This window comes from Lytechinus variegatus, chromosome 8 (genome assembly GCF_018143015.1).
Source record: "Lytechinus variegatus isolate NC3 chromosome 8, Lvar_3.0, whole genome shotgun sequence".
NCBI classification, from domain to species: domain Eukaryota; kingdom Metazoa; phylum Echinodermata; class Echinoidea; order Temnopleuroida; family Toxopneustidae; genus Lytechinus; species Lytechinus variegatus.
The window spans coordinates 33822969-33895057 of record NC_054747.1 but is presented as its reverse complement, the minus strand read 5'-3'; the positions used below and the strand labels follow the sequence as shown (position 1 = coordinate 33895057).

The 72089-nt window shown below is 36.4% G+C and overlaps 3 protein-coding genes across 7 annotated transcripts in view; 1 reads left to right on the top strand and 2 right to left on the bottom strand.

Annotated features, from left to right (window-relative positions):
• LOC121420405 (ATP-dependent RNA helicase cgh-1-like) overlaps positions 1-6181 on the bottom strand; it is a 20988-nt gene extending 14807 nt beyond the window's left edge. The window contains exons 1-4 of the mRNA XM_041615022.1: positions 6078-6181; positions 1968-2910; positions 1545-1605; positions 814-1048 (exon numbers count right to left, since the gene is read on the bottom strand). Coding sequence (XP_041470956.1) covers positions 814-1048; positions 1545-1605; positions 1968-2275 — 604 coding nt within the window. The 5' untranslated portion in view covers positions 2276-2910; positions 6078-6181. The remainder of the gene's footprint in view (positions 1-813; positions 1049-1544; positions 1606-1967; positions 2911-6077) is intronic.
• A 12639-nt stretch (positions 6182-18820) lies between these two features.
• Positions 18821-32440, top strand: LOC121420404 (ubiquitin-fold modifier-conjugating enzyme 1). The gene is made up of 4 exons (XM_041615021.1): positions 18821-18990; positions 26304-26435; positions 27889-28056; positions 28735-32440. Exons 1-4 carry the CDS (start codon positions 18868-18870, stop codon positions 28822-28824), a joined length of 513 nt encoding a protein of 170 aa, XP_041470955.1. The 5' UTR covers positions 18821-18867; the 3' UTR covers positions 28825-32440.
• A 9011-nt stretch (positions 32441-41451) lies between these two features.
• LOC121420402 lies at positions 41452-71888 on the bottom strand. Of its 5 annotated transcripts, XM_041615016.1 has the most exons (14): positions 71748-71888; positions 68666-68791; positions 67898-67939; positions 60494-60550; positions 58042-58137; positions 57138-57221; positions 54222-55358; positions 53548-53670; positions 50014-50064; positions 47618-47815; positions 45847-46119; positions 44104-44646; positions 43423-43479; positions 41452-42556 (listed from the first exon to the last, which is right to left on the bottom strand). In XM_041615016.1, exons 2-14 carry the CDS (start codon positions 68760-68762, stop codon positions 42057-42059), a joined length of 3258 nt encoding a protein of 1085 aa, XP_041470950.1. In that variant the 5' UTR covers positions 68763-68791; positions 71748-71888; the 3' UTR covers positions 41452-42056. The 5 variants fall into 5 exon arrangements, with proteins under 5 accessions (XP_041470950.1, XP_041470953.1, XP_041470952.1 ...); XM_041615019.1 differs by lacking the exon at positions 58042-58137; XM_041615018.1 differs by lacking the exon at positions 50014-50064 and having other exon boundaries at positions 71748-71887.
• Between the last annotated feature and the right edge of the window lie 201 nt (positions 71889-72089).

Here is a 72089-nt window from a genome sequence, read left to right as displayed (position 1 = left end):
GGCCGTTTTTGACTCGCCGTACAGCCGCTGCAGAGCAAATGTGACCAAGGTATTAACTGAATTGATATATATGCATAAGGATTCTTTGAATGATTGACCACCTGATAAGGGAAGCTGTTCTTATGCAGTGCTTACAAACAATGTACGAAGTGCTACAAAATTATTGTACATTATCATTTTTTTCAATCACAGACTGCTCAACATCTAAGCTAATGAAATTTCAATTGACCTTTCTCTTTTCAGATCAAACTTAATGCTGTGAAATATTTCTATGATCAAGATTTATAAATTCATTAATATATAAACCATAATTTGTATAATACAGCTTTTATATATTTAACTGTGCTTGCCAAGAGCTCTTTTAATTCCATGACTCAAAACAACTTTGTAATTAAATAGAAACGTTTTTAATTGAGATATATGAGGACATTTAGCAATGCAGATGGGCATTTCATAAAGAAGTTCATAAGTTCTCAGCGTCTTTACGAACGACAGGGACATGATCTTAGGAGCTATTGGCCACTACATAGGAATATAATGCTTAGCACGAGAAAGGGTCACCAGCCGAGTGAAAAGTGATTTCAACTTATGAACAGCTTCATGAAACCCACCAGGGACCCATTTCATAATACTTGTTACAATAACAACCCATTTCATAATACTTGTTACAATAACAACTTTGCAATAACAGTTAAAAGCTACTGAAATCCTTCTGATTGGCTGATGGTAAATTTGTTACAGATATTGTGCATTTGTTACTGTAACAAGTCTTTATGAAATGGGACACAGATCTCCTTGTGTTCATTGACAGACCTTGAATGAAATTGTTATCTGGGTTTGTCTTTTCCAGGAGGGGTATAGTATAAGCACCAGTCTTTCCCGTCCCGTTCTTGGCCCTAGCCATGATGTCTCGTCCGGTCAAGGCGATCGGTATGCTCTCTTCTTGAATCGGCGATGGTTTCTCCCAACCTTTCTCAAAGATGCCCATCAATAGAGGGCGGGAGAGGCAATAATCCTCAAACTCATTTCCTTTGGTATTTGTGACGTCCTGTTAGAGGATAAAACACACAGATCAATGGCAATATCAAGAACCTGAAATAGAAACAGTCTGATCGCATGAGACTGTACCTCCGTCGTGAATGGGACTGATGTAGCATGGTCATGACACTTCCTTACAGTGCCCTTGTAAGCACCTTATTAAAAGTCAGCGCTCCATCTCTCCTGCCAGACAGCATCTTTCCATCACTATCTTCACATTTAATCAAAGATAAATCAATGGATTTGAAAAAAAAATTCCTGTGAAAAATGCTAGGTGCTTTCATCAAGCTCAAGACTAACGTTTGACTTTTGGTAAGGTGCCCTACTACAGTTACATGCAGAAATTATCTACTGAAATTAAATGGACAGACCTCTAATCTAAATTATCTGAACAAAAACATAGATTGTTTACTCAAAGATATAAATAAACGTCTTTAAAATTATCCTCCCAAAATATAATAAAATTGAAAATACAAGATCATTTCTCATTTTAATCCCATACTTACTGTTGTTCTAATTCTTCTGTCCTTTTCCGGGATTGCTAATTTTTCTTTCCAGTCTGGATCACTGTGAAATGAAGTAAAAATTAGAAAACATGAAACAAACACTTCTTCACATAAATGTTTTCATTGAAGATTGAGCATCCTTTGCATAGAAAATACATGAGGGTGACGGTTGTATGATTATTTACTGCATGATTGCTCATTGCAGATAAAAATTAGCCCTTAACCCTAATTCTCCCGGGGGGGGGGGGGGGGGGGGGGGCCATAATGGCCATATTGTTGACAAATAACAATTATTCCCACATATTCGCTTCCTTCCCCAAAAGTGCAAGTGAGCAAATAAAGCAACAATTAAGAAACGTTTTGTTCGAAACACAGTGACTGTAATTATCCCTGAATGACAAGAGTAGGTTAAACAGTACTTACTCCATGTCTATGGGTGTCGGCTTGGGTGCTGGTGCAGCTGCTTTTGGTGCTGGCCTCTCGAAATCCTTCTGTCTTGAATACTGTCTCCCGCCATAGCCCCCGCTTCCCCGGTACCCTCCGTAATGCCCATCTCTGTGGTAACCTCCTGGGCCGTCTCTGTGATGTGGGCCATTCCTGTCTCCCCGCCCTTGGTGATTTCCTTGGTGACCATCGCCCCTCCTCGAGTCGTTGTTCTGCCCTCTGTTCGGGCTCCTTGCCCCGTGATTGTTGTTCATCATGCGGTTGAGTTGTGGTGGTGCCGTTGCCATAGTAAACAGTGTCTTTTCTCACAGTATTTGTTCTCCTTTTTGCAAATTCTTCCAACTTCCACCCTTATCGATGGGTGATTTTAGTCTTCCTTGTATTACGTCTTTTTAATAATCATCAATGAAAATTGCATCAGGTGTCCATACGAACATTTCAGTTAAAGATAAGATAATTCCTGAGATAACTTGTCAGAAATGTAGTAGTACAGGTTCACAAAAAAGGCAAGTTAGTGCCATTCAACTTTGCCCATACAAAATGGGAAAAAATTATCTTTGGCAAATATACAAATATACATTAATATATAAAACGACCTTTACAAATAATATATTCTGCTATAAACAATGAAGCCTCTCAGAGAGGCGTCACAAGGAATTTGAATTATAAATTCAGATTGTCCGCTTGGTAGGAAGGAATCAAGCAGCAATACAATGGCTAAGGATCCGCAGAAGTTTTGAACTTCTCGTGCGGAGAGTCTATAAAGGTGATAGATCACAGTTCAAGCTTACAGTGTTCACTCACATGTGTGTATAGCTCAATGTTTGCATAAATCTGGTAGAATCGTAAGTTCAAAGGAAAGAATGTAAAGTTGTCCAAACGCTATCCTGACTATCGCAGGAATGCCATCAAACCAGCTTCTCTGTAAATGAAATAGAGAAAACAGAAACTTTCAATACCGGTATACCAATTTGTAAAGGGGGTTTAGAGAATAAACATCCCATGATTAGCATTTAATTTCTACTCACCAAACAATTATTCCCTGTTCACGAAATTGGACCACCATCTGACATGCTACCAATAAAAATTTTTAATTGTATTGTTCATTTTCAACTTCAGTCTTGTATTCTGGGGACGGTTTCATAAAAGTTGGCAGCACTGACAAGATGTCTTTCTCCGACAGTTACAATAGTAACAGTAAAGCCATAGCTTCTCAGCCAATCAAAAGTAAGGATTTCACTGAAATAGTCAGCACTGACAATTTAGTCAGTGCTGACAACTTTCATGATACAACCTCCGGAACTCAGATTTACATTAAACCCTGGTTTAAAGTTGTGGTTTAACTATGGAGAGCCAATTGGACCACAAATCCTAACAGTACAAATCAACTCTTTTAACTAATTTGGCACTCAAATCGTTGATAATTGTCTGGAAATGATAACTGAAGTATTTTTCTTCATTATGAAAGCAAAAGGAAACAAAAGAGTAAACATAACAAAAACAAATAATATAAACAGAACTTTTGAAATTTGGATCCCCATAATTTTAGCAGAATTAGACCATGGTCTAATCTAAACCTGACTTCAGAATACAGGCCAATGTGTGCAAGAGCAGCTGAATTGCAGTGCATAGCATGCACAACCCCTGAGCTGCAGCAGCCATTCACTCCAGAAGCCCCTTTCAATTACAGGCAACACTGAAAGATTGATTACGATATATTTGGAATGTGCGAATTCAAATCAAACCAATCAGAATCAAACCACAATTTTTTGTTTTGTTTCTGGCACATTTTTGCAACCCCATTTCTTAAATCTAAGCATGCTGAGCTTCAGACTGTAAGCCATAGGGTTAGCTTTATAAAAATGACGTAAACTCAGCAATTTTCATGGCGTAGATTAGAATTTGGCTTTCCAGAGCCCCAGAGCAGATTTTGGAGTTGAAACCAAGACTTTCTAGTGGTGTGGCGAATGATAGAGTACACATATGAAGTGTGTACACGTATCTAATTTACCATTTTGCCATAGGTTTGTGTTGTGGTGATTGAATGAGCTGGCTCGTGAGACCGAGTTTGGCGGTCGAGTCTCGGTGCACGTTGAATTTTGGGTCACTTTACCTCAAGTCAGCAAATGATCATCCAGGCTAACTGCCAATAAAATTGATCAATTTGAATGAGAGTAGCGTGCCCTATTCAACATGTGCCACGATGTGTGTCATTTCACAAGCCAGAAGTCATTAACCCACACCAAACACACAGGAAAGTCATAATATCCCCTTTGAAAACTAATTTCCAGAGGCTTAGCTCAGAATTAAGGACCAGGATTGCAGAGAGATATGCTAAAAATGAAGAAATCACAGTTTAGATCCAAGTTTGCAAGTTTTCTTGTAAATAAAGGATCACATCTTCCATATAGGGAGTTCAGTGACTTTTTGAAATGGAAAAGGAATCCTAACAAATTTGGTATTGGAAAGTTTGTTAAATAAGGAAAATAATTGTGCTAAAATCAACTCATGATATATTTAAAGGGGAGAATGTGCAGATTTTTTTTACAGCAAAAGTAGATTTTTAGAACTTACACAAAATGAATGGGACTTGATAACTTTTTTTAGTGCAATATGTTGATATGTGAGGCAAGGCATACCCTTGAATTAACTCATTGTCTGATGTATTGACAGAGATATTCCAATTTACAGGGGGAAATGTGCAGATCTTGTTCTGTCAAAAAAATATGAAAGGCTTGTTTGAGAGAGGGAGACAGTGGCTTTTTGAAATCTTGAAAGAATCCCAACAAATTTGGTACCATTGGAAAGCTTGTGAAATAACAAAAATAGTGATAAAATGAACTCATGATATGTTTAAAGGGAAGAATGTGCATATTTCTTTATTACAGCAAAAGTAGATTTTTATAACTCACACAAAATGAATGAGACTATCTTTTTTTTAGTGAAATATGCTATGTGAGGCAAGGCATAGCCTTCAATACACATCATTTTATTCATAAAACTTCAGTTTCTCATTTATATGTTTCTTTAGGGTTTTTCCTCCTACATTGTACTCTAAATGGCTTCATACTTGTTTTATACATGGGTGCACAGACATGGGTCCAGGACAGCGTGTACGCTTTTTGGGAGAGTACTTCAAGGCTCAAAGGTAATTCTGAATGTGGCATATTCATCCATTCATTGACCTCCCTATTCCATATTATGAAAACTCACAAAAGAAACAAAAACGCACGAAACTGCATTGAATTTGTACATAAATAAGTCAACATCCATTCCATCAAAACTGCCTAGTCGCGGTTGTTGTCTTCATTTGAACAGGCCAGGCATGCAAAGTCTGCAACTTCCAGATTGAACATCGCATGCTGCACAGCACTTTTTCAGCAGCCCTCACTCACGCACTGACATGTTTGACTTTTGCATGCGATGCATTACTAGTAACGTTAATGTTAGGCCTATTTAATCTAGATTCTACATTTTCATTTTGAAGATTTGAACAAAGCTCAAATTTGATTCAAACTTCATATTCATAACATGGCGAGAAGCCTAAAAATATTTTATTTTTAATCCGTTGCATGAAAATTAATGCAAATTTCACATCGTGACAAGAAAATTTAGAACAAAAATGAAAAAAACCTTTCTTTTACTTTCAGAAAAACAAAATTTGAAAAAAATGCCTTGCTCAGGTGGCATCGTCAATGTAAGTCCGCTCCTAGTCCTACAATAATTCTCAAATTATCTCATAATTTACATTCAGCAGATCCAGAGAATACAGATTTTAATTTTTACTTCACCTTCATAGAAGCAAGATGAAGTGACGTTGTCATGGAAGGGCACCATGGGTCCTTCTAATCCCATTTCATTTCAATTCATAATTTTTGCCTATGACGATGTATTAACTACGCTACGACCCGATTCTCAAACCCATATTCTCAAACAAAATTATACACTTTGCCAACACTTAAAATGCCCAAAATGTCACATATCAGAATCGTATAAAACCCATCATAAGAAAAACATCTCAATTAAAAGTAACATAATCAGAACAACACAGATTAAGACGGATTTCTAGAGACGAGTTCTTCGACTTACAATGCAAGAAGGTTCAAAATGGCCGTCTGTGAATACGCGTACGAAATTCTGTCCATAGCTCAGTGCTGGTGCAGTGCAGTGCTAGCTAGATGCGGCAGCGGCTGCAGCAGAGCAGTACGGTACGTAGACAAAACAGATACCGTATACTGTTTTCTTTTGTGTATGGCATCCGGGCAGCTCGTCCTTTGTCAATTCGCCGGATTATTGTCCCCCCGCTGAACAACAGACTGTAAAAGAAGGTTCGAAAATCTTTGGGTTACGGGATTTTTTTAAAAAAAAATGAAGAGATCACTTGCAAAAGGGGTTAGGTCCATTTTTCATCAAATTTGATTTTTTTCCTCAATGTATAGGTTTTTAGAAGCTCCATTATATACCAAAGAAAAGTTAAAATTCCTATCGAAAAATGAACTAAAATGGCAAAGAAAAATCACCCTTTTCTCAAAAGGGGTTAGGTCCCCCCCGGGGGGGGGGGGGGGGTCACTCTCCACATGGACAGTGCTACCTACCCGTGTCCGACACTCCACAGAAAGGCCTAAGGTTAAAGGGGAAGTTCACCCTGACAAAAAGTTTATTGTAAAAATAGCAGAAAAAATAATAAAAAATATTGCCGAAGGTTTGAGAAAAATTCATCAAATAATTAAAAAGTTATTAGAATTTCAATTACTTGATTTGTGACGTCATATGCGAGCAGCATTCCTACATAGCGAATGGTAAAAAATCAATGAAATTTCATTTTCTCAGAAAATTAAAAATGGTTTTTCACTGTACCTTATGTATATCAATAGACAAATCATTTCACACCCGATCATGAATAGAAAACAAAATTAAGTCATCAGGAACCATGCAAAATTTGAAATTCATGCATTTTATATTACATAACACATGGGGCAGCTGCTCGTTTATGACGTCACAAATCCAAAACTTTGAACTCTAATAACTTTCTTACTCTTTGACGGATTTTCCTCAAACCTTCACCAATATTTTTAAATATTTTTTCTGCTATTTTTACAACAAAGTTTCTTCAGGGTGAACTTCTCCTTTAAGTCGCCGGGGGCGGGATGTCACTACCTAAAAGAGTGCTACCCACCCGTGTCCGACAACCACAGAAAGGCCTAAACTGCATAACTTCAACTAAATTTGCAATCCTAAATGGCATGAGGAACTCATATCTTTTTTGGCGTGAACACTCCCCTCTTTGATAACCTTAAAGTGGCGTAAACATCAAAATCGATTAATGTGGGCGTGTTGGTGTAGAGCCAAGTGGGAGTTTAGTTGCTGTTCGTAAAGTTACGCACAACTTTACGCACGACTGGAACATGTTCTTATAGGTCATAAATCAATATCACCAGTGGCGTAGCTAGGATTTCTTTTTCCTGGGGGGCACTGGGGGTCCTTTCTTTTTCAGGGGGCACCGGCCATTTTTTTGATGTGTCAGTGTATGTGTCACAAGGGCGGATCCGACTTCGCCAATATGGGACGGGGCCCGAAATTGTCTTCACCTCCCCGATCAGTCACTTTTTAGTTTTACTCTTATAAAACAACATAAACATGAAATAATCTCATAAGCCTTATAAAAAGTGCGAGCGCGAAGCGCAAGCGATTTTTTTTACTTTCATGTACTTTGTCCCGAAAATTTAATATTCTGGGCAATGTTATGTGTGATCCTGAATAAGATTCGTATGTTACTAGATGGTTACTGCGAAAGCCAAGCACGAGCAGAAATTTTTATTAACTGTTCTATTAATATCTAAAAGGGACCTGTTAAGGACTGCTTACAGTTACCCACGAAGACGGTATATATTTCAATAATGCGAGCGCGAAGCGCGAGCAAATTTTTTTGACATTCCGACTTAATAGTCATTCTAAGTAATTTTTGTACGGATAGGTATGTAACTAAACAATTGATGCGAGCGCGAAGCGCGAGAGGAAGAAAATTGAGATTTTAGACCTAAAAGCAGGACACTCTATTCATATTTTGTAAATCATTAATAGGATGTTGTTAATTCGGTATCATTAATACACGTGAAGCGTGAGCAGACAATAATTGATATTCTGATGTGAAACTTGATAATTTAAGTACATTTTGAATAACAGCAGGCTATCGCGCATGTTTTAGATTTAGACCTAGAATCTGGGCATTCTGAATACATTTGTTTAATGGAACATTATGGAATACACGTAGACAATATGAACTTGGCAAATCAAACAATGTCACAACGCAGCGTGAGCTTAAAATGCTGATATGTAGACCATAAAACGGACATTTTACAGAGCACTTAAATTTGTAAATGAAAAAAAATAATGAAAGCTCGATATCCGAGCTAAAATATGTTTTGTATATTGACTTCAAAACTTGCTCCATATCAGCCTATTGAGCAAGATATGAATCTAATCGAACAGGAAATTTTGGCGCGAAGCGCAAGCAAAAATTTTATATAGTAACACTAACATGAAAGAATTCCTCTCACATTATTTCATTCACTCGTCTTAATTCCTCCTCTTATATTCCTCTTCTTTTTTCTTCTGTCTTTCTTCTTCTTTTCCTTTTTTCTTTTCCTTTTTCTTTTCTTCTTTCTCTCTTTTTTTTGCTCTGCCAATATTTTTTCTGGGGGGCACACCAACTCTCAGGGGAAGGGGGGGGGGCCGTATCTACGCCACTGGATATCACATAGCACAAAAAAAAATCATTCGTATCTTACGAACAGCTTTATGAAACACCCACCAGGTGTAACAGACTAGCTATACAGTGCATATCAAAAAAAAAAAAAAAACGGAACAGTTTTGAAGAGTCTATAAAAAAAATGTTTCAAATTATTTTATCTATATTTTGATGCTAATAGATGCTCTAAGATCCTATCTTTAAAATGCCATTAAAAAATGAATTTTGTTCGTGCTTGAGCGAACACGGGATGTTTTTGTCGGGGGTTTAAAAAGAGGCTTGCGCCCACATGGCAGAAATAAGATATTATTAGTATTTTGGCTAATTAGCAGACTTCCTCTTAATCTTTTCATTATCTTTGCTATAATTTTCGAATTATGCTGTCAAATTTCATTTACAAATTCATTTATTTACCTGAATTATTTTGTTTTTCATTTAAACTTCTTTTATCTTTGAAATTTTCATCATAAGGAAGAAAAGAAGACTTTTTGTCAACCCAAGTAAGAAGATTTGCATTATTAATTGGGAGAATTTATCATTACTCTAATCCTTTTGTTATGTGAAACAAATTATGCTGTGGTACCTATATATAAAATACATGAATCCTATTTTCAAGGGTTTATTGAATCCTTCACTGACAAGTTTAATTATGTGCTTAACAGGACAAACAGGAAGGGATTCACGTCTTTCAATGGCATTGGTGTATTGAGTCAATTTTGAAGGAGCAATTGGAAATCGGGTAAATAGTGTTAAAAAGTCGCATACATTCGTAATTCCGAAGCTTCGTAATTCCGAAGGTTCGGTTATTCCGAAGGTTCGTATTTCCGAAGGTTCGTCAATCCGAAGGTTCGTAATTCCGAAGGTTCGTCAATCCGAAAACGAAATAAGGTTCGTAATTCCGAAGGTTCGTTAATCCGAAAACGAAATAAGGTTCGTAATTCCGAAGGTTCGTTAATCCGAAAAAGAAATGAGGTTCGTAATTCCGAAGGTTCGTCAATCCGAAAACGAAATAAGGTTCGTAATTCCGAAGGTTCGTTAATCCGAAAACGAAATAAGGTTCGTTAATCCGAAAACGAAATAAGGTTCGTTAATCCGAAAACGAAATAAGGTTCGTCAATCCGAAAACGAAATAAGGTTCGTTAATCCGAAAATTAAATAAGGTTCGTTAATCCGAAAATTAAATAAGGTTCGTATTTCCGAAAATGAGAATAATTCATTTTGGTAACAAAAACGATGTTGTCATTACAAGATTACACGATATTATGCAATGATTTTTTTTTTTTTTTTTAAGGATGTTTTATTATATTCTCTCAAATCAACATACATAATCAGATTCTATAAACAATTTGTACAAACTATTTGAAACATAATTATAAATTATACAATAAATCCATTACAATATAATTATACAACTTATACATCAAACTTCAAAAATACTAGAAATTAATATACTAATGCGTTTCAGCAATTACAAAATGAAATATTAACAAAATATATGACATGATCAGAGAGAAAAAAAGATAAAAATGTTGTTCCACCTCCCACCCCCCCCCTCCCCTCCGTCCCCAGGTTAGGAGCATTCTTCCCTTTATGCCTATACTCTACATGGAAGGGACTGCAATTCTCCGTATTGGTTTTTTCTGTGTTTTTATTTATTTTGTTTTGTGGCTTTGTCTCTCGTATATATACCTTTGCCTCACTCTCCCTATTTATTCTTTTAATTAAGATTTTCCCATTTCCTTAAATGAAGAGACATCTTGCCTCTACCTAGCGCCAGCCTTCTTTCTTCCCATTCTTCTTCTTTAAATTTCCTTTTAATTTCATCCATGGTTATATGTGCACCCTTTTCCCTCCCTTTGAAGATTAAAAATTTAACAAAGATTAAAAAGTGATTGATTAAGCGTTCTTTTCCTTCGTCCTTTAATTCTACCCCTACAAGAATTTCCTCCCAGCTTAAATTACCCGTAGAAATAAAACCAAACATCTCCTTACAATTATCCCAAACCAGACAAGCATATTCACATTCCAAAAAAAGATGGCGATATGTTTCCTCCTCTTTTTTACAATAACAACAAAGGTTATTTTGTGAGATTTTAAAACGGAACAAGTGATGATTTGTGTAAGCAATGCCGTGTAACATTTTAAACTGAAATTCTCTTAATCTACTGTTCAGAGTACATTGTCTTGGTCTCATAAAAATGTGTTCAATCTTTTCATAAGAGAAACTATATTTGTTTTTTAACCTTTCGAAAACATCAGGTATTGAGAAGTTGCATTTCATAAAATTTGCATAAACGTTTTTAGATACTAACTCCTCCATTGACAAAATTCTTTTTCCAGATATAAATGATATTTCTTCCCTAAGAGAAGCCTCTTTGCTATCTATTTTCATATTTCGTTTCCAGCTGACTGGAAAAGTTTTATAAATTGACTCTATCAGATGAAAATCATTTATGTTTAAACCCTGTCTTTGGAAGTACGAAAATGGCCTTAAGTTTCCATCATAATCCATAATATGTTTCAATCTGTAAATATTTTTTTCATATATTTTTTGGTTAAATATGCATTTCCCTTCAATTCGTACAAATTTATTGTTAAAAAATATCTCATTTCCTTTAAATGTTTCAGATTTTAAACGAAAATCCTTCGTCTCTATCCATACTTCTAACAAATCTATATAAAATTGCGGCAATGCTATCTCCAACAATCCAAGCAAGTAATCACATGAAAATATAAAATTTCCTCCCAGATGTTTTGTGGCATAATTGAAATATTGTTTCCATTTCATTGTATTATTTTCTTTTAGTCTTTTAATCCACATAACTCTCTGTGCCTTTATTAACCATTGAAAATTCATCATTTTTAAGCCACCTTGATGGTAATCTAAGTACATCGTTTTTTTGTTAATCTTATTTCTGCCACCCCACAAAAAAGTAAAAGTCAACTGATCAAGCTCAACATAAACCCATTCTGGAATTGGTGTAAGAGATGCCACATATATGAATTTTGAAAAGATAAACTGCTTTAATAGTTGTATTTTGCCCATCAAAGTTAAATCTCTTTGCTTCCACCAGTTTAACAACTTCTTTATTTTACTTAATATTTCTTTATAATTCAATCTTTCTTTTTTTTCTACATCTAAAGAAAAAAATACACCGAGAATCTTTATAAAATCCACCTTTTGGCCAAAAGATAAATCATATGATTTTCCTTGGGAGGAACCTAATAATAGAACCTTCGTCTTATCGTTATTAACTTTGAGTCCTGACACTTTTCTGAATTTTTCTAAAATTTCTATTACTTTTCTTACTGAATCTAGATCTCGGAGAAATATAGACATATCATCTGCATACATAACCTGTTTTACTTCTTCCTTTCCAAAGGAAATTCCTTTAACATCATTATTATATCTTATATTATGCGCTAATACTTCAATACATAAAATGAAAAGATATGATAGTAATAACGATCGATGATACATGCGTGTGTTGTGGCCAAAAGCATGTATATCATTAAAAATATAGGTGCCCTGATCAAGCATAGGCCGATTTCGATTTATCTGAGCAATTATTGCTGCCTGAGCAAATGGTTTAAAGATGCAGGGATCAAGTGTGTTGGTCGCGTGCGAGTAACCTCTAGATAATAGGATTTGTATTGGAGGGGATGTCATTTTTAATAACAGCTTCTGCTGGTAATAAAAATAATACTAATAATGATCCTTGTGAGATGTTGAAAGCGCGAATCGCAAGCTCAAACTAGTAGACATTATTTTCAAGACGTGAATTGAGCATTCGGAGCATTTTTGTAATCGTAAGAAAGATGTGTATCTTTCTAAAGAATTAATGCGAGGGCGAGCTGTATACTGACCTGGGGCCCGTTGCATAAATTGTTTTTACAGGAATTTTTGCCCTGTGCTAAAGTCAATGGCGGAAATCAGACTAACCTTAGTTTTCAGTTTTTACCAGTTTTCTAAGGTAAAAAGTTTTATGCAACAGGCTTCAGAAAGTAATCTTTTAAGGACTGCATTTAGTGACTCATGAATAGAGTATATATCTCACGAACTAAATAATGAGAGCGCGAACCGCAAGCTTAAAATTTGTGATATTCCAACCTGAAAACTGGACATTTTATACTTTTGTTTTATTTGTAACCAGGAATAGAATGAGTTCCTCAATAAACAATACTTGATGCGAGCGAGAAACGTGAGCCAAACTTTTCCGATTTTCCAAACCTGAAAACTGGACATTCTAAGCATTCTTGTAAAAAAAAATAATAATAGCTGGGAGAACAGTTTTCAGAACTGAAGTGGCTTCCCTGGGTAAATAATATCTATATCAATTATCATTCTAGACCTGCATGAAATTTCCAAAAGTTTGAGCACGTGATTCGCTCGCAACATCTCACAAGGATGCCCGTAGTACTTGACCAAAAAGGCGAATTTTACATATTCAGATTGGATTTTTTCCCCCAAACCGCTTGCTAGCTACGCTCGCAGAAATGAAACGTAAATATATAACTCTAGTGATCACTTAAAAAATTGTGCTCAATTTAATTACTACAAAACACACAACCTCTTTACACAGATGATAATCTCATGGTGAAAATATCCGCTTGCACCAAATTGCCCCTATTGGCCCTTTTTTTGCTTTGCGTCCCCCCCCCCGAAAAAAAGAAAATACGTTCCGCCGCCATTGGTTGAAAAACGCATCGTCTTCATGGCAAACTGCAAAAAGTTCTTAAAATGTCCCCTTTAGATCAGGTCAGAGCTTATATATTTAAAATTTCTGTTCGCGCTTCTTGCTCGCAGTTATTATCTAAATTTAGTTACATAGGCATCTCGTTTTGAAGATCACAAACATATTGCCCATCAAAAAAAATATATAGCTCGCGCTCGCATTATTTAAAAAGTTGTTATTACATATTTACTTTATTTTATAAGTATAAAGCTAATTGACTGTTAGGACTACCCTTTCAAAGAAAAAAAAAAAAAACAACTTTAAGCTGCCGATCGAGGAAAATAGGACTGAAAAAAATATTGCCTCCCCCCTATTTGACGAAAGTTGGATCCGCCGGGAGGGAGGCAGGGGGCACTTGCACCCCCAAAATTAAATAAAAAAACAGGGAAATTAATATTTTCCAAAATGGGAAAGTTCCTTTTTCAAAAATAAATATGCCGTTTTTTATGTTTTTTCGAAATGAAATACTCTTTTTAAAGTATACAAGTTAAGTTAAGTTTTCAGGCTGGAATATTGCACATTTTCAGCTTGCGCTTCGCACTCTCATTTGATTGGTGAAATATGCATCCTAAAGAGGTCACTAATGCTTTCTTTAACAGGTTCCTTTTCTGGTCAGTATGTTTAAGCTCGCGTTTTGCGCTCGTGTTAATTCTTTTGTTAGATGCACATATTTTTAATGACAGCAGAAATCTGCTCGAATTTTAAAAAAACTTATTTTCATTTTTTATGTAAATACCCTAAAGTTTTAGCTTGTGATTCACGCTCGCAACACCTCGCAATAATGCCATTTTAAGAATAATTGACCACAAAAAACGTTTTACAACTTCACCTTTGAATTTGTTTTACCAAGCCGCTCGCTCATTATACTGTCTCCCGAAAAATAAAGCCTAATTATACATTTTGCCATAATAAGAAGTCACTTCAAAAAAGTTTTTCTCTACTTAATCACTATCAAACACAATGACTTCAAGCAGATGATAATCTTAAGGTGAAAATATCACCAAAGTGCCCATTTTGACGTATGAGTTTCATTTTTGGCTTTACCCCCCAACGAAAATTCGTTCAGCCGCCCTTGCCTTCCCATCCTCATAATAATTGAACGGCAACAGTGCCCCCGCCCCCCTCCCCTGGCCTCTGCTTTCAAGGTTTTCATTTTTCGGATTAACGAACCTTATTTTGTTTTCGGATTAACGAACCTTATTTCGTTTTCGGATTAACGAACCTTATTTTGTTTTCGGATTAACGAACCTTATTTCGTTTTCGGATTAACGAACCTTCGGAAAAACGAACCTTATTTCGTTTTCGGATCAACGAACCTTCGGAACAACGAACTTTATTTCGTTTTCGGATCAACGAACCTTCGGAACAACGAACCTTATTTCGTTTTCGGATTAACGAACCTTCGGAACAACGAACCTTATTTCGTTTTCGGATTAACGAACCTTCGGAACAACGAACCTTATTTTGTTTTCGGATTATCGAACCTTCGGAATAACGAACCGTCGGAATTACGCCACAAATGTTCGGATTAACGAACCCTTTTTCGTTTTCGGATTAACGAACATCGAGGTATAGGCAATTTACGTGTTTCGGAATTACGAACCTTCGGAATAAAGAACCTTCGGAATTACGAAGCTTCGGAATTACGAAGTGTAACCTAAAAAGTTGCGAAGTGAGCAAGCAAAAATTTCCACTTTTTTATTAAAATATCAAATTTTGTGATTTTGACATCATATTCAGAAAATGATATCATATTTCAGTTTCAATGTTTTCTGTTATTTTCCTTTCCACTTTTGTTTTCTTGGTCATGATTTTTTTTATTGGGGGGAGCGCCCCGAGCCCCCACCCATCAGTATACCACTGTTCAAAGGCACCATACCCTTTGTAGCGCACAATGAAATGATTTGAAAAAAAACGCTCTCCCATAAAAGCATACTTCGGTTTTTAAAAAAAAATTGTTCTTGTCTAAAGAAGGAATATTCAAAGCCAAAAGAGAACATATTAAAAAGGAACAACAGAACTATTCATGCAAATAAGTAGATTTGGAAATTAATTTTGACCGCATAATTCCAAAATTATGGTAAAGATAATGAAAAGGTTAAGAGGAAGTCGGTTGATTGGCAAGAAGTCCTACCATCATATTTATCATTTTATGCCATTTTGGCGCAAACCTCCTTTTTAACCCCAGACAAAAACATTCCGCGTTCCCTCAAGCATGAACAAAACTAAATCATTTTAATGGCATTTGAAAGATAAGACTTCAGAGCACCTATTGACACCAAAATATAGAGATCATAATTTGAAACAAAAATTTTATAAACTTTTCAAATCTGTCCCGTTTTTTTTATCCGCACTGTATAGGGACTAATAGCTCTATGCTATAGGCTCGGTGTAAAAATGGCAGAGGTAAAAATGGCAAAGGTAAAAATGGCAGAGGTAAAAATGGCAGAGGTAAAAATGGCAGAAGTAAAAATGGCAAAGGTAAAAATGGCAGAGGTAAAAATGGCAAAGGTAAAAATGGCAGAGGTAAAAATGGCAGAGGTAAAAATGGCAGAGGTAAAAATGGCAGAGGTAAAAATGGCAGAGGTAAAAATTATAACACTTGAGTTTGTATTTCTTCTTTCTTCTATTTATTCAAATTTGAAGAACACTTTGGATCCCATAAGTTTCGCATAAGAATATTGCAATATGGGAGAATAAAAAATTATTTTTTTGGAGTAGACCTAACCCCTTTTGCAACCAAACTCTTCTGAAGAGCTCATTTGTCAAAAGGAATTAGGTCCATTTTCAAATTTCTGTCTCAAACTGACTTCTATAATTTCTAGTCGCTCTGATGATACCAAAGAAAATTTGAAATTCACATGAAAACGTGACTGAAAATGACAGAGAAAAATCACCTTTTTAATAAAGTTAAAGAGATTGGATTCATTTCAGTTTGCTTGCAAAATCTGAATAGCGAAGATATTGTATGATGTCACACCCCCACTTTCCGCTTTTAAAGATAAAGTTTATTTAAACCAATCAAACAAGAGACAGTTTGACACTTGATAGGATTGGGACCCCATAGCAGCAAAGCTTGTGAAAGGGGCCCCCTAATCAAACAAACATAATATAACAAAGTATAACAAGAATATTGATGAAAAAATATTTACAAAAGTAATTAAGAGTGTAGCTCGCGCTTCGCGCTCACATTATTGATTTTCATAATAAAAGAAATGTAGGCCTATTTAGAATGTCCAGATTCAATCTAAAACACGTGCGCAATATTGAGATACGATAATTGTTCTTTATTTAAAACGTGCGTAATTAAGTTTCAGATTAGAATATCAAAAATTTTCTGCTTGCGCTTCGCGCTCGCATTACTAACGTAGGAAGATACCCAATTACCCATTTTTGATGATTTACAAAATATGAATTGAGTGTCCCTCTTTGGGACTTGAAGATATTTTGTCCCTGTTCATGATTACTCGAATGTCCAAATTTTAAATCAGAATATACAAAATTTTCAGCTCGCGCTTCTTGCTCGCATCAATATTGTTTACTCATCCGAGTGTTGTAGAAGAATGATAATCAAGTTTTGGGTCGGAATATCAAAAATTGTCAGTTCGCGCTTCGTGCTCTTATACTGATTAATTAGATGCCCATCCTATTCATGATTACAGAATGTGCTATAAGATGTCAAAATTACTTGTGGCTTTCTTTTTAATACCCTGCATTCCCAGGGGCGTCGATCCAAATACAGGCTTCAATGTCCAGTTTTGGGTCCCGGAAGAAAATGTCAGCTCGCTCTTCACGCTCACATAGAATGTTGAGATAAGGTGACGATCTCGTTCATGCTTAAATAAAGTACATAATAATGTCCAAATTTGGGTCGAAATATCAAAAATTTTAAGCTCGTTTTTCGCGCTCGCATGCATGTAAACGATTTGTTAGAAACCCGGCCGACGACTGTGTATACACGGAAATTCATTTACTAGTAATTCCGTGGTGTAGATCTATAGATAGACTATTATGGTGAATAATACGTGGACGAGCTGTTTAGAATCTATCTGGCAGAATAAATGGCAAACACACACACAGCAACGGTTTGTATGTATTAATTGTGTGTGTCCAATGCATGCAATGAAAAGGCGATTATAGTCTTTATTCAATACAAAATAAATAAATAAATGAAGCATTCTGTTGAGAAGGGCAAGGAGTGAAGCACTGGCAGATCCGGGGGGGGGGGGGGGGGGGAGGGCACAGCCGGCCCGTGTCTCCCTTTTGAGAGGCACATACATTTGTAGTGTAAAAATGCCGTTAAAACATAAGTGTGCCCCCCTTTTGACCTTTTTATACAGTGAAAACCGTATATAATTATTTTTTTAGGGGCTTGTCAAATTTTTCCTCAGGATAATATGTGCCCCCTTTCGAAAATTTGTGGATCTGCCCCTGGATTGTAGGTATCTATTGATGTTTGATTGTTCCAAAGATGCGGAACGGTTTTGAAAGTGGAGGGGGGGGGGCTGATGCCCTAAAAATCATATGTCACACATGGTCATATCTTATGTTTTTTAATTTATACACGGCTTTATAAAAAAAGTGGAGAAAGTGGCCCCTGGTAGAATCATCCCACCACACAAGATGAGTAATCTGACTCAAATCGTCCTCTCATTTTATCAGAATATTAAAAGTGTTGATCTAATATGCGCAGTATATTTTACAAAACAACTGAAAATAAAGTTAGATCTGAATTCTACTCTCTGTGATCCTTAGTTTAGAACAATTATAGTCATAAATAAGCTCATGTACATATAGGTAGAAGCGTACCTAGGATTTTCCACAGGGGGGGGGGGCAAAACCTTCCACCGAAAAATTTGAAAAGCAAAAAAAAAGGTCTTCAATCATAAATAAAGGATTTCTTACATGGAAAAAATTGAAAAGCAAAAAAAAAAAACCAAAAGGCTCCGGTGGGCTGCATATTATAATACTGCAGCGCTCAATAATTGGCCTTCAATAATACAATACTTTTTTATGGCATCAATGTATTTGTCTCAGGGACAGTGGAACGGTTTTCAAAGTCGGGGGCTGATCATGCAAAAATCACTGAATCATATGGTAATTTTTATGTCTTTGTACACGGTTTTGGAAAAAAGTTGGGGGGGGGGCGGGGCTTAAGCCCCAACCCCATACCCGCGCTTCCGCGACCCCTGTGTCTTATTGCTGTTTTGATAAGTTGTCCCTTTAAACAAGCCGAAATGGCTTCTTTATAGGAAGTTTAGGTGAGTGAATAATTTCAGGAGGCCTAATAATAGTGGTACTGGTAAATGAAATAAATTTATATCAATCAATAGAGAAGCCTTGATCCAAGACTAGATCCGGAAAACCTAAACTGGTGGATCACAATCGTGAGAAAATGGTGGATGCTGCTACCAAGAAAACTCTTAACAACATTCCATTACTTAAGACTAAAGCAGGGCCGCGTGACAAGGACTTATGGCCAGCTAGATTGAAAGAAGAATACCAGTCATTGATAAAGGTATTTAATCTCTCTTGAGTAGAATTGTGTGTAACATATGTTTTCTCCAATTTTCAGCTGGGCATCGCCGCGACAGCGGTGATCTAGCGGGGTAGATGCGGGGCAATTTTGTGGTCAGACTGGCACGCGACTGGGCCAGGGGTAGGCGTGGTCGTAATTCTTGCGTCTTGGCCCTTTAAATGAAAAGGACTTTTGCGTTTTTGTGAGGACCCTTTTTTTTAATGATTTTGATTATCATTTATATGAAACATTTGGTTTTGATCACTCATTTAATGAACAAGCAAGTTGATTCACTTTGAAAACGTTATTTTAGTTGAGTCAAACAATGTCAATGACAATTTACAAATTCAAAAGAGCTGGTGACCACAAGCCTGGCCCTTGTATTGTAAAAGAGGCTATATTCTCCATTTCTCCTGCCAATTTGAAGTTAAGGAGATAATACTTCAAATAATTCAATGTTTGAAACACAGTGAACAATTGTGTACAACGGATAGCGGAGCGTAATTTCGATTACTTCTTGCTTTTCTGTCAAAATCTTACGAATTAGCGTCTATATGTCATTGTGTTCATTGGAATTTGTAGAGTCTATCGCAACGTGCACAAAGTCAATTGGCTTCCGGGTTTCAGAGCGTCTCGTGAATATGCATGAAATTGCAGAGTTTCGATAATTTTTGATCGATACCGGAGCGATCCGATGACGAACCAAGACCATTTACCGCGTACACAACGTGACAGGATATCGTTATCGCTATCGATACTTCTGCATGCAGTCCGAAGGAATTATTTTTGGGACCACGTGGTCATGACGTGATCTGCACGATTGACCAATCAGCGGTCTTTGAATCGCTGTGCGGAGACGATCTATCCGTTGTACACAGTCTATGGACAATTGTTCGTTGTGTGAAATGGGCTGTGAAAAGAATGATTAGAAAATGATGTTCCCAAGTTATTACTATCTTCTTGTATAATAACCACTCATTCAATGAACAAGGTTAGATGATAATAACAGTTTAACAACAATTACTGTATAGCCTATAGGACACTTTGAGAGCTGAAAAAATAAGGGTCATTTTTTTTTTGAAGATTTCACAATAATGACCAACTTGACTGAACCATAAAATGTTAAAATAATAGTAACCAGGGCTCCACACTAACCTATTTTTTCTACTGGTCCAACCTATTCATGTCGGACCAGTAGATACCCAGTTTTTCAAATTTTTACTGGTCCGAACGTAAAATCTACTGGTCCCAAAAAATAAAGAAAACATTTAAAAAAGGCGCAAGTTTATTTTTCTAGCCTTTTGTTACCCCCCCCCAATAAAAAGAAGGAATGAAGGACAAAAAGAAAGCAAGACAGAAACGAAGAAAGGAAGGAAGGAAAAGAAAAGAAAGAATAAAAGGAAGGAAGGAAAAGAAATAAAAGGAAAGAAATAAATGAAGAAAGGGAAGGAAAGAAGCAAGCAATACAAAAAGAAAAAAGTAAAAGAATAGATGAAAGGAAGAAAAAAGACTGAGAGACAAAGAAAGGAAGGAATGAAAGAATAAAGGAGAGAATTAAAGGAAGCAAGCAGTCAAAAAAAGAAAGGAAAGGTAAAGGAATAGATTTAACAACTTTTAGGGAAAAGGAAAGAAAAAGACAGATAGACGAAAGGAAGGAATGAATGAAAGAGAGGGCTGAAAGAAGGATGAAATGAAAAAAAGAAAGGGTAAATAAATGATGGATGGAAGAAACAAAGAAAGTAACGAAGAATGAAGGAAAGATAAGGGTAAAAAGAAGGAATGAAAGAAAGGATGAAGAGAAGGGATGAATATAGGATGGATGGACTCAAGAATGAGAGAAAGAAAGGAAGGAAGGAAGGAAGAAAGGAAGGAAGAAAGAAAGAAAGAAAGAGAGAGAGAGAGAGAAAGGAAGGAAGGAAGGAAGGAAGGAAGGAAGAAAGAAAGAAAGAAAGAAAGAAAAAAAGAAAAAAAAGAAAGAAAGGAAGGAAGGAAGGAAGGAAGGGAAAAAAGGAAGGAAAGGAAAGGAAAGGAAAAGAAAGAAAGAAAGAAAAAGAAAGAAAGGAAGGAAGGAAGGGAAGAAAGGAAGGAAGGAAAGGAAAGGAAAGGAAAAGGAAGGAAGGAAGAAAGAAAGAAAGAAAGAAAAAGATGAAAAAGAAATAGAGAAAAATATTTTCTATAAGGATAGAAAGAATGAAAGGAAGGAAGGAAGGGAGAAAGAAAGAAAGAAAAAAGATAAAAAAGAAATAGAGAAAAATATTTTCTTTAAGGATAGAAAGAATGAAAGAACGAATTAAAGAAAAAAGGGAAAATAAAAAAGAAAAACTTTAACAAAAAATGAAGGGAAGAAACAAAGAAATATTGAAAAGAAAGATTGAAAAGAAAGAAGGAAAGAAAGATAGGAAGAAAACAGAGGAAGAAAGCTCCATGTAAAACCATCATCATAAATATTTTATCAAGATCTTTTTGGCTCAATTAAAGTAGCTACGAAAGAAAGTCAGAAACCAAGTGTATCAACACACACATAAATGCATATGTGGGGCTAATATGTATTCAGACGATGTCACCCGAAACCCGATCTGTTTGAACCAAACAGAAGTGAAAATTTTTCCTTTTACTGCTTACAAATGACAGAGTTACTCCAATTTTTAGGAAATATGGACATTATAAGAGCCTTTCATGAGTATGAACCGTGAATTTTGACAGCTATGTGAGAGATTTCTGCCAGAGTTTAGCTAAGTTTCGTTCGCGCAGCCAGTAGAGAATTTACCATGTGGATCGTGTGGCTGGCTAGCTACATGTACACTGTATCCATGGAGCTAACAGAGAAGGAGAACCATCTTCCAATTCCTCTGTTAATCCTTTGTTATTGCTTCCTTCGGGCGAAGGAACGATATTTAACATCAATCGGCGAGCCGCCAGGCCAAAGTTAGAGCACGCTTACATAACGCGATAAGCCCCCTCGTAAAATCTGAGGTCAGAGATTTTTTGAAGGACCCTGTGAGGCACCGCCGTAAACAACGTTCTCCCACATAACTTCCCCCGAGCTCAGTTTTTTTTTCAAAATTGAAACACGACTTGCTGTTCTTCTAACATCCATATCTCTTCGTACGGATTCCTGATGTACGTCTTTTATGTATGGTTGAACTTCTGAGATGATCCCCTTTGCATACATACCAAATACGTTGCAATCTGAATTGACTCAACAAAATTACAAACGGAGGAAGTTGGAGATTGGTAATTTTCAGTATGTCTGTTTTTCTTCCATGGTTAAATCTTTTCCTACCCGTACCTGTTTTAGAAATTATAATAAATTGAAAGAGCATATTTTGAGCTAAATTTTCATGCCAAGATCATTTGCAAGAGTACAATAGAATCGATAATATAACGACGAATCTGCAGGGCATTTCTCTGGCGATTGTCGCATCGTGGAGTACCCTCCGGTTCCCCACGCATTCCTATTTGTGTAAGTTGAAAGTGAGTGTAATGAATGACGGGAGCCGTGCTCGCTCAGCTCTTGTCTCTGTATCGTTTTTGGAAAATAGCAGGGGCCGCGGAGCGAACAGATTTAATTTACAAACCAGTAAAAAGGAGAACAAAGTATAAAAATTGTTATTCTACATAATAAAGAAATTAAAAACAACATGTTTGGGACCACAAAGAAGTATACCCAGTCCTATGTCAGGACGATTCATTTTCAGTTACAAAGTCATTTGGAAAAAATTACAAGCGAAGTTTTACAATTTTTAGGACCAAAAATAATCATGAATTAAAATTATTTTAGAGAACAAAATAAAAGATGATTACAATTATTGAATTCATATCTTTAGTTTAATCTAAAGAAAAAAAAGGCTTCCAAAATATAAAGTGACTGGACACCTGACCCCCCCTCATTTCTAAAACATTCTATTTCTGTTCTAGATATATTAAGAAACACCGAATATCATGATTTTTGTTAGATTAGGAGATTTTTTTGTATGTTTAAGATTGTACTTTTTTCTTTCTTTCATATCCTTTTTCTGGCATCATTCTATCCTTCCTCTTTGCCCTTTTTTATTCCATCCTATCTTTCTTTCCTGATCTTCTCTCTCTGTTCATTTTTCTTTCCTTGTTTGTCTTACTCTCCGTCCTATTTTAAATTTCCTTTTTTCCTTCATTTTTTCTTTCCACTTTTCTTTGCTTCCTTCTCCCTTTTCTTTTCATTCTTTCTCGATCCTTCCATTATTTTCTTTTTTTGAATTCTCTCCTTAATTTTTTCCTCCCTCTCTTTCATCCTTTTTTTCATTCTTTATTATATTTTTTCCTTCTAATTTGTGTCCTTTTTTCTTTATTTCCCTCCCTCCCAGGGTGACCAGACGTTCCGTATTTCCCGGGATTGTCCCGTATTTTTCTCCTTTGTCCCGGCGTCCCGACAAACCCTTCCCGGGACGCCTTTTTGTCCCGTATTTAAGAATATTGAACAAAATGTAGTTAATGCATTTAAAAGTGGTGATTTTTTTCATCAAATAACCAACAGATGACGAGCAGAGATAACAATGAAACTAATTTGGAGATGTAATCGGTGGAACAAATTATTTAGTTTTCATAACTAGATCTTGTTGTTTCAGCTTTCGTTTTGAGTCTTGTTGTGTATGATGCCGCTGTTTCATCTAATTTTTAAGTTTGACAATGTTTCACTTTAAAATTTTACTCATTTCTAAATAATGTTAGTTTTTCAAAATTCTGAAAATATATTAAAAAACACCAAACTTCATTATGATTTTTGTTAGATGACTAGATTTTTTTGTTTGCTTGAAGTTTGAACTTTTTTCCTTTTTCTTTTGTATCATTCTTTGTTCATCCTTATATCCTTCCTGCTTGCCCTTTTTTGTTCCATCTATCTTTATTTCCGATCTTTTTTTCCTGAACCTTTCTCTCTCTCTCTGTTCATTTGTCTTTCTTTCCTTCTTTCTGTTACTTTTCTTTATCAAATTTCCATTCCTTATTTCCTGAATTCATTCATTCTTTCTTTCCTTAAACTTTTCTTTGCTTCCTTCTCACTTCCTCTCCCCTTTTTCGTTCTCTCCTTCCATTATTTTCTCTTTTTGTCATTCATCTCTTCATTCTTTCCTCCCTCTCTTTCCTCCTTTCTTTCATTCTTTATTTTATTTTTCCCTCGAATTCTTTTCCCTTATAATATTTATTTTCTTTCCCTTCCTTCCTCCCTTCCTATTTTCTTCTTTCTTTGTTTGTTTCTTTCTTCCAAAGAATGAAGGAAAATATTTCTTTCCTTCATTCTTTCTTTCCTCCCCTTTTTCTTTCTCACTTTCTTTTTTCCTTTCTCTTCTTTATTTTGTCTTCCACACATCTATTCATCTTCCCTTCCTTTCTTTTTTTGTCTTTCTATATTCATTTCAAAGAATGACGGAAACCTTTTTTCTCTCTTTCATCCTTCTTTTATTCTAATTTTCTTTAATGTTTTTCTTTTCATTTTCCCCTTCAGTTCATTTTTCCTTTCCTTTTTCCTTTTCTTTTGTCTTTTCTTTCTCTCCTTCATTTACCCTCCCTTTCAATTCTTTATATTTTTCACATGTCTAACATTGTGTATCTTTTTTGATCTTTTTGTTGATTGTCCCGTCTTTCTTTCTTTCAAAGAATAAAGGAAGCATTTTTCTTTTATTCGTTCTTTCTTTCCTCATCCTTTTTCTTGTTTCTTTTATTTCTCTCCCTTATGTTTTCTTTCACACATCTTCCCTTCCTTCTTTTCTTTTTCTTTCCTTCTAAATTCATTTCAAATAATGACGGAAACGTTTTTTCTTTTATTCTATCTTTCATCATTTTATTTTAACATTCCTTTTTTTTCTTTATTTTTTCCTTCATTTTCCCCTTCATTTTTTTCTTTCTATCCGTTCTCAATTCAACTCTTTTCTTTCGCCTTTTCATTCCCTCCTTCATTCTTTCGTTCACCCCCCCCCCCACCTTCCAATTCTGTACATTTTTCCCCAAGTCGAACACCGTGTAGCCTCCTTTGTTGATCTTTTTTTTAAGACCTGGCTCGGTCGATCCGCTCATGCAGCGTACTTTGTCGATTGTCCCGTATTTCTTTTTGTGAAATCTGGTCAGGCCTGCATTCAGCTGGTTCCAAAACCAGATTTTCGTCTTCGAAATCACGACGTTCGAAATCGTGAGCCGCCATGTTTGCATAAAATTCGTGAAGCCGATGTGAAATGCATTATGGGTGAAAACACTACTGCGCAAGCGCAAACCCGAGCTGTTGATCGCGTCGATCAACTTTCCTTATCTGATTTACGAGCGGCCTCTGTAATGCGCCGTGAGGGACCCTGCTGAGAGGGGATTAGCGGTGCCGCGCATGGGGCAAAGCGTTTGAGAGAGTCAGATCTCCTTCTGTTAATAGCTCTATGCTGTATCTACTCTAGTAATACTTGCGTGTGATTCATTCTGTGTGTATTCTGTGTGTGAATGACAGAATTTGTCGGGGAGGGGGGGGAATGGTTTGCAGTGAATTTGACCATTTCTGGAAAAGTTATTGGCCAAATAATGGTTTTTATTACTTTTTATGTCGGGACCCTTAAATTCATGCTATTTTCGGAAAAATTACTGGCCCGACAATGATATTTTTTACTGGTCATGTCGGACCAGTAAATCTTCCTATTTCTGAAAATCTACCGGCCCGACAGGGATTTTTACCGGTCTGGGACTGTCGGACCGCCGCTAGTGTCGAGCCCTGTAGTAACTCAAATGTTTATAGAGGTATGAAACTTTGTTTCACATGACAATGAGGAAATATTTAAAATACTTCATATACCAGTATCATAATGAAATACAAAAATAAATAATGAGTAGGTGATGTCATCAGTCCCCTCAATTGCATGCAGACCAGGATGTGAATACAATTGATTTGTGAAATTACACAAAAATTTAAAAATGACATGTGTAAGTAGTGTAACTTTCTTATCTTACATCCAGTTTTGATGAAATTTCCAGTTCTATGCTTGTTGGATTTTTCTCCTTTTATCCAAATCAAATTTTTTGTTGGGGTGAACTTGTCCTTTAAAAATGTCTTGAATTTCTTATCTTGTATCGGATTACAATGAATTTTTCATTGTTATGCTTGTTGGATTTTTCTCTTTTTATTCAAATCAACTTGTTGTTGGGGTGGATTTTTCCTTTAAAAATGTCTTTTCAGTTTGGATGCAGTTGTCGGTGTTTTGCTTGTTGGATTTTTCTCCTTTTATTTAAAGTAACTTTTTGCTGGGGTAGACTTGTCTTTTAGCATTAATCTAAAATGAAAATGATTGACTTTCTCTATCCTACAGTATGTTGAGAACAACAAGGAAGCGGACAATGATTGGTTTAGACTCGAATCAAACAAGGACGGAACGAGATGGTGGGGGAAATGCTGGCATATCCAAGATCTCTTGAAGTACGAGTTTGAATTGGAATTTGACGTAAGTGAAGTGTTTGACGTAAGTAAGTGAAGCCAGTCCAGAGCTGCCAAGTAATACCAATTTTCTATATAGTGGGCCAACTGAACAATGAGAAGAATACTGATGGTTTCATGCTAAATACTGATTTCTAAAGTTCAGTTATATGTGCTGTCCTATGGTATATCTTTGAAAATACTTATTTCCTCACCAAAATACTGATTTTCAGCCGTTAAAAATACTGAAATGTTCTTGTTGAGGTTGGCAGCTCTGCCAGTCTGTCTTGAGATTTGAAAGAGAGGAGATTATGATTTGCTAACCCTAAAAAGCCATGAACCCCCCCAAAAAAAATGGGTATACTTGTAAAATTTGTTGCATCTTTATGGCTCAGCCAGTTGCTACATGTATTTTTTCAAACCAGGGGGCTGTTTCATAAAAATTTTATACTAACAACATTTGCACTAACAGTTGAAAGCTACTGAAATGATTTAATTTGATTGGCTGATAGTGAGCTTCGTATAGAATTTGTGCATTTGTTGTTATAATAAGTCTGTGTGGAAACAGGACCCATGTATTCTTAGTTTACATCAGGCTCTGTCATACCAGTCTGAACTTATCTAACTGATATAATGAATTGAATATACACATGGCGGTTGTTAATCAAACTCAATTCCTTTCTTGGTTATTGACAACAAAACTTGTTTCTCGGTAAACACTCTAAAAACTTGATGTTAGACAAGTAAGACAGCTTTTAAAAACAATCTGTCTTGTGCTTTTAGCAGAGGAGTTTATTATTTGCTGACACAAGATTCTGTCCAATGCATTCGAATTTCTGTGTACAGCTCGAGCTCTGCATCTCTAGGGTTTGCAAATAACATTTTCCCACCACACACAATTATATTGCCTGCTTCACGCATTGTTGGGCTTGAAAATTTGCGGAAGCATCTTGGTGTAGTGGTTCTGACTCTTGCCTTGTAATCAGAGGGTTGTGTTTCCTAATCCCACCGTGGCCTAGGAATGTATTAAGCACTAAAAAATGTGATTATTATTATTATGAAATCACTGTCAAGAAACTTTGTAGAACCCTCCCCAGTTTACCAATCTGTACCCAGCAACATAAAAACCCTGTACAAGAATCAATTGTAAATATCAAACTTACAGCTTTACGTATCCCCCCTATCCGACATTGTGTTGGCTCAGTTGGTAGAGCATCCGTCTCACAACTGGGAGGTTGGGAGTTCAAACCTGGCCACTTCAGACAAAAAGACGTAAAAAGATGGGAGTACACTTGCTGCTACCCTGTTTGGCTTTCAACATTTAAGAGATAGAGCATCGTTGTTCTCGTGCTGCACAGTTAGGCGAAATGAATTTTCAGAATATTTCTCTTTCTACTTTGAACAATAAAATATGGATTTTCATATTGAATTGCAGAAAATTTAAAGTTTGAAATACTTTTTTGGTTTGCACTTGATGACAGATCCCTGTAACATACCCTGCCACGTCACCAGAGATCGCCATTCCAGAGCTGGACGGGAAAACCGCCAAGATGTACAGAGGAGGAAAGATCTGCCTGACGGATCACTTCAAGCCACTGTGGGGAAAGAATGTGCCCAAATTTGGCATCGCACATGCAATGGCATTAGGGGTAGGTATGGGAGAGAGATGTGAGTGGGCACCATTCTTTTTGAATGAGGTTGAATTATGGACAAACAGCTACCCCAATACTGCTAGTACCATTGAAGTCTAATAAATATTTGAAGTTGAAGATTTGAAACGAAAATGACATGTAGTCATTTTGTGTACTGGAGCAAATTGAAGAGTAGTCCCTCTCCTACATAAAAATGGCATTCTGACCAATGCAGCCAATTTGAAATCTCCAGCCTGATTGTAAGATTTACAACTTTTATAAATACAAAACTTTCTCATTGTTTGTCTGGTGTGGTTCAAAATTCACCCATAATGCTTGTCATATGTTTCTTTTTTTCCTTGAAAAGAGCTTTCAATTTTAGTTTGATTCCTCTTTAAGTAGGTAAAGCAGAAATTATGAATTAATTTGATGGTAATAATTAAATAGGACATTGATAGAAATATATTGTTTAATGCACTTTGCATTTGTTCAATTTTTCCTGCAAAGATATGAAAGCAGTTCAGGTGATTTTCTAAGCTCCATTGAAATCACTTTGACTTAGATGTAAATATGACATGTTTTGCATATATTCTGGTCTGAAATAATGCTCTGAGTTGGGTGATATTTCAACTTGCAGAAGGTTGACCTATGTAGAGTCTAATTTCTGTCTCTAATCTCTTTCTCTGTCTTTTGCAGTTGGGTCCATGGCTGGCGGTAGAGATCCCTGATTTAATATCAAAAGGACTTGTGAGACACAAAGATGAAGGAGCTGCTTCCAATTCATAACGTTAGAGATCTCTTTGTTTAGTAGAACTTTATTATATCCTCGGCCCTGTCCTGCAAAGACTTATGATTGTTCTGATCAACCTCAACTATATGGAAGTCCATCAATGTCATAATTTTTTTCTAAAGGAAGTTTGCACGATGTCCTTTGTAAAACAAAGAGAAGCGTACCATATTCTCAAGAGAACAATGAATGCATGCACATACATCATATCTAGAAAACATCTCGCACAAACATTTCAAGAAGTTGACGTTGCTGGTTTTCCATCGTTGTGGTTGATTCGATCCATCGTTGTGGTTGATTTGATCAATCGTAACTATTTGTGAGACTGGGCCCCGAGGAAATTCATTAAAGACTGTGTCATGGATTTTAATTGTTTTCAATTTCTATGGAAAGCCTGTGATGTCATAATTAGTCATCTAACACATGTACCGTATGTTTGTGTGTAATTCCCATGAGTACAGGACATGCATTGTATGCACTACTAGGGACTTGTAACACAAAGCTTGGCGATTGATCATGTGACTGATTTTATGTTTGATCGTACATTATTGTCACTATTAATCCTGTGTTCAATCACTTAGCTTTATGTTACCGGGCCTCGGGACTGTCTTACAGAGAGTTGTGTTATTGTGTTTGATCTGAAATTCTATCTTTTAAGGGCACAAAATAGATCAATCACGATATCGCGTCATGTATCATTAGTTCAAACATCAACACACTCCTCTTCATCTACAAAGTGATACTACATACGTACAGCATGTGCACTCTTTCTAGGTGACCAGTCATGGCATTGGCTTCATGTATTGCAATCACTGTTGAAGCCCAGGACCCTGTCTAACAATGAGTTGTGACTGATCCAATTCTAATCAATCAATTATGGAAAGCCAGTGACTCCATCATCGAGAATATACAAATCTTTTTAAAGTGGTCTCTACATAATTATGATGAACATCATATTGCATGTGTCATTGTTGTATCTTGGTATGCAAGTTATAAACTCAGAAAAAAATTAAAGGAATCCCAAACTCAAGGAGAGAATCAATCTGGGTTAATAATTCACATCTAATCTTACACTAGTGTGATGAAAGGTTATTGAAACATGGCTTACCATAATCTAGTCATGTATATGGTTGTATGTAACTTATTTAGCTTAAGCTACCACTTTATCTGATCCCATTCCAATTAATCAATTCTGGAAAGCCAGCGACTCAAACATCTCGAATATAAGAAGCTTTTCAAAGTGGTCTCTCAGTACGATGAACATCATATTGCATGTGTCATCACTGCAACCCAGTGTTCAGGTTATAAACTCAGAAAAAAATAAAGGAAACTAAAACTCAAGGAAAGAATCAGGCTTAGAAGATGAGTATTTACTTTCATATCTCTTCTTACGCAAGTGCGATGAAAGATTATTGAGAGAACCATATACTAGTAGCCAAGTCGTGTATATGATTGTACTATAAGTCATAAATATCAAATAAGATTTATCCCTTAAATGCATGGATAGCTGTACATGGCAGCTTAATTGAGGCAGGGGATACTTACTCTTGGAGATAGCAGTGTCAGCTTACTTATAATTTTGCCAGAGGACACAAAGAGCAGCTTATATAACCCAGCTCCAACTTGAGCTGCCACTCTATCATCAGCAGTGCTCGATGTATTCATGGAAATAATCCTACTGCTTACCCATTGAGCTCTTCTGAGTGCAGCATGATGTGGATACATTTCTTGCTGAAGGAAACTATATGCCATGGCTGGGATTTGAACCCGTGCCCCTGTTGTTTCAAAGTCTGGAGACTAATCCACTGGGCCACAATGATCCACATGGCGTAGAGTTCCCATTGTCTAAAATGCAAATCTTTTGCAGTGAAATTTACAAACCTGAAAAATCATTTGTAATTAGTGGAATCCTCAAGTAAAAAAATGCATAAACTCATGGAGAACATGTGCTTTAATACTGCAAACTGAGTTAACAGCTTTCCAACAACTCAGTTTTGTTTAATTTTACTTGGCTTTGATTTTAATTATTTTCACTGTACTTTTCATAATTCATGCTTTTGGGTTAATTTTTTTGTCACATTTGTTATGAAATCTATGAATTCTGTATTCTTCCCAAATTCTGTACAATCCCTCTGTTTTCTGTATGACAGAGAACTGGGAACAGTATATTAAAAAGATAATGGTGTTTATTTACCAAACTGCAAAAAAAATATATATGTACCGTTGACCGGTGAAGCAAGAACTCAGTAGTCAACAAGAAAAGAAAGGTAAGAATATTTTAGTTGTCCATTGTTTATGTATTAGATATATTTAATTAGCAACTCTGACAGTTTTATGAAAAGTATGAAACAATCATTGATGTAATGAAATTTTCTTTTCTGAAAAGGGGTTGTCACACGACTCACAAAAGGGGAACAGATCGTGAAATGACTTGTCAGAAGTTTTATCTGACAAGTCCTGTTTTATCCAAGTTACCGTAGTAACTGTGCTTCTCAGCCAATCAGAATCAAGGAAAAATGTCAGATGAAAAATATTGATGAAATGCTCCCCTGGACTTTTTTGCCAGAGTATGATGACATAAAGAAGTCTGTAACTTTGCTCAAGTCAAAACATTTGGGGGACCATGGAAATATGTTTGCCTTTAATAGTAGAAATTTTATTTATGAGAGTTAGATAACCCTTATTTTGCACAATCTTGGGCCCGATTCGTAAAGAGTTATAAAATATATGCACAACTACCGGTATTATATCTGCCGTTATGGCAGCTACCGTGGAAACACAACTAAGTCGCCAATCACAATCCCATGTTTCCATGGAAGATGAAATAATGAAAAATTGCAATAGTTTTAAATCTTAATGAAATGGGTACATGATCTAAGGAAAAATTGCTATGATTGGGAAAAATATCTACTTAAAGAGGAGGCGCGATAGCTCAGAAGAGTTGGGTTTTGGGTTCCGGTGACCCGGGTTCGATTCCCACTTTGTGCGCTAGTGCCCTTTGGTAAGGCATTAATTCTCATGACCAGGTTCCTTGGGGAGGACCTTGAGCCGTCAGTCCCCTGGTTGCTTGCTTACAAGCATCCATGCTTTCTTGGCAATTGGGTAAAAAATCACCACCATTTACCAAACACGTTCAACTGTATTTCTTGGTGAAACAAAATGTTGTTTTGATGTCAAGAAAGGAATTTAAAGAAATAGAATTACATGAGAAAACAGCTTGCCATATGTTCGTTGGCATATGCTTCTAAAGACATCTTGGGCCCTGTCTTACAAAGAGTTACGTTTGATCCAATAACTGTATGGATATCCATCAATGTCATAATTTTTTCTGAAGGACATTTAAACATCCATTGATAAACAAAGGGAAGCTCACTGAATTTTCAACAAAATGATAAATATATGAATACTCGTATCTAAAAAATCTTTTGAACAAAGATGCATTACAGATGTTGACTTAGCTGGCTATCCATAGTTGTGGTTGATTGGATCAATTTAAATTCTTTGTAAGACGGACCCAGATGTAATAGCCCCCTAACTATTTGTCTTATATTTTAATACATTACCAAATATATACATATATGCATGTGTATTACACAAATAAAATGAAACAAACTATTTACTTGAAAAGTGTATTTCTTGTCTTGTTTTATTTGAAATATATTGTTGTTTTAAGGGATGTGTGGTGAAAAATGAAAAAGTAAATAAGTCTACCCTTAATTGAAATCGCGTTGAAAAAAATTAAACAAAGATTTTGAGAAAAATAGGCTAATATTTTACTTGTGTTTAGAAACCAGTGTAGGTACAAAATAGAAATCAAAATATTTTTTGACAAACAAGTTTGCCCCATGGACTAAAATGGAATTGATTTTGCATGGACTAAAAAGGAATTGATATATCATGCATAGGTAAGTCAATACTTCTTGAAGGCACTGTAGATAGATGGCAGTGGCGGTGTGTTGATTGTAATCAATGTTGGAAGATGTTGATGACCATAAAAATAATTAAGATGTTGACTTTTATTGATAATTGTTGTGATCACGTTTATTGAAGTTGAAAAGTGATGATGTTGAAGAAAACTGATAACAATGTTAATGATAACTGATTTTTAATAAAGATAATGGCTTGTTCATGATGATGGTGAGGGTGATGAAGATGACGGTCGTAATGACGACTGAAATGTTGACAGAAATCATTTCACAAGCTGCACCCACAAAAACTACAAGCCATTCACAACAGAGCCTCCATGAAATATACAAAACATGATCATGTTTTAATGCGCTAACAATTGAGCATCGAAGACAAGTACATAGTTTATGTACAATATATACAGTGGACATCCTGTATGAGTTGAACATAATTACAATGCTTATATACAAAACTACAAAAACTATCATCAGCCTTAAGTTAACTTAATAATGCCAAAAATGGGTTATGAATCCACATTGCATACATCAAACAAATGTTTGTGCTCTTGTAGGAAACACTGACAAATTGGCCAAGCAAGCAACACGAAGCATAGCAATCGATCATATAGTTGATTGGTATACCGGTACATGTACATGAGTGCACATTATGACCTATGCAATCAATCGCAATTGAGCCTATCAATCAATCATGATGCTTTGTGTCACAGTGGATGAGTTTATAAAGAGTTTTCATAGAGTTATGAGCAACATTGCAAGCCCGTAGCCGGGGGGGGGGGGAGAGGTTGACTGAACCTCCCAAATTTTCGGGCTCAAGAACAAAAATTGGGGAAAGAAACAATTTTTTCGGGATGAAATGCCAACCATTTTAAGCTGATGACATTTTTTTCTGAGACAAGAATAGGATATGGCCAAGAGTTTTTACTGATGGCCCTTTTTTGGCTTGGCTTGTCAAATTTTTTTAGCAAGGAATCGAACCACCTAACTGAAAACCCTGGCTACACGGTTGCATTACAAATGACTGAAAAATGGCAATACAGACGTTTCTCTCTTTTTTTCAATTCACCCAAGCCAAGCTTGGCACATATACAGATGCTGGTCAATATTTCATCGGTACATAAACACTTTTTCAAAGCAACATATAATTTTTGCCTTTATTTCCGAAGAAAGTGTTTCAAGATATCAGGAAAAACATTTGGCTCCCTTTTTGGTATATCATATTCCAGTCATTCATCCACTTATTCATGAGTACCGGTAACTTTACAAAGGGCCTTTATGAAACAGTCCCTCTGGTCAATAAATCATCATTGTTAGTGATGGAGAAACACAGATGAGAACTGCATAATAGCTGGCTTAATTCAAACAAGAAAAATAATATACTTGGCCCTCTTTCTTTTTTCATTTTTTTGAAATATTTTTTTTTTGCACAAAGTGGCCTCACCCAACCCTAAAGTACAGGATTATTTGTCCCTGCAACATATCAGGGTTAGCCAAGTTATTAAGTGTTAAAGTCCAGGGTTAAGGGTCACTGTGAGAAAAGAAACCTAGTCAAGCCAAGGACTGAGCTCTGCCTCCATGTAGGTCCAAGGGGTAACAGGGCCAGAATTTTGTGTGAGAAAAAGCAAGCATTTCCTTAGCAGGAAGTGGAAGAAAATTTGGCAGGCGAGAAAAAGAAAATTTTTGTACAAGGTTAAAGGATAGAACAGGGGGGCATTTCATGAAAGGACTTGCCGAACGTTTTATCCGACAAGTCCCATTTTATCCGACAGTTACCATAGGAACAGTGCCTCTCAGCCAATCAAAATCATGGAAAGATGTCAGATCTGACAACTTGTCAGATGAAAATATTGATGAAACTGGTTGAATGATTCAGGGGTAAAGAAAATATGATATAAGGACTTTAATCGACCTGATCAGGCTGGAGTCAGTTTCATTTTTGTGATACACCACAGAATACCGGGTATGACATGAGCAGTTAGCTTTTCAAAACAACATATAACTCTGAATACAAACATACTGAAATGTAAAAAAAAAAAACATTGTATTTTTTTCTAAATGGCCATTTACAGCCGACATTACTGTTTTCCGAGCTGCAGACATTTTTATGAATATAGTAGCACGTACATATCAACATTTTTATTGTTATTTAAAGTTAGCATCAAAGAAGCCATATGATATGAAAATCAATGGCTATAAACATACTACATAATACACTGTTCATAAACTCTGTATCAACTATGGCATATCATGTTGAATATTGGTTTTAACATGTACTTCATGATCAGGGGAGGGCTTCATGAAGTAAACAGTCAGCAATTATCAATGACTAATACACTGTGAGCCAATCAGATGCAAGGGTTTGCAGTAGCTTATAACAAACAGCCAGTGACTTTGTTTTATGAAAAGCTCCCCTGTTTATTACGTTCTGCCCCAATGAAACAAATGATCATTTCCACTGTTTTACAAGGTACAACTTCATCAGACCAGGGCTCCGTAACATGAAGGTTTGCGTTGGATTGCAAATATGAAAGAACCGCACTGATTGGTCCCTGGTCAGAATTTTAAACCAACTGCGCCTGTAACATTGATCTTGATTGGTCAGTTCATTTAGCGATTGTGCAAATACTTGCACGGCCTAATATTAACCTCTTATCATTGGAAAAGAATTCTGTGGCTCAAGGACGTCTGATTAATAAACACACTGACCATCTCATGATCTTTAACTATGGTAATTATGAAAAACTAATTCAAAGTCAAAATAGAAAAATACAAAGGTAATGCCATGGAAAACTTGAACACACATAACACAACAAAATTAGTGTTTTTAGAATCTACAAGAAAAATATAGGTTGTTTTGAACTCTTGATTGTAACATTCTAGGAACAAAAACATGTTTTGATTACATCAAAACATCAATATGAGAAGACAGAAGAAATCGAAGGTAATAGAGACTGGAGAGGGAATAAGACGGAAAAAAAGAGAGGAGTGACATTCCAATTCTAATTCATGATTCATGTATTGTTTTACCACAAAGGAAGGTACATGTACAACAAAAACAGAAATTATCAGCTGTTATAGGAATAGCATTCCTGTTTTCTACAAAATAAGAATGTATTCAATTATAACAGAATAATAAATTGCGCTTTGACGACAGAACTATTAAAAGTACAAAACACAATCTTCACAAATGCCTATGATACAAAACATGTGCATATCAGTCATTCTCTTAACACAGAGATGCGCCAACATTCTTCAACAAAAGAAGTATTCTTAGAAAGAAACAAATAGTTTAAAAAACTTTCATTGTAAAATTGCCAGCCTGTTTCGGTCAGATCAAAGTAATGTGGTATGGGGCTAGCAGAGTGATCAACATGTCTGGTCACACTTAAAGGGGAAGTTCACCCTTACAAAAAGTTTATTGTAAAAATAGCAGAAAAAATATTGCCGGAGCTTTGAGAAAAATTCATCAAATAATTAAAAAGTTATTAGAATTTCAATTATTTGATTTGTGACGTCATATGCGAGCAGCATTCCTACATAGAGAATGGTAAAAAAAATCAATGAAATGTCATTTTCTCAGAAAATTGAAAATGGTTTTCACTGTACCTTTTGTATATCAATAGACAAATCATTTCACACCTGATCATGAATAGAAAACAAAATTAAGTCATCAGGAACAATACAAAATTTGAAATTCATGCATTTTATATTACATAACACATGGGGCAGCTGCTCATTTATGACGTCACAAATCCAAAACTTTGAACTCTAATAACTTTCTTACTCTTTAACGGATTTTCCTCAAACCTTCACCAATATTTTTTACTATTTTTCTGCTATTTTTACAACAAAGTTTTCTTCAGGGTGAACTTCCCCTTTAAGGACTTTGTAGGCCATGAACAGAGCATAGGTGCTGTGGTTCTGTCTAGGGAAAGCAGACCATGCTCAATACATAACTAGCTCTACGGCACCACACTCCCATGATCAGATATTCTAAAACCGTAACAAAAATTACAAAATATACCCAAAAAATCTATTTGCCTTACTCATGGCAAAAAAGGAAAGAAAAAATATGCCCCCCCCCCAAAAAAAGAGGAACAGTTGGCATCTCTGATAGCAGCATTTACAATATTATGGATTGTGAATTAAAAATAGAAGCTGTTGAAGTATAACAACTGAAAGGTTGTGTAATACATGTACACCACTGGCAGTATGTTGATGGATGTCCCATTTGGGATGCCAGCAAAGAGGGGGGGGGGGCATTTTTAAGAAGCGAAAAACAGAAAAATGAAGAAAAGAAAAGGGAAGAAAGGAAATAAATAACTGAGGAGTACAATACAGAGATCTGGGGGCCGGTTCATAAAGCTGTTGGTAAGTTAAGAGTGACTGGTGATCCTGTCTTGTGGTAAATGATATTCAATATCAAATGTTCATTGGAGAATTTTAGCGAGCAAGAAAGGATCACCAGTCGTTCTTGAAGTCGCTCTTAACTGTGCTGTGAAACCATGAAGTCTAGAATACCCTTACAGGTAATTCAACTGAGTAGAAACTATGACATCTTTGGGTCGCCCCACCCATTATAATATTGTCCCTTAATAGTCCCATTGCCATTTAGGCTTGATTCAAGACTCATTTCATCTATGAATTAAATTGAATACCAAGTAAAAGATGATCAAGGCCCCATTTCACAGAGCTATTCTTACGTTGTCTCACGTCTTTAATACATTTTCTATGGTGTATAAGAGCTCTTGTGTAACTTGGACAGTTATATGAATTGGTGCACAGAAACCTATGAAGTATAAGCTGCATATCATAAAAACAATACTGTATCTATACATATGGAAGTTTCTGCATTAGATGCAATGTTAGTAAAACCTGAAGAAATCAAGTGTATTGAATATTGACTAATCCTTGGAAGTAGGCTATAGATATCACTAGTCGACAAACAATCTGCCACATACTTGGAAGATTTTATATTTTCATTGTAAAATGTCCAAACAGAGCATCGCCAGTATTAAATTGGTATAAAAGCATTGGTTAAAGGTAAATTCCAGTTTTGGTAAAGATATCAAAATGAGTTCGTACAGAATCCAATGAAATGACCACCAAAGTGTCTGTTTGTATAAATAAAACATATGTGCCAAAGGATTCTGGAAGATATTGTGTGATTGCTGAGAAATAGGCCCGTTTCGGGTACACGTGTACACGCACGGTCAAGTCAGTGCACGTGTACTAAATTCCATCACCGTGTACACGCACGGTCAAGTCAGTGCACGTGTACTAAATTCCATCACCGTGTACACGGTAACATCTGCATAAAGCTTGCGTGGGACTGTAAAGTCAGTGAACAAGCTCACAGCCTCACATTAATTCTTAGTTCTAAGACACTGCACATGTTTTAATCACTAATATGTCAATATATTTCAATTAACCTAGAGTGAGTTTACTTCCAAAATCGCCGATTTAATCCACATTTATTCTGGAGACTCAAGTTTTTGTACCACACGAAATGGGTATGCTCCGGTCAGTGCAGGGCCCTAGTTAGCGCCGACGTTTGTTGGATGCGCATTTTGCATACTGTACCGTACATACATGCACAGATCGCTGCAGAATTGAGTGTAACTGAAGTTATCGATTGATTTTCATTATTTTATTGCCAATTTGAGGAGCGTGTGTTTGTAGGCTTGTAGCACATGTGTATGAGCGTATAACACATAACGAGACTCTCGAAAGCGTTCTTCAATCACTTTTAGATCCAATTTGAGAATCACCAATTGCGGCAGCGATCATTGCTCCAGTTACGTGTTACACGCTCATAAACATATGCTACAAGCCTACAAACACACACTCCTCAAATTGGCAATATAATAATGAAAATCAATCGATAACTTCAGTTACACTTAATTCTGCAGCGATCTGTGCAGCATGCATGTACGGTACAGTACGGTATGCAAAATGCGCATCCAATGAACGTCGGCGCTAACTAGGGCCCTGCACTGATTCACTTTTGCATTCTTTATTAGTTTAATGCGCTGCTATTAAAGCTGAGTAAACTTTTTAATTGCACCAATTTTTGTGGATTGATACTTCTAACTTCTCAGGTAAGCTTTAAAACCGTGACTTATAGGCTACATGTAGGAAACACTGAAAACATACTGTAACTCACTCTCACTCAGTGTTTACGTGTACACGACCGAAAAACACGCCGTGTACACGTGCATCAAAAATGGACTTTCAAACCGGGCCTACTGAGAAATCAGCAAATAAGCACAGGATTTGGGTCAAGCATCGGGCCCGACATTCAAAGCAATAATAATACACTGTCCCACGTGCGCTTATCCGTGTAGGTTATCTCCACTGTGAACATTTTTCAGCGTAGATTTCAAGATTTCACGAAGTTCAGTTTATGTAACTGTACCAGATCTATATCCTCGATGATATACTGACAATTAAGCATTGTTTTACAGACTTTCTCATGAAATCAGTATTTAGCGCAACTACTGGCAGTTCTCTTTAAATTTGATTTAAATTTAAAAAATCAGAGCTGTAACATTGTATTCATACCCTTTGTCTGAAAAATTAAAGTGAATCTTCTGTCAGAGAAATATCTTGAAAGGGGCTGCACGCATTTGATTTTTTGTTCTTCCTTCCCGACTGTTCATAAAATTCAGAACTTAATGATGTTAACCAATGCCTTTAAAAGATTTAAGTATGAGTCCCACTTAAATGTCTAGTTGCGTGCGGTATAAAAGGCATAACCATTTGCATCATGCCAAGAGGATGTGCACTACTGCGTATTGATCAACGAAATTGTGCGTTGCATATCATGAGCACGTTGGCTTTTAAGTGCAATTCTTGGTCATACTTACATCTTTGTGAAACACCCCCAGAACATATCAGATTTATAAGTACAATTACACATGCTTCCTGTAAAATGTTGCATCGATTACAAGATTGTATCCCAATGCTTACATGATTCTTCTCATCTCATAAGGGGCCTGTTTCATAAAGAATAGCAATTATTTGAACTTTACCATTACCATGACAACAGTGCTCGGCAGCCAATCAGAATCAAAATTTCCATGGCAATTATAGTTACTAGTGGTTATGAATCAGCCCCCTGAAGAAACTCAAGGAATAAGTTCAAAGGAATGTTCACCCTGATGGTAAGTTGATATCGATAAAAGCAGAAAAGTTATAGAGAAAAATACTGTTGGAGGTCTGATGAAAATTCCCCAAAGAATAATATATGAATTTCTAACGTTTGGATTTTGTGATGCTTCAAATGAGTAGCTCCTCCACATGTCATGAAATATAAATTTTCCTCATACATGCCACTTAAAAAAAAAGAAATTTTGTAGGTGTTGAATATATCATAAGACAGAATTTCCTAACCCTTCATTGGTTTAAGTATTTTTGTTCATTCTTTTCCATTAAAAAGAGGGAATTAACAGAATTTATATTACATGATATATGGGGAAGCTGCTCAGATATGATGTCACAAATTAAACACAAAATAAAACTTCATAACTATCTTATACTTTGGTGTAATTTCATCAAAACTTCACATCTATCAAGAACTTTTTTGCTTTAATTACCCCCAGCCAAAAAAAAATAACGCACAACTGAATTTTCCACAACAGCAAGAGCTGTTCTCTACATCGCAGTGGCATTTAGAATACGGTACAGGCTATTTACAAATTACAATGAATTACACATAATACTGAAATAGGTCTACAGTCGTCATCATCAATACCCTAACAAAACCATCAGAGAAAAGAGCCCATCTTACGATTTATAATTGATCCGATCAATTGTAACTATGGAAATCCATCAGTGTCATAATTTTTCATATAGGAAATTTGCAAAATGTCCTTTGTAAACAAAGAACACACCAAAATGTCAAGCAATCATTGAATTTATGGATATACATTCATATGTAGAAAATTTCATGAACAAACAATGAATTTTATATGTTGGCTTTGCTGGCTCTCGATAATTGCGATTGATTGGATCAATCGCAACTCTTTGTAAGACAGGGGCCCAGGTTGTGTGTGGGGGAAAATGAGAGGTAATTAATTATCCTTTTGATCACCATGGTTCATATTTTTGTAAGCTCTCAAATTATTTTCATCAATTTAAGGCACGCACTTACGAAGCATTGTTGAGTAATAGTATGGAGTCTAATTGGGTCTGGCATGAGCTGGGGGTGTTTCAGAAAGCTGTTCGTAAGTTAAGAGCAACTTTAAGAATGACTGGTGATCCTTTCTTACACGCTAAACCATCGCCAATTCATTATACCATTTACCACAAGAAAAGATCACCAGTCGTTCTTAAAGTCGCTCTTAACTTACGAACAGCTTTAAAAAACGGCCCTCAGAACTGAAGGTATAAGCAGTGTATGATTATCAGGATACCCGCATGCACTTATTAGTACTACAGATACTGTAAAACCCTTGTAACCGATAACAAACCCTGATAGGTCTTGTGTAGAATTCATGCAAGTTAATATATTTCAATGAAATATATATGTCTCTTAATTGGGTACATGTTATATAACAGCCTTGTTAGATGTTATGATGGACTGCATAAGCAGGTAAATGGCTCCTATTATAAGTTGAAATTCCTGAGCATAAATTATAATGAAAAACCAATCTAGACACGAGTATCATTATGCTAAACTTGTTGTGTGTTGTACAAAGGTGGGATAGAAGTTTGAATGCATCAATAATTTAAATACACTGTATGTCTGTCAATGATGAGATATGGTCATATTCACACAGCCTCATGCTACCCATATCATGAAGCTTAAATCCTTGTTTTGCGTATATAGATGGTGTAGGTGTATGAACTCATCCATAATTCCAATGGATTTGTCTAAGCTGGAATATGGCCATGTTCACATGTCCTAGACATGGAAGGCAAAGGATGACTGCTGGATGTTTTTACTTGAAAAGACCTTGAGGGGTAATGACATAATGTGACTTGGAACATCTTGTTCTATTAACTCAATCTCTTCCCTGCAATGTACATGCAGTATACCAAAAGTCTTGCCCAAATGCACAATTGGATAGGGTGTTCACACACCATGTTCAGTCCAAACATCAAAATAAATTCTATAAGTGATACTGGAACCTTCGTTTCAGGCAAAGAGCGGGGAGGGGGGATCCATTGATCACACACATTGGTTCACCCATTCTAAACTTTGTCTACTCGATCCAGCGCCACTGAATTCCATTTTACATTGATCATATATACGATTAAACAACAAAAGGGGCTGGTCACACAAGATATAGCACCGGTACTGTTCAGACATGATGGAATGAAGCCATGTGGTGTTCGCACTCCTCCTGGCTGATGAAGAGCCTGTCACAGGGCGCACACTCAAAGTTACCAAGATGACCCAAATGCTTGGCTTTCATATGGATCAACAAACTGACCCTTGTCCTGTAACCCATCCCGCAGACCTTACACGCAACGATCTCGTGGAAACGTGTCGATCTCGATCCCTGCGCATCCCCATCCTTCTTCCCTTCCCCCTCCGACGACGAGCTGGCGGTGGCTTCTTGCCGCTCTGTGGTGGCTTCCCGACCCCCCGTGGCAGGATTTGTGGCTGTATCTTTGGTATTAGATAGGGTGAGGAGGATGCCGCCCTTGGGACTCTTCTGTCCTCCGTTCTTGGATTTGTTCACACACAGATGGCATAGGATCTTGGAGGGGTCGTCTTGGTTACTGGAGTCGCTCTCATCGGTTGGTTCCGTGATGAACTCCGTACCACAAGAGCTACATTCCTGGATTAGGAAACGTCCTGTTCACATTGAAAAAAATGGTGCCATGATCAAGTCTTTACAAAAGCTTCAGATATTCCATTTACAGAACTGACTTAATAAATCATTCATTATTTTACTTGGCTAAGCAAAATGCTTACACTGACAAAATCAAAGAATTTTACTTTAAGCTAAACCTATGTAAAATATACTCTGCTATGTGGGCGAGACAAAATTGTAGGATCGTAGCCATTAAATACATCATGTTGCATGATGCAATCAGCGACGGGACATCATTAATCTTCCATACAGCATCTCAATGGTTTTGCCCCTTTACAATGCTAAACAGAAGAAGTTGTATGAATGCCACAAATAATTGTGAACCAAAACACTGTGGCAAGAAACTACCTACGATGCCATTAAAAAAAAATGTTGGCTTATCCGTTCTACGATGATCATTGGAGATACAGTGGATATATAAAGAACTGACACGAGAGTCTCAATAAACCATTTCATAGTTACTTCATGGACCATTTTGGTCGAATGAACCTTCATTTCTTTCAATGTGATAGGCAGATGTCAAAGCAAGATATTATGTAAGCATGCCTTACATAGCAGGATGAAGAAATTTGTTTCATTTCTGCTTTGAATGCAAATTATAGCATGTTATACAATGTACTTTGCAAACTGTGAGATACCAGTCGTTCGTGGACGCATTGTTGTTTTTTGTGGATGTGTATGAAAAACACAATTCAAAAGAATATAACCAAGACATCAAAGTTGTTGCCTATCTCATTAAATTTTAAACCACCATGTCACTTTAGTACCAATGACCTTCCTCTGATCATGCACAGAATCTTCTGATCATGCGAAGAGTGGAACTACGAACTGGCTTATTATAACCTACCTTCTGATTCTATCTTCTTTGTTTCAACAGCTACAGAGGAGCCTTTATCACCAGAACCTGGAGGATGTAAAGAGAAGATTCTTCATCAGTAACAGGTGTTGTCAATTATCCAAAGTGGAATGAGTTTAATAAGCCAATATTAATGCTCTATTGCCTATTATTTAGTCACTAGCCTACTTTCAACCATTTATGTGTAGTTCTTAGGATGTTATCAAAGCTTCCTAACATTTACAAAAGAATCTCCTCCTGGAAGAATGTAGCTTAAAAACGGATTGGACTAAGGGGAAGTTTTTACAAGAAATCATTTGCAATCAATTGCAAATTTCTGTTACAACTTCACAAGCAACAGATCAGTTTTAGCTGTTCAAAAATTTCACATTCCTTGCTAGAAGAAGCAGATGAACAATTCAGTGTACATTTTGAATTGATTACAATACAATATGATTGATTTTGTGACCTAACATAAGATTAATCAAAAATTTTTTCCAATGCCCCATTAGCTACGTACTCAGAAGGTGAAAAACTACAATTTACTAGAGTGTGATAAGCAAGAAAACATTTCTGTGAAACAAATCATAAAAAGAAAATGTTATCTTGCTGCAGGCTGTATATTTCTCATAACAGAGATTGCAAATAGTTTGAAAACTGAAGATGTAGCACAATGACCTTCAAAGAACTTACCGCTTGACACCATTTTCGCCAAACCCTTCTCCTTGTCTGGAGGCTCCTGGGTTTTAGAGTTCGAACCTTGACTTCTCTTTTCACCAGAACTCATTCTTCTCCTTTTAGGAGTGATTTTAGTCCTTACTACCTCATCCTTGATACTGTCCACATCCTCATCAAACTCCGCCCCATCCTCAAAGTCCAAATCAATCTTTTTATGTCGCATTCTCCTTGACCGTCTGCTCTGACTCAACTCATCTTCGCCATCAGAAGACTCACTATCATCAATGTCACCATCCTTTGACAGAGCCTCTCTCCATTTGCTTCTCGCTCGCTCCCGGACCTTGTCTCTACCATCGTGGCTGTTGTCGTCGCTGTCACTGTCCTCGGAGTCTTTGTCGCCATCGGACGAGTCGTCGGAGTCGTCACTGGATTCGTCTGCCTTCCACTCCATCTCTTCTTTGGCATCGTCCGCACTTCCATCATCACCGTCACCATAGATGGAATACTGGATTGGCCGATGCTTCCTCTTCCTTCTCGCGTAGGGACTGGAGCGGGGTTCTGAAAACAATTCAGAAATGCATAATCCGTCAAAATCATGTTTTAGTATAGGGATAAGGAGGTTCTTTACAGAAAGAGTCGCAATCAAGTGCAATTCCAGAAATCAAATGGAACTTGGTTTTGAGCCAATCATACGCGTTATTTTGGACTTGCGCTTGATTTTTTTTTAGGTGTGTTTGGATGCAACTCTTTAGGCCACAGGTCTCTGATGAAATATATTCAAACTCTAATGTGATAAATAAAAATAATACTTTGCTTCCATTGTTTCAACATCACTCTATGTATTTAGCATTATTTAGCATTATTCCTATGCATTAGAAAAAGGGTCACAGCAATATAAGTACCATGCATCAGCACCTAAATCACATACATTTGCACAATCTCTGACACATCAAGATTTAGGTCCACTTACCCAAGACAATTTCCCTACTCAAGACACAGAACCACTACGAACATTACAAAATGCGCCAACCGCCACCATGTAATACACATAAATCCCATAGGGCTACAAGATCTCTCTCATGTGAAGGGTTACTAGACATGCTTCGTACACTATCTCTATTTAAGATACAGAGCCACTCTGAACATGACTAATTGTGCAAATTGCCATCTTGTAATACACATATTAAGCCCCATAGCATAGGGCTGCAAGATCTCTGGCACATGAAGATTAAAGGTATTGTTTAACTTTGTGAGCAGCTGATTAAAAAAATTCTCAAACCAAGATTAAACATGTGTACAAGTGCATGTATTAGAACTAATAAACCCTGAAAACAACCATTATTGAGAATAAAAAGCTAAAACTACAAAGCAAGCCCCGATTTTGTAAATAGGCATCTTATAGACACCTAAATAGTACACATAAGTGTATGGGATGAAATTAGGATGGTGTTTCCGGTCACTTTATATTTCAAATTTTGAAGCACTAAATAATTATTTTCAAATGCAATTTTTTCTGGGCTTCATTTTTGTAACATATCACAGACACAGGTGACAAATGTGACCTTCTAGTTTAGATTTTTTAAAAGTCAAACCAATGTTAACCAATCACTTTAAGATGCACTTACCCTGGACATTATACCTACACAAGATACAGGACCACTCTGAACATGGCTAATTGCGATTATCGCCATCGGGTTATACACATAAATCCCATAAGGCTGCAAGAACTCAGGCACATGGAGATTAAGTTACACTTACCCTGGGCACTATCCCTGCACAAGATACAGAGCCACTCTGTATCCGGTGCACTCTTGACATCGACGCAACGGAAATGATACCATTCAACAGAGCAGTCTTGACCATCACAAGCTATCATCCGGTCCCAAGAGTTTGGCTGCCCACAAGGACACAGACCGGGCTCCTCCAATTGGTCCTTCTTCATCCTCTGTCTCTTTAGTTCTTCTCTCTTCTTCCTTCGCAATCGCAATTCTTTCCTTCTCTCTTTCTTTAATCTCAGAGCTTCAGCTGCTTCTGTGGGAAGATTTGCGATGATTGACAACTGACAATTTGGGAAGTATTTGAATTTATAAAGATATGCCAAATATAAAAAATAATAATCCATAATTTATTGTTCGAAATAGACATGAAATGAAATACTCTGAAAATTTGCTTTGCAGAATTGATCGTGGGCCCGGCAGCCACCATGCAGCGTCAGATCGACGAGGCTCTATCCCTATAATTGTTCAACGCCAAACAGGGTAGCAGCAACTCCCATCTTTTAACGTCTTTTGGTCTGACGTGGCCGAGGTTTGAACCCCCGACCTCCCGGTTGTGAGACGAACGCTCTACCAACTGAGCCAACACACCGGTGTTTATTCATTATTTTTCAAAAATTTCATTCAGGGTCCCATTACATAACATTTAGCAGTTGATTTTGGAGCAGGGGGCCATTTCATAAAGCTGTTTGTAAGTTAAGAGTGACTTTAAGAACGACTGGTGGTCCTTACTTACGCGCTAAACCATCTCCAATGAGTATACCATTTACCACAAGAAAGGATCACCAGTCGCTCTTAACTTACAAACAGCTTTATGAAACACCCACCTGAATTCTATGATTAATTTAATTGATTAATATGCCGGATCCATTGTAAAAAGCAACCCTAAATCAGTTGCTCAGCTTTCTGTCACAGGGCCCTGGTTTTAGAGTTTGTGGTAATATACATGTATGTTGTAGAATGATCTATTATGAAGCTCATTTGCAAAATTTATTTCAATATCTCATGTGACATGGGGGGGACAGTGATTATCTGTCATTACATAATTGTCTCTGAAGACCTGTAATTCCATTGCAAACTTGACTTAAAGTGGAAATCGTCAAAGAAAATATACACAGCAAAACCATGAATTCCGTTGTGCAACGGTACATGTAAATTCAATGAACTTTCACATGAAAAGTAACGAAACAAACATTTTCCCTTCATTTGTATTGTTGCATGTATTTTTCTTCAAACACGAATTTGCATACCTACTTTTATTCCTCTTAAATTTTTTATACAGGTTTGTAGCTTATATTGCTCAGAATATCACTCAGGATCTGTACCTTCCGACTGGAAGACACCAAGGGAAGTTCAGGTGAATAAGTCTTCAATGTTGCAAGGTTATTATAAATATTATTTTATTTGGCATTCTAGTAATCAGCAAATATATAAAGAACTACTCAAGCATTAGGATAGAGGAAAGTCTCATGGATGCCGGGAAAGGAAAAGATTAACTAAATAACTATGACCCAAACTCAAAGAAAATCATTGAAGGAAAAATTGAAGGCAAAAGAGGAAGGGGGACATAAAAAAGCTGGCTTGGAAATATTGAAGAGATGACAGGCAGAAAGATAAATGTATGCTGTGAGATAGCACTGGACAGAGACAGATGGAAAACCATTACATCCAACCTCTTAAAAGAGAAGGAACAGTGGTGAGGTAAGTAAAGACATCATTTTCCAATCCATGTGATTTTACAGAAAGATTCTTACCTTTTGAGCAGAATGGACAAAACCACTCATCCTTTGGCACCTTGGTGACTCCTACACATGTGAAGTGATACCATTCCACCTCACACTTTGGATTGTCACAGGCAATCATGGCATCGTAAGAGTTGGCCCGGCCGCAAGGACACACCCCAAGACGGCTGGACTTGTCTACCACGTTGAAGAAACAGCCTTGCTTTGCAGCTGTGATAGGAGACAAGAGAATTAGGATAGAAACTTGTTATTCTTCTATGATGGTGGTTTCTTTCTCAAGGGCACATTACAGGTGAATCTCTTATAATCACAAAAATCTGATCAACTAGGGCAAAATTCTGACTAAGAAGATGTATATGATCTGTTTTATATATTCTGGTGGGTGTTTCATAAAGCTGTTCGTAAAGTTACGCACAACCTTACACACGACTGGAACATGTTCTCAGGTTATAAATCAATTGCATAGGGATATCACATAGCACAAAAAAGGGTCACCAGTCGTGCGTAAAGTCATTCGTATCTTACAAACCGCTTTTTGAAACACCCACCCAGTCCAAATAAAAGCTTCAATTTCTGTGGTTATTTTACTTCAGAAAAATCTACAATAAATCCTATGTAGGACTACAAAAGTTACTGTAGTCCTAAAGCTTATTTGGCCTTGGGTTTGGATAGCAAGCAATACCAAATAGTGATTGGCTGAAACTGTTATGCCATCAGCTACTTCCCTTTGGCCCAAATATTGTTTTCTGATTGATTGTAAATCACCTGCGATTGATTTTTGGAGTTGTGTTTGATTGTAAATCTTTCTGCAACAGGGTCAAGCCCTGTTTCCCATTGGCCAAATCATTTAGAAATTCTACATGAATGTCCTAGCTGGCGTTGACTTGATATCCATTGATCATACATGCATCAATGATTGCATATTCTCTCTAGTGACTCTATGTCACAAGGTCACATCTTCTATTAATCTGTTCTCAGTTTCTGTGCAATGTAATATGGAACTACACGTACTGTCAAAGATTTTTGCTCCAATAAGAAAGGGATAATTGAAAGAAACTGAATTATTAAGGTATTATTCTGTTGATGAAGGTGCACTTCATGGCCAAATTTGCATTTACACAAGGATATAACTTGGGACCTGAACTATTCTCAAAATATAATCATGCATGTAGTTTAATGCAAACTACTCAAACCCCTACTTGGTAATATCATATTTAATCAATGCATTCAATGACACTGCGCTCAAAGTTTGCAGAAAGGTGAAAAACATGAAAAATGTAAATCAATTAGAATTCCCCCAAATCTTACCATCATGAAATTAAAGACAAAACAGAAGGAAGTAATACATTAGCTCTATTTTTTAATATAGTTTCATGAAAATCAAATCATAAAGAGAAAAAAATAATGTTTAAAAAATGAATCTCAAGTCTTGAAGTGTTAAAAGAGATTTACATGTAACTTGTAACTAGTGAGAAGTATGATGTTAAACAATCCTACAGAAATACTTGCAATTAGCATTCTCGTGAAATGGGGGCGAACATATAAAGGTACAGATTAAACAAAGTCTGTTGTATTCAAAATAGATATAAGAAGTCAGAGCCCAACATAAAGTGGACCTGTGTGCCGTTGTATACAAGTTATTATTATGGTACCTTTAAGATCCAATGGTGACTTTCACGGCTATGATTCCCAACAGCCAATGAATATGAAGGATTCCACGGAAGTTACCATTGGATTGCAAATTTACCAAAATAATAACTTTTAGAAACACAGGATAAGGGGGGGGGGGTCCCATATCTAAAACACATTTCACACATTTTTTTTATTACATGATTTAGAAAGATGGATTATGAATGATTGACTATTACATAAATAAAGTAATTAATAAAAATAAATCAACACAACACAAACAACTGCAAGGAAAACAGGGCTTAAAAATGATTGCTTGGGTAATTGGTTCTAAAAATGCACTTACTAGTCAATTTCAAGCAGGCATGGCTATTTGAAGAATGGCTAATACTGTTATAACTACATGTCAAATGCTCGTGCACTGCTTTTAAACATTTTTTTTTCAAAGAATGTTAATTGTGAGGTTTGCTTTAGAGCAATAAGTTTATTTTCTAAATCTTTCTTTGGGTTGAAATAAAGTCTAAATCAAAGATGGAATTAAACAAAGTGGTTTTAGATTTAAGTGTTCTCAATTTTTTTTATTCCATACTATAAAAGAATTCTCCAATATAAATCTGATGCAAAAAAATACCATATTTCATGAGTTTTGACTTGATACTGGTCCCTCCAAAGTTATTAAAAGAACTGAGGATGGCCACATCGTCATCACAGAAACTACAATACATCCAGAGACTTTATTACAGGGATGAAATATGTGAACGGGTTTGTTTGTAACCCACCTGAGGAAGATTTCCTACGGGCCTGAACGGAACGCTTTTCTTGGCTCCCTTCTGTGAATAATATAATTGAAGGCTTGCATCAGTATTCAAGTAACTGTTTTCAATTACTTTTTATCACCAAATTTGCTCTCTGGTTTTCGAATAAGTTTGTACAAAAAGCAACTTTTAAAGAGGAATATTAATGTTTTGATGGAAAACTGGAATTTTAAAGAAATTTTGTTTAACTGAGTAGGTAATCCAAATTATTTCTTTCACCTTCTAGATCATATCATACACATGCAATGCAATGTACAGAGAAGGAAGAGAAGGATGAAAGCAAAGGGCAAAGCAGGTACAAGGAATAAAGAGGGTAATGGGGGCCGAAAGCTCAACAAAATGAAAAATAAAGAGAAAAAAAGAAAAGGACATGGGAGAGAAAATGGTAAAAAGAAGATAGACGAACAAGGACAAAGATATGACATGTTGAGAAGACAATATCAGAGAATAGATTGGCCCAAAGATACACCTCCCCCCAAAGAAAATACAGGGGAGTATTCAATTAAAAAAAAAACAGACTTTTTTAATGAGGGATCAATAATTCTTGCCCAAATAGATCCACCTACTGTAACTGGTACTGAATCATGCCCAAGACTATTTTCTGACAGCTAACAGACTCCGTTTTTTTTTTTTTTTAAATTGTTTACCTTTATTTCACTACCTGAGAGAGAGGCGTTGGGGGGGGGGGAGTGATAACTGGCACTTTAATATACTTTAAGAGTTGGAAATGACAGAATGGAGGGTACTAACATATTGCAAGATATTTGAGTTTCCTTGAAAAAAAATAGATTCTAGCTTTACTTGGCATACATGAAACCAGGGCTTTCCCAATTATTTCAACGCCACTTCATCACTAAAAAAAATAAAATGTAAAACATAATATAGCAGATATTGAACTTTTTAGGCATGTGATTTTCTTTTTTAAATTCAGATACCCCCCGCCGAATGAGTTTTTGGTATCCTTTCTTCAAATCGTTTTTGCTCACTCATGCGTGAATGAGGAATAATCTAAGTAATATCAAATGAAAGAGGAGATTCTAAGCTTTATATTGGTAAGTCATTTGTCTATTGTATTTGTGATTAAGTTAGAACAAATCTTCGCTTAATCTCGGTTTAGTTTTTTCTGGGACGCACTGTATAGCAGAGGGAGAGGTAGATATGAAAGGAGAAAGAAAGAAGGGGTGCATGAAGTGAGATGGGAGAAGGGGGAAAAGAAGAAATAGGGGAGGAAAAGGAGGGGAGAGGGTAAAGGAAGAATACAGGAAGGAGGAAGAGACACAGAGATAGGATTAAAGGGTATCCAACCTTGGTCATGAAATGTTATGTTGGAAAAGAGAGAAAAAAAAGAAAAACAGAATGGTGAAAGTTGAAAAAAAAATCAGTCAAGGAAAAGCTGCTTTAAAATTGAGATCCTTTTAAGACTATGTAGATTTCAAGTTGGCAACTGGGTAAGTAAATTATGACAAGGGGCTATGAAAACTTTCCATGGCTGTGTACTTTAATTATATAAATATAACCAAGGTAGCATTTTTTAAAAAAATATCCTCATGAAAGAAAAATATAATTTAAAAAACATTTTAAAAATTGACACTCTAGCCATGTTATATATTGTGTGTATTTTAGTTTTGTCAGACGTGTATCAATCAGATATGATTATTTACGTCTGGGACTGACCTTTAACGTCACCATCCAAAAGACGTGACCAGGGCTCAAACCTCTGCATCAATTTGTAACTTCCCCACATAGCTTGGATTACAGGCGCATGCCACAACGCCCAGTTATTTTATATATTGGAGCAAGTTGAAGGGTAGTCCTTGCCTTCCAAATGTGGCCAATTTGAAGTCTCCATGGGTATAGTGATTACTGATTTGTACATCTTTCAAAATTTCATAACTTCCTTTTTTTATCTCATTTTATTCAAACTCCCCCCTATCAATTTGTTGAGTTTTCTTTTTCCTCTAATAAAAACAATTTTTTTTATTCGGGTAGGATTCCCCTTTAAAAATTGGAAAATGAGGAAGTAAAACGAGGAGGGGGAAGATGAAGAAGAGCAAGAACATGGAGAAAGAGAAGAAGGTAAAAAGGAAGAGGAAGAAGATAGGAGGAAGGGTGTGAGGAAGGGGGTAAGCATTAAACATGGAAAGAAAGCCCCCTAATTATATACAAAAAAGTGATAGGAAAAGGTGCAATTAACACACCAAATAGGATTCCAGATATAACAGTGAAAGTATTATGAGGTGAGACCAAGTGGTGTGCATTACAAAACATTTTCAAAACAATATTTGAATTCTATAGTTCTATAAGCCTACCTACAGCTTTGGTAAAAGTCTAGCATTCCAATCTTGAAAGTGTCGTGACTGTGAAATTATTTTCTCATTTATTGATGCTTGAGAACATTCATTGGCCACTCTTGGTAATGCTTTTGTTTAATTAAAAAAGGCACTTAAAACATCTGTCTCATAAAGTTAGAAAGATTTATATCCTGATTGTTTTCACCCCATTTCACGCTGCTTGATTTATACCGAACAGAAAAGCAAAAGGCAATGAATTCACTGTGGTCAGGAGCCCCAAGAAAATAAACTGTCATGAAAAATAGCTTTAAAACCCACTATTAAACCAATTTTACCTGACATCACCCACAACACTACTTTACAGTACATACACATTAATATTATAAACATAAATACACTGTAGTGTCTGCAACTTTGGGTAATTTAATAAAACCTAAAGAAGAGAGGCTCTAAACTATATTCCATTGGGTTTATATAGGTAACGCGGTTGGACGGGTTGAACTAAAAACAAGTCCATGGGAAGTCTCTAAATGAAGGAATAGACAGGCTAAAAGATTTGAATGAGAACTGCACACAAAAATGGTAAGTTAAGGAGCACTGCAAAAAAACAGTCAATCCCACATTAGGTGCTCTGTGATAGACAGCAAGACTTGAGGGTTGCTTAGTCTTGGTAAACATACCTTTTGTTGAAATGATTGAAAATACATTTTGAATTTCTGTGTAATTATTACTACGTTCATCTGATCTTTACCCAAACTAGTATAAATACTTTATAATTTTTTTTTGTCCTACTGTCAGCACACTTCTTAAAATAAAAATTTAAAGAGTAATAAATAATTCATCAGCATATCTATGTAAACTGAGTATATAATGAAGACTACATATAAGTGATTTATTTTGGGCAAGAAACCAGGACAATTTAAGAAGGAGCTGATTTTATTTTAGATGGATGTGGAAGATTACTTTAATTTGGTTTCATAAAACAAGAAATGTAAATGACAAGCGAATGTTTGAAAGAAAAAAAAAATGAAAATGAGAAAAATATAAATGTTGGATTAATGTACTAGTAGTCTGCATATATTTTGATGGATGATATGACACAACTGTTTTTACACATACCCCCCACCACCTAAAAAAATAGATGTACAGATTTAATCTCTCAACTTCTTTTCTATTTGTGATAGTTGTAGAGAATTGAAGTAATTACCAGCACGATAGAGTTCTTCATTGGTTTTGTTGACTCGCACAACGGCATCAATCTTCTCACATTTGATCTTGAGTAGGGTTGAGCAGGGACTCGATGGGGCTTTCCGTTTCAGGGAAGACAACACTACAGGAGGACAAATGGATAGAGGATAAAAAATGGCACAGATTAAGTTCAGTGTTAAAGGAAGATTGGCATTGACTTTCATTGCTGACCCCTGACTTTGTAAAAGGCATTGGAAATACCTGTAACATGGAAAACTTTGGGGGAAAGCAAACTGGCTGTGCCAGTGTGCAATTCTATGGCGAGCCTGCTTATCTTCTGGCAACTAGCAATCCAGAAAAAAGCAAGATCATGACTTTTATCCCATAAGGCATTTTCCAGTGGCATATTGCATCTGCTGGTCTTATATCTTGCTCTACTCTGGGTAGTATACATCCCAATGTTGCCAAATTCCTACGAAATGCAATTTTCCTTTAATTTCAGGAATTTCGCATTCCAAAGTTTGCCATCATGGTTTGAAAGGTCATAAAAAATCCAGTTGTTTAAATGAAAATGAAAACAATAATGGTCAATTATGGCATTTCATCTTGGTGGAGTTGTCTTGTTTTAAACTGCAACTCTTCGTTACCGAGGCCCAATCATAGCAAAGTTGATTACATCAACTAGACTCTCACCTTCTTTTGTATCCTCTTTTAATTCTAATTTTGATTCAGTGACTTCTACTTGAGAGTCTGTCTCATCCTGGGATGGCTTGAAAATCTCAACAACTTCTATTTCCTCGTCCACTTCTTCCACTCTGACAGATTCAACTGTAGCCGATGAAACAGAGGAGTCCTTGGTACCTCCTGAGAAATCCTCAGTAGATGCAATTGTCCTGGTGAGGTCTTTGGTTGAAGTTGTCTCTGAGGAAGTCTTTGAGGGTGTGCATCCCTGAGGTTCTTCCGGTTTTGGAAGAACTTTCACAAGTTCCTCAATTGGGTCTTTCAGTTTTTGAGCTGGCTTTTCCAGCTTCTGAGGGGGCTGTTCCGTTTTCTTGGGAAGCTCTACCAGTTTTTGGAGGGGTGGTACTGTTTTCTTTAGAGGTTGTTCTTGTTTGACAGGGGCAACATTCCTATCAATCGGCGGTGTGAGAACTTGGGATTGCTTCACGAGCTGGATAGTTGGTGATGAGAATGGACTTACGCTGACACCTTGTGGATTTGATGGCTTCGCAGACATCGGGTTGACAAACACTTGCACATGTGGCATCGGAAGCTTTTGAGGAAGTCCCTTCGGGACAACTCGGGACATAGTTTGTTGCACCACAACCGGTTCATTTGGTGGGGTAGGGGGCAAAATGGTGACGAGGTTCGGATGGGTAGGAGTAACCCTGCCATCCTGAGGGGTGTTCAGAAGTTGTAAGGCATTCGGCGAACCGTTGCTCTGTTGACTGTGAGCACCTTTGTTTGCTGCGGGACTGTGACTTCCTGTTTGTACGGTCACCACAGGTGTCTTAGAGCCCACTGTCCCTGAAGCAGAACAACCACTCACCACAACATTGGATACAAGCTTCCGTTCCTTGATAGCACCCGGTTTCTTAAGAGAAGATACAGCTAAAGTGATGAGAGGCGAGCTCCGCCCCTCTTTACGCTTTTCCTTTTTGTCCTCAGAGTTACTATGTGGGGCCACAGGTGTATTCTTGCCTCTTTGCTCTGTGAGAACTGATGCTTTCTTATCACTCTTCCGGTTGTGGGACACCTTGACAGACTTGGTCGATCTCTTCTCCTTTTTGAGTGGTATGGTTGATTCCGGAGATGGAACAAAGCTGATTTCTAAAAGAGAAAAAGAATATGGACCATTTATTGGTATCAGACTGACAAATTGACAGTTTCTCAGCACTATATCAATGTTATATTTGATTCTCATTGGAGGCACTGGATTCATTTGATATAGCATACATGTGTAACCAGCTCAAACTGAACTGAAAACAATCCTAAAAACTAGTTTACTGGAAACTGGTTCAGGAAAACAGTTTGGAAGATAGCTTTACTTGCATTCCCATTTGATCACCCGAAAGTGGTGTTCAAAATCACTTCATAGAAAGCAGTCTTGTTGCGATGGGAATGCTGTCAGTGGGGTGACAGGTTTTGTGCAAAATCTGAAACTGCAGCATAGATATTGTACAAAAAGTTTGTGCAGTAGCACACTCAAAATGTGCGACGATCTTTTCCAGAAGAACCATTGTGTTCTTACACTAAAACCAGTTTAACGAGGCAGAACGATCTTGAAAACTACATCACGAGGTCGTTTTCCAAACTGGTTTAGAAGATTGCTTCCAAGAAAGCTTTGAACGTTCTCATTACATTTTAAACTAGTTTCCAGTAAAGTTTGAACTTAAATGAAATAGATGTCACAATCCTAGATGGTTGCTCGCATGAAAAAAGTTTATTTCAAGTGACGATTTTGGATGATATTTCTTTATTTAACTGTCACAAATAAGGGAAAAATTGACAGGTAACCGCATTTTCAGGAAAGGATGAACGTAGAACAATCTAAAGAACAAATCATATGACTTTTATTTGTTCCCACATACTCACATGGGTGTTAGATCTAGACTTGAAAATGTGAATAAATATTACAGTTTCATTTTATTTTCCATTCAAATTAAAAATATTAGTGAAATAAACATGTACATTCTTAAATCATTTCAAAGAAGTATGATATGGATTAACCCTAAAAGAGCCGGGTGATTTGGACCCATCTCACAGCCGAGGGGGAGGGGGGAGGGACGGAATACGCCCCCCCCCTGAAATCTCGGCCGGCGATCGCACGAGCGCTGCGAAAAATTTGATTAATTTTGATTAATTTTTCTGAAAAATAAGATTTTTTTAAATGAATTTATGATGCTAATTTATGCATGAAATAAAACATTGGCTCTAATTAACTTATTATGACCCCAAATTGCTAATTTTTTATTCACAGACACTTTGTAGGATCCTAGTCAAATGAACATAAAACAAAATTTGGTATCGCAAATTTTTATTATGTATTTCATTGTTTTTTAAATTTAACGTATTTAATGTATTTCTCTGTTTTTTGACGTTTTGTTTTTTATTGATTTTTTTTAATGGAACTTGTCGCAGACTTAATTCTGATCATAAACAAGACAAAATAAATTTCAATCAGTCAGAGTAGAAATGATACATTTATGAATTTTGGCTAAATGCACAATTTACATTGGATTTGTACATGAATTCACATTTTTGGGTCTGACATGCACTTACATAAAGTTGTGTTATTTTGTAAACCGCAAACCCGGGCATCGCAAGTTTGGTCTCTAAGGTTACACGAGACTTGAAAGTAAAAAGCCAGCAAGCGGCGCGGTCAAAAAATTTCGCATGGCGGATTAATCGCGAAAAATGTCGGGGGGGGGGGCTGAATCCGCACCCCAGGCCTTTTAGGGTTAAGGGATTTTTTTGGTCAGTCTTATGGTAATTTTTGTCACTTTTTCTCAAACAGTTTAAACCTTCACAAAAATTTGTAAACATTTTTTGTGTTAGCAGGTGTTTTAAAGGCAGTTATACGTTTTGACTCTGGCCTTATTAGATTACCTGGTAAATCATCGTCATCGTCGTCATCTTGTATCTTTTCTTCTCGAAAAATAACGTCCTTGAAGGCAAAGCTGAAATGTTCATCTGGAGGAGAATGAAACAAAACCGCATCACTCATCAAAACACACTGGGTGATTGTAAGTTCACATTTCTAAATAGAGTCATCCTAGGATAAACTTCATTTCAAATTTGGTACTGATATAAAAAGCGACCCAACACCAAAAGCTCAACACCAAACTTGAAATGCACCCACTGTACACTAGATGCAAACTCATATATATTCTAGATATAATAAACATACATTTTGAAATAAACAATTCTAATACTACAAAAATCATACAGTACTAATCAACAAAATAAGTAAATTACAATGGGAAGAGAAATTAGTAAATTAAAGAAAACACAAGTAGTGTGCAGCAATACCAAAAAAGGAAAAAAAATGGCTAGAAATTCGCGAAGGAGACTTTTTTTTTTATAGCAAACAGTATTGAAAACAAAACCTCTTTTTATGAATGACACCAATCATTCTGGTATTCAAACTTCACAAACAATGAAAAGCTTGATGAATTCAAAGTAAAGTAAAAGGCAAACTGTCTAGATGTTCATGTAAATCAATGTTAACAAAATTTGAAATCTCCTTCATGAATTCGAACCACTAAAGACCAACAGTAGAATTTAAACTGAACAAAAAGAAGATATTAGAAATGTTTAGTCATAACAGTTGAGAGTTTCTTTTTAAGACGTTTTAAGCATATTTCCTTATTAATAAATGAACCTCTACCACGGGTACCAATAAAAATTGATGTTTCAAAATTACAATCAAGTGCAAACATCTGTGATAGGGAAACTCTTAACCACTATGAGTTATTAAAAAAACATGTGAAGGATTAAAGAGATCACATACGTGGAAAACAATTATATGTCACGTCTTGACCCAACTTGACAGAAACTTCAGGCCAGGAATGGCGAATTCTTTTCCTCGCTCTCACTGCAGTCCCATCTATGCAAAAATGTGTAAGTGAAAGAGATGAATAAACAAAACAAAAAAGAAACGTCACACAGAAGATATAATGTGAAGATGAGTTAGATTTGGAACCCCAACAAAGTCCTAGCCATTAGCTTGCGCAGCATCTTCCCACAGGAATCAGACTTGGCAACTCTCCAATCAAAGCTTTGGAAGACGAGAGAGCAGGGGGCTCTTTCAGAAAGAGTTAAGTATGACTTTAATATACCACGGTCACATTTGCTCCACAGCGGCCATACGGCGAGTCGATAACAGCCGTTTTATTCATTTTTATTCAAACAACCATGTATAGCTGGTACAAAAACATGTTAAAATGGCCGTTTCGACTCGCCGTAGAGTAAATGTGACCAAGGTATTAGAGTCACACTTAAATTGGCAACTACTTGCGGTATAAAAGACATTACCGCACTGGTCAAATCATACCAAGGGAACCAAAACTGCACTGCGTATTAATCAGTGAGAATTCGCGTTTGTGCGTGCCAGCACTAAAGCATGACTACACATGGAAATCACACTTTTTTGGACCCCCCCTCTCCCCCCATAACCTCTTTATGCAAGGAAGCCAATGGACAAGACTTTTGGTAGGATGCTATTATGAGTGTTACTGTCTATTAAAGGTACACGTCACACGATTTGATCATGTATTAATGTTGATACGACTCTTACCATTTTGAGTCATTGCGCTATTCGAGTGTCCTCATATCAACAAAAAAGACATGATCAAATATCACACATAATGATGATAAAGGTACCAATCTACTTTTACTAGAATCACCAAATAAAATATCATACATGAGTTGACATGCAAACATTACTACTGTGTATTGACAAAATATGAAAAAGAGTAGTCTCATGAAAAATAAAAGTACCAGTACTAAAATAATAAAGAAGGGATGATGAGTTTTAAAATCAGAATATATTTCTTACCACATAAATACATGTACAAATAAATACTGTACATATCACCAATAAAAAATAGGCCTTACCTGATAACATACTTATAATAGTCACAACTCAAACATTCTTTTTCTTATTATTATCATCAGTATATTGTACAGTACAGTACATGTATAAGCCACTTTCAAATATTTAAAACAATCTTTGTTTTTTATTTTTCAGTAGTAAACTACATTTGAAACAGGAACAGCTTTCATAACAAACGCAGGAACATAAACATTAAGGAAGTTTTGATATATCAAATCCATCAAAGAATTGCATTGCCTGTTTATCACATGTGAGCTGCTCCTGTTCATGCAGAGTATAATTGTGAATTTTCTGAGAAAATACGCATAAAATTTTCAGGAAGCTCACATTTAAAAAATAAATGAAATGTTTCATTCATTCAATTATGGTCGTTTCAGTTTTCAGCTTTTATAAATTAATAAAAAGAGGGAACTTCACTTCATGAAGGTTTCATAATTCGAACATTTTCTGAACATCTTCCTCTTTTGCCATCAGGAAATATTTTGTTTGTCCTACCATGTTTTGTTAATATGTAAGTTCAGCAGGTATCACAATTCATTGTTTGTCTATGGTGTACATGTATCTTGAAAGCAATATTCCCACCATTAAAAACATGATTCCCCCAATAAAAAGGAACACAGACATTAGTGATTTACATGAGATTTTAAAGGGGAAGTTCACCCTGACAAAAAGTTTATTGTAACAATAGCAGAAAAAATATAAAAAAATATTGCCGAAGGTTTGAGAAAAATTCATCCAATAATTAAAAAGTTATTAGAATTTCAAATATTTGATTTGTGACGTCATATGCGAGCAGCATTCCTACATAGCGAATGGTAAAAAAATCAATTAAATGTCATTTTCTCAGAAAATTGAAAATGGTTTTCACTGTAACTTTTGTATATCAATAGACAAATCATTTCATACCCGATCATGAAAAGAAAACAAAATTAAGGCATCAGGAACCATACAAAATTTGAAATTCATACATTTTATATTACATAACACATGGGGCAGCTGCTCGTTTATGACGTCACAAATCCAAAACTTTGAACTCCAATAACTTTCTTACTCTTTAACTGATTTTCCTCAAACCTTCACCAATATTTTTTACTATTTTTTCTGCTATTTTCACTACAAAGTTTTCTTCAGGGTGGACTTCCCCTTTAAATTCCTTCCATGGACATGTATTTATAGAGACAATAGCACAAAAGAGGGTAATGGTAAATTTATTTCCTTTCCTAGACTAACTTGAATATTGCTTTAAAGTTCTTGTCTAGTTTGATTTTGCATAGAATTTTGAAATTACTAGCCTTGATGAAAAAAAAATCATCTATGGTGTCCTTACAGATGAAAAAGACAAACAAACCTGCTGGGCTAGCACATGAATTATCCTCTGCACTGCTCGCTTGACTTGATTGTTCGACTGAATTGAAAAAAAAAATCAACAAACGAAAGGGATTTAAACCAAAGCCAGGACACGTGAATCTGATGTAATGATGTCGATAATAATCACGATGGTGGTGAACGTGGTGGAAATGATGACAAAATTGATGAGTATGATAGTAATCATGATGGTATTAATAATTGATATGATGATGATGATGGTAATGATGATGTTGATAATAATGATTGTTTAAATAATCTTGATGATGAATGATCATGATAATGATGACAATGATGTAATCATGATGATGATGATGACGATAATATTCATGATGGTGGTGAAAGTGATGGAAATGATGTCAAAATTGATGATAAGTATGATAGTAATCATGATGGAAATGACAACTGATATGATGATGATGATTTTAATGACAATAATGATAATGATGATGATAATGACAATAATGATGAATGATAATGATGACCATAGTGATGGTGGTGATGATAATGAATATTGATGCAGGATGATAACAGAGATGATGATGATACTTGCATCACATCCCCCCTCCAATAAAGCAGCATTCCAATATCAAACATGAATTGCATGTATTTGTATTAAAATGTATAATGCACGATATCACATGTACAGTAGGTCATTCATGACACAAAATGCAAACAAGCTGGAGTCGGGAAATGCCATTCCAAATGAATACACAAGATTCAACTGTGCTTTAGTATATAATTTCTAAAATACCAACAAGCTTATTAACATCTAGAATTACAAGTACATGTACAGGGTGCTACATAATTTTTTTATTCACTTGCCCGGTCGGGCAAGTAAATTTGTTAATAGTTTGAATATACTTGCCCGAAAAAAATCCTTGAAAAAAAAATTTGCCTCTTCAAAAAAAATATATTCCGGTTTAAGAAACCATTGACCATTTTTTCCTCTCTTTTGACATAAACCGATGAACCTTGTTTTTGCATTTCTTTTTACAAAGTAATTTTATCTTGCCAGCCATGACCAAATTTAGGGTCGGTATATTACATCGACCCTAATTTTGGTAATTTTACTGTGAGAATTTCGCTTGCCCAAGTCGGGCAAGTAGTTTTGGTCTTTACTTCAAAACACTTGCCCAACTTTACCTTTTACATGTACTTGCCCTAGGCAATCTGGCAAGTGCTTAATATGTAGCACCCTGATGTACATGTAGGTCTACAAACACTTCCCTGGTACAACTACACAATCATGAAAATTCATGCTATCATATATGACACAAATATAAAATATACATGCAGCTCTTCATGAGGAATAAACACATGTACTGTACGCCTACAGTAACAGCGATATTGTCATGTCTCTCTTTTCACAAGGGCAATTTACATGGAGTAAAGGGAACACATTATTTTTTTCAGGTTAGAGGAATATAATGGATATTGATATTAGTAAAGCATGGGGAACAACAATGGGCTATAATACATACATGTATAACTAATTGTAAGTACTGATAAATAAAATAGAAGCAGGTCAACAACGGACATTTTTCAAAAATATTCTGTCCTACATGTACCTTTGTATTTTGTAGCTCAATAACATTTCCATAACCTACCTATCATAGGCTGCATATTCAAAGAACTGTTATGGAAAGAAATTAATCCCATTTCAGGGCACTGTAACTTATTATGGCAGACAGTACTGGGAGCTTCCACAGAAGAACAAAACAACCAGAACAAAATGGCTTTTGTTGGTTAGGTCATATCTGGGGCCTTGTTTCATAAAGGAATATTACAACTGTTGTAATTTGGCCATTATGGCAACTACCATGGTAACAAGGTCCAACAGCCAATCACAATAAAGATTTCCATGGAAATTATCATAATGGCAAAGTTAATGTAGTAGTTGCAACTCTTGATGAACAGGTCCCAGGTTATGTGTCTATGCATCTGAAGCTGTCAAGTTAATAGAAATAACTATAAAACTGCGACTGAAGTATTGGGCGGCATCAGTTTTGACTGCTGTGAGAACATTTTGGCCAGCACAAAATTTGAACTTTACTGGTAATATGTTACATGTACTATAAATAATGGATTGTAACATGTTCTGGCCTATATACATGTATGTATGTATGAGATCACATCAACACCACACACCATCTGCCATCAAATGCATTACTAAAACACCAAAGTCATGGATGGAGCTATTATCTATTCTGAATATAAATTGTTCACTGTATCACACTTTCACAAAAGTAACTGGATGGGACGCTGGCGCCACTGAGCTCACTGGATGATTCATGTAGCCCACACTGTGGTATACACTGACTATAATTATACAGGCCTTTAACTATTGCTATTTTTGTAGGGCAAGGTACTTTTCTACTTTATATACATGCACATGAACTTTACATGCAGCATACATGTAGGAGAGACTACCAAGAAAGGACCAAAAAAGGGCAAATAAGGGCAAACCTCCCCTAAACTCCCCCAAAAAACATCCAAGGTGATACATCCTTGGTGGATGAATTCATTCCCTGCCATTTCTTTTTATTCTCATGATCTATTTTAAAAAATTAGTTACTTTGATATGCATACTGCATACATGTACTGTAGCCTACACTGTACTACTTGTCAAAAGCCTATACATACATGTAGGCCTATATGCCATATATCTTTTAAAGTAGTACCAGAATACTCTATATTTTTCACACTGCATTTCCTTAACCCCATACTATCCTTAACCCCGGACTATCCTTAACCCCATACTATCTTTTTTTTGACTTACACTGTCTTTCTTAACCCCATACTATCTTTTTTTCGATTCACACTGTCTTTCTTAACCCCATACTATCTGCTCAACCGTGGTTAATGCCTTAACCCCGGACTATCCCTCAGCTCATGAATACTGATGATTTTACCATACAGAGCGTGATTAACGTGCAATTCGACTTCTGTGATTGGTTAATGCTTAGCCCTGTTTCGTTTTCACACTGCATCTCTTAGCACCGCAATTGTGGTGCTAGCACCACAATAAGCCGGCTAACCCTGCATTTTTGCAGGGCCAGATAGTACCGTACTATTTACCGTGCTAGCCCACTTTGCTAAAACATAGTGTGAAAACGAAGTGGGCTAAGCTTAACCCCGGGAAATTGGTGGGGCTAAGACCCCCCCTTAGCCCCACCAATTTAGGACAAAAAGTGCAATGTGAAAAGCATATCAGAAGTCAAGAAATAGGCCTACTGTGTGATTAAAGATTAATCAAAACGTTCCAATACTACTCTTCCTGGCCTATTAGAGTTCAAACATAAACTTTTGGGATCCTGTACAGGGAAATTAGGCCTATTGTTGGTACAATGCACTAAACAACGCCAAAGTGATTACACATGTACATTTACCATAGTAAAACCGTTCTCAACTTCTCACTACATGTAGTGGAAACTAGTTTAGTGGTAACTAGTTAAACGTGTAGTGAGAACAGTTGAATCGATCTTTGAAGCAATCTTCCAAACCGGTTCAGAAAACCACCTTGCGATGTAGTTTTCAAGATTGCTTTGCCCCATTAAACTGGTTTTAGCAATAAGACACAACCGTTCTTTGGTAAGTGATCTTCACACATTTTGAGCGCGCTACTCCACACAACAGGTGTAGCATGCGTACAGTACGCTGCTTTTTCGAATTTTCGCGTGATACGTCTCACCCCACTGATTTCCAAGGGAAGAAGATTGCTTTCCGTGAAGTGATTTTAAATACCACTTTCGTGTGATCAAGTGGGAACACTAGCAAAGCGATCTTCCAAACTGGTTTCCTGAATCTGTTTCATGGAAACTAGTTTTAGAAAGTGTAATGGAACAGTGTCTAATGCAGGGAAATGTGGCCTTTAGACAGGCAGCCACATAAATGATCTTCTGCACATAATTTACCTTCATGGAAATCAGTTTTAATGGTCAATTTTAGACAGGAGGCTGCTACAGTACATGTATATATACAGACTCTTTTACAAAAGAGATGACTGCCGGCACAGGTCTGACCTAGTCTACAAATGTAGACCCACATCTGCAGTGTGTGTACCTCAGCTGATTCAACGAGTCTGCATAGCAGACTAGGTCTACTGAGGCTGCTTCGCTCGCCCTTTCAGGCTGGTTTGCAGATCCCACCTCACGAGCCATTCAGAGTCTGCATAGCAGACTAGGTCTGACCTGTAGTAGTACATGTACAGGGTGATGTCCAATGGGAACAGATGGACCATGTTCATTTTTTTTCTCTAAAATCAAGTGACCTTCCCAACATTTGTTTCCAGACAGTCTTAGCTCAGTTGGCTGGTATTTCATACCATTCCCCCATTCAAGGATGCAAGCTGCACATTTATGTATGGGTGAACCAGGCAGAGGTCAAGTTATACTGACCCTTCCACAGAGTAGCATCCATAACTATGACCCAATTCATACATGTATGTCCATGGTCCTACTATACAAACTTCATTGAGTTCTGCAGTACTCACTCTAGTCTAGATTTGGATGTTGGTAGTTATTGTTCAGAAAACCCTATACTAATACCCCTTTCATACTGCGATTTTCCCTGGTGAACTTCGTCGGCGAAGGGGAAAGTGTCCAGTAGAAAAGGTACACAGGAGAACTCGCGAAGTGGAGAAGTTCGCCAGTGAAACAGCCAGTATGAAAGCTAACCAGTAGGGCTGGGACTAAAACCCGGGTACCCGGGTCCCGCCCGGAAGCCTCGGGTACCCGGGTAGAAAAATCAATACCCGATACCCGAAAATTGCTCACCAGTATAACGTACATTTGATTTGTATTGTGTAGTGTAAGACATGATTGTAAACTCATCACAAAAGTACACAAGTCTCATTTTGAATCTCACCAATTACCCTCGAAATATCTACTAGTTTTTCAAGTGATGATGTGACTGAGATCGTTCAATCGTCGCCATGTTTCTTTTGCAGCGCAGTGACGTCATCCAGCCACTGCAACGCAAGCCAATTTATGAATGAAAATATAGTAAGCATGCGCATTGCAAGCCTCAGCCCCACGCAGTATTCCATCAAAACAAGTCTGCAATACTCTTTCACCTCGTACCAAAATCGACCTAGAATTCCACTTTCCTTTATTTCATATGAATTATGAAAGGTATTCTCAGAGGATCTATTTTCTCACCGATAGCGCACAGGTAAGCAAATTTTTATTACTTCTTGCTTTTCCGTCAAATCTTACGAAGTAGCGTCGCGATGTTGCATCATGTTTGTGAGTTTGTAGAATCTATATCGCTACGTGAACAAAGTCAATTGATTTCCGGGTTTCGGAGCATACGAGGCGCCAGCCAATCACGTTCTTGATACCATTTTCAGTCCATCATAAACCGAAAATGGTAACACGATCGTGATTGGCTGGCGCATTTGACGCTCCGAAACCCGGAAATCAATTGACTTTGTTCACGTAGCGATAGATTCTACAAACTCACGAACATGATGCAACATCGCGACGCTACTTCGTACGATTTTGACGGAAAAGCAAGAAGTAATACAAATTTGCTTACCTGTGCGCTATCGGTGAGAAAATAGATCCTCTGAGAATACCTTTCATAATTCATATAAAATATAGAAAAGTGGAATTCTAGGTCGATTTTGGTACGAGGTGACAGAGTATTGCAGACTTGTTTCGATGGAATAATGCATGGCGCACGGGAGGCTTGCAATGCGCATGCTTACTATATTTTCGTTCATAAATATTGGCTTGCATCGCATTGGCTTGATGACGTCACCAATGGGTTTTTTCCACCAGTCATATTTCGAGCGGCATGATTTTCGGGTACCCGCCCGAAAATTGCCACGGGTACCCGAAGAGAAAAAAACCCGAAAGTCCCAGGCCTACTAACCAGAGAACTTCTCCTCTTTAATAACGTCAGAGGTCACCCGTCGACTTTCGCCGGGGAAGAAATGTCAGTGAGAAAGGGTCCTTTTATTTTCGCTGGGGAAGTGAGGAATGCGCGCTGGAGAAGTTGAGCAGCGAAGTTCGCCGGGGAAAAAATGAAGAGGCCACCTACATGTATATTGTAAATGCCACCTAGTTGTGCAGAGTTTTTTTCCATACAATTAACTACCAACAGTAACATCCAGATCTAGAATATACATGTAGGCATATTCACACCTGCCCCATGATGAAAAGTTCTATATTCTCCAATCAGAAAGTAACATAGATGTGTATGTACATGTATAGTCTAATTATCCCCTCAAACAAGGTGGTCAGCTGAAATGACATGTATGATGTCACAAACTACATGTATCATTTATACCCTTTTCATAAACCTATCCTCCAATTAGCCGCCTAAGAGTAATGCGGATAATTCAATAAAAATTGCGTTCATAAACTCCGAAAATAAGCCGCATTATTTTTACGAGCGCCCGTCCTGAAAAAGGCGGATAATCGCCATGACAACTGGACACGCCCCCTCCGATGCAGTTGTGTTGGAAAAGGGTGACCTTGTGACCGCACCATGGCAATTATCCGCATTATTTGGAAATGCGTTCATAAACTCAAAATCTTATCCCGATGCCGCTATTATGCGGATAATAGCAGCATCAGAGTAATGCGGATAACTCTTGTCCTCCTCCAATTTTACGACCAACTTATGCTGCTATTAGCCGCCTAATTCATTTTAATTGGGTTTATGAAAGGGGTATAAGACAGTTTACAAACTCTTGTTGGATTTCCATCAAGCCAACAATTGATATTTTTTTTCAATCGTTTTGTTTTTATCAAAACCAACTCATCCGTCAGGGAGAACTGCACCTTTAATTAGGATCAGCTGTTTCCATCACATGCATACACAAAACATGGCACATGCATAAAGGTGCCATTTAGAGTCATATTTTTGTCATATTCTTGAGAGGTATTTCAAGGTTCTTTCTAAGAGCTCAGCATCCATACTGGTCCATTCTTGCCACAAAAACAATTTAAGCAAAGCTCTTCATCTTGGGTCAAAACACCGTACAAAGTAAGTGCTAACTTAAGTTGTGCTTCCAAGTTTGTGAACCCCACCACAAAATGCACTCCTTCATGGTGTTGAATGTATTTGGCGAGAAACAAACTTCATTGAAGGTAACATTTTATCACCTGACTTCACAATTAAATAGGGCCTACCTAAAACAAAACAGAACTTTTAACACTTTTCATGTATAAGTTCATTTTTTGATGGGGTTCACTAACTATCTACATGAGCACCGTTTAGTAGGTAATATGCACATGCTTAACATTAACAATATAAATACCATGATTCATTAGGCAAGGTTGCAGGCTTGCAGCACAGACAAGCTATAGTATCAGGGATCACATTAGAGCAGCATTGTTTGGGGGGGGGGTTTGTTTTTTACAACCAAACTTACCATCATTTGTGTCAACCTGCTCAGCATGCTTCTCACAAATGTCTGATATGAATAAAAAGTGTGGAGTATGACTGATCAGGTTCCCGTAACACAAAGGTTAGTGATTGATCGCACCCTTGATTTTCACGATTGTATATTGTAGTAAATGGAATCAATCATAGAATAATTTTCTACGATCATTGCTAAATTTCGTGTTACGGGGCCCAAATCATCATACTGTATAAAACCGTGTACCGTATACACAGATTCATAATTTGTCTTTCACAAAATAGGGAGTAAGACTGTAAATCTAACCGTTCAAAACCATAGATCTGTATTTTGCAGTTTGTGATAGATGCAGGTTAAAAAATAATTGTGAAGATAGCTCCCGATGCAAATATTACATTAGACCTGTACAGTGTAAAACTAGCAATGATCAAAGCATTATTCATGTACTCAAATTTTATGTGAAAGCAAGTGAAACACAGAAAATAATGTATTTTACTTGGTTGAGCCCAATAGATGTGCACAGCTATATGTTGGAATTTCCAGAATTCCATTGCTTTTCAAAAAGTCAGCAAATTATCTTCATCCCCTCCCCATTGAGAGCCATTAAAACGAAATCTGAACAACCAGAATGCTTGGCTAAGGATTGCCAGTCCAAGCAATTAATTTTTTTTTTTAAATGCAATTGAAATAGCAGTCCATTTGGTGGATTATTATTGTTACTTATTACTGCAAGAATTTGGAAGCAAAGCATTTTGTGAATCTGAATTTATAAAGTCTTACCTAGAAGATCCCCCCAGTCGGTGAGGTCGAGAAGACTTTCACAGATAACAGGACGGACATCAGGGCTAGCACCTTCTGATGCCGAGGATGATTCCATTACAATCAAACTCAATCATTCCCCTTTACCTGGAAAAGAAGAGAAAATCACTATTCGGTCAGGAAACAGGTGTTTAACCTTAACATATAGGCCTATTGCATACCAAACACAATTAACAAGTCCAGTTTGTCAATCATGTGTTTTTTTATAAAAAGCCTAAAGTTTTTAACAATCCTTCCTTACTCCTGAAAGAGACTATTAAAAAGGGTTGTCAAAAATCTGAGGATTTTAATAAAAATTTTATTGACAAAAGCATTTACTGGAAAATATTTTGTTTTGTTATCAATTTAAAGGCAATACACAAAGAGGTTTGGCCTATTGGGTACATCCATGTATATGTGTACAGTTGATGACACTAATGATAAAGATGACAGCTACATGTAGATAGTGATGAAAATAATGATAAGGTGATGACTGAAGATGAAGTTGGTATTAAGGTTGCTGACTATTATGGTTGGATACAATGATGGTGATGATGGAAGTGGTGGTGACACTGAAAATATACATGTATGTCTAAAGAAACAGTTGGATATACTGATTAATGAATAAACAAAATAACAGCAGACCCTTCAAGGAAATAGATTAATATTGATGAATAAATGGATTTTGAAAATACAAAAATATAGAGAGGATGGATATGGGCAATTCAAAGCAAAAGCGGACATTTTCCAAAAATCTATATTGGCTCTATTTTAAATCTGGATCAAATTTTTTAATTTAAAACTCATATGGAAGTTCATTAAAACAAAGGGTAATCATAATTAGCCTCAATTCTTTTACCTTATGCTTTTCCTTATAGGAGAATCTGAACTCTATGATTTTTGGGAAGTCATAGCGTCCACAATATACAGCATACAACCTTTCTGTATGTTGTTTTAAAGATACATTGACAGTATGCCCCATGTGTTATGTAATATAAAATGCATGAATTTCAAATTTTGCATGGTTCCTGATGACTTAATTTTGTTTTCTATTCATGATCGGGTGTGAAATAATTTGTCTATTGATATACAAAAGGTAGAGTGAAAACCATTTTCAATTTTCTGAGAAAATGACATTTTATTGATTTTATACCATTCGCTATGTAGGAATGCTGCTCGCATATGACGTCACAAATCAAATAATTGAAATTCTAATAACTTTTTATTATTTGATGAATTTTTCTCAAACCTTCGGCAATATTTTTTATTATTTTTTCTGCTATTTTTACAATAAAGTTTTTGTCAGGGTGAACTTCCCCTTTAAGAGGAATGTACAAAAAATATATTGAACAGACAAATCAAAGGAAAAAATATATTGAACAGATAAATCAAAGGAAAACAAAATATTGATCAGACAAATAAAAGAAAAGCAAAAACATTTGGAACTAACCCTTTTTAGTATGAAATATGAACAGAAAGAAAGTCTTCTGCAGTAGAATAAAATCATTCAGAGAGAAAACATTTTTTTTCCTTGAAATGGAAATTGGAGTACAAATCATATGACACTATATCAAGATACGGTTAATATAATAATATAAAGACATAAATTTTGAATTTCAATTGCTACTTTGGAGTAGATCTAGATTCTAAATACTAAAGCCAAAACAATAGTGAAGTCCAAAATGTTAATTATTTCAAATAATTTCCCCACAGGTCAATGTAGGTCTTACCATGAAGTTACAACAATTATTAACGTTCATGCCTTGGTCTTCAATTTTTCAATTTGAATTCATCCCGACTCAGCTCAGAGTAGTCTAGACAATGCCAGCAGCCAAGCCCATGGACTTCTCTGACTAGTCTCACATCAGTTATGTATCCAGACAATTGATTTCAAACAGCCATTCGGCATGTTTGGAAAAAGTTATTTGTTTAAGAAAACTGCAAAAGTCTTTATTTTACTTTTATCTAGTAGTACAGAATTTTATTGTTGGGCAATAACAAAAAAGTCAAAATTGAAAATTTGAAGATTAAAAGTACTAAATTAAATATGAATTATTTATGATCACGAAATAAATTTTAATATTTGTTAAATAAGATTTTTTATCTCTAAATTGTTCGTTAAGACGGCATTGCTTTCCGGAAGTACGTCATACATAAGCGGTTCAAGGGTCGACGCTATTGTATTTCCGTTGTTTACATGTGGAACGAGAGGTCTACGCGGCATCAGTTGGGTAAGAAATCTTCATTTTTTTACATTTTTTAAAGTAATATTTAAAACCTTCCTACGCATTAGGCGTAGGAAGGTGTAAGAATTAATAAAATTAACAAAATTCTAGTCATTTCGGTTTAAAAAGATGGATTTTTGGGGGAAATCCATCTTTGTTTTGGTCGTTCGCTGAAGGCATTATGGAGAGAGTGTCAAGACGTCAATGATGAAGAAATGTAAGACATATCTAAAAAATCATCATCATTGCGTCCTCAAGACTAAAATTAATTAATAGTTCTTGTGCAGTCCAAAGACAAAAAGTTTTAAAAAATTTTAATGACTCTGGACATTAATACTGGACATCCCCATCTTAATACCGGTACACAGTCTCACAGAGCCAGAGGCCACACTGCAGTGCAATGAATTTGCAAACTTTTTTGTAAATTTGGCAAGGAATGAATAACCACTTTTTAAATTACTTAATCAATGCAAAACAAAAAAGCAGAGCTCTTTGGGTTTGCAATAAGGAAAACTCCCAATTTTGCCATCTATCCAACAATTTACCATACCCAAGCCAGGCAAAACAAAAGTAAAGGCAAAGAAAAGCGGGCCGGTTGCATCATTTCGATTCGGATTCGATCCAGCGTCCAGGCGGATTATATGGGCTTGGCCATGGCATGCATGCCGTGCCGAAGAGACTTCAGCTGCATGCACAAGCGCGCGGCAGCTGCAGTGCAGCGCAGGTCGAAATTATCAATGGGATAATGCAAACAAAATCCCTTTAAAAACCAAAACACAGTCAATTCACATTAATATTCTATCATATTTTCAAAGAAGCGAATAATGGAATCCACTTACCGTCAATTAACAACCTGAATAAAACGGGAGGAACTGAAATCTTCAAATTGTTATACGCAGTAGTCACTCACTTTTTGTTTGAAGCCAATTTTTGCAATGAATGCACCTGCAAGACGTGTTCAGAATGCCAAACACTACGATGGCATTCCCCTTCGCTTTGAATGTAGTAGAAGACCGGATTTACGGCGTGTATGAACACACCCCAAACTCGGAAAGGATGCTTCTGGAGCCATTCGACGGCAGAGGGCGCTTATGTTTTTTTGGATTTTGAGACGAAAATGGTTTTAGTTTTCTTTAGTTTTCGAATGCTAAAATTTAATCCCCAAATCATAAAAAAAAATG

What these genes read in the sequence shown, in the direction of transcription:
- LOC121420404 (XM_041615021.1), top strand. Translation starts at nt 18,868, where the DNA reads ATGGTGGATGCTGCTACCAAGAAAACTCTTAACAACATTCCATTACTT. An exon ending in AATACCAGTCATTGATAAAG is followed by an intron (nt 18,991 to 26,303) that starts GTATTTAATCTC and finishes TCTATCCTACAG; the next exon opens with TATGTTGAGAACAACAAGGA. An exon ending in CACATGCAATGGCATTAGGG is followed by an intron (nt 28,057 to 28,734) that starts GTAGGTATGGGA and finishes TGTCTTTTGCAG; the next exon opens with TTGGGTCCATGGCTGGCGGT.
- LOC121420402 (XM_041615016.1), bottom strand. Translation starts at nt 68,762, where the DNA reads ATGGAATCATCCTCGGCATCAGAAGGTGCTAGCCCTGATGTCCGTCCT. An exon ending in CGATGACGATGATTTACCAG is followed by an intron (nt 55,359 to 57,137) that starts GTAATCTAATAA and finishes TTTCTCTTTTAG; the next exon opens with AAATCAGCTTTGTTCCATCT. An exon ending in AAAGAAGATAGAATCAGAAG is followed by an intron (nt 42,557 to 43,422) that starts GTAGGTTATAAT and finishes CAATGTGAACAG; the next exon opens with GACGTTTCCTAATCCAGGAA.